This window comes from Nicotiana tabacum, chromosome 22 (assembly GCF_000715075.1).
Source record: "Nicotiana tabacum cultivar K326 chromosome 22, ASM71507v2, whole genome shotgun sequence".
Lineage (NCBI taxonomy): Eukaryota > Viridiplantae > Streptophyta > Magnoliopsida > Solanales > Solanaceae > Nicotiana > Nicotiana tabacum.
In genome coordinates this window covers 44233843-44305931 of record NC_134101.1, presented here as the reverse complement: position 1 = coordinate 44305931, position 72089 = coordinate 44233843, and positions in this window count along the sequence as shown.

Here is a 72089-nt window from a genome sequence, read left to right as displayed (position 1 = left end):
ACCTTTTTGGGGCAGATGACTTTTTGTTAAAAACTTACATTATGGATGAAATTGTGGTTGATGGTTTTTGGTGAATTCAAACCTCTTCTATTTGACTTGAAATGGTTTTATGCAAATGAATATTGTTCTGGTTGTTATTCTGGTTGTTGGTTTGTAGCTGTTGGATTCTATTTGACTTAAAATGGTTTCCTTAAGCAAGCATGTGTATGTTTGTGGTTTTATTGTATAGGTTTCGAAAGAACTTATATGTGCGGAAGGCATATTTGATCAAAATCGTTTAGTTAAAGGGCATATTTGATCAGATTGCATTTACACACTGTTAATAAGTGAACCAATTTTGCTGAAACTCGTTCTAAGCTGTACATTATTAGCTCAAACCATCATTTTGGGTTAAATATTTTATCTAGGTTATTGCAAACTCATTATATTAAGATCAAACCATTACACAAGTAAAAATTACATAAAGTCATTACATTTGATTCATTCATATAGTCATAAAATATGATTACATTACATTCAATATTCAAAAGCTACATAACTTAACTATATAATACATAACCAACAATAAACCCAACAAGGAAGTACAATAACATAACAAATACATTCTCTCTCTTCTTTGCATATCTCCCATCATTTTCAGTAAAGGAAGGGAGATTATCAATAACAGAAGATGCCTCCAAATCAGCAACTATATCCCTTAATGATTTAGTTTCAAGCTGAACAACAACAACTTTTTCCACAAATACATGGTTTATCTATTAAAAAAATTATCTTTTTTCTTCAAGTAATCATTTTCACCAACAAGAGTATCTTTTTCCCTTTTCAAATTGTTGATGACAATAGTGGCTCTTGGATGAAATTCGTCATCATCCCATTTCTAATAGCCGCATGATATTGGCTGCAACATAACATCTAAATCTGATTATAATTCAAAAATCAAAAACCCTATAAACACAAATCTAAAAATTTAAAAGAAAACAATAACTTACATCAAATTTATAACACCTAAAGAAACGTCTCCCGGGATTTTCAGAAGTCAACGAAGTGAGATGGAGCGCAACATTTCCACATTGATAATTCCTTATACGTCGGTTAGAAGAGCTCGATGTTTGTGATATTTCATGAACGAAGAAAAAAATAAAGGACCAAGGTTGTTGGAACTCAACGACTAAACCCTAAGTAATTCTGAAAATGGGTCAACGATTTGGGGGGAAACCCTAATGGAGCAGCTATGGTCGATTTAATAATATAAGAGTGATGGGTCAAGTTGGTTTATTATTTAAATCAGGGTATAGATGGAATGCACCAGATTACGACACGTGTCAAAATCTGGTGCTAAATATATTATTAGTGAGGTTTGTTAAAGAAAAAGGCATATGTGATCCAACTTATACACGACAAGGGCATGATTGAGTCCACCTTTTTAATGATGGCAAATATGTACAATTTCGTATAGTTTATTGGCCTATCTGGACCTTTTCCGTTAAAAGAATAATGTTGGCATTATTATAAATTGAGAAATTTTATTTAGTGTGAGGCTCAATCAACAAATGTTGTGTGAGGACATATTATGTGCTTGACAAGTATTTTACAATGGGTCCCACTTGTCAAATCTCTTTCTCCTTTTCCGGACCATCTTCTTCCTCGTTCTTTCCATCATATTTTTTTATTGATTGTTTGTTATTTTTCTTCCTCTTACTCTCTGTCTCTGAGTTTCTATCTTAATTATTTCTTCTTTACTGTTCATTTTTGGGTTCTTTCTTTTCTAATCTTCTTCTCTATCGGTCTCCATATTATTTAACGAAAAAAATTAAAAGGTTCTCAATTTCTAATTTTACTCTTAGATTTGTTTCAGCAATGCATTAACATAAAATGTTTGAGTTGTTCGACTGTGTTGATCAAGTATTGCATTTAGAGTCCTCTTTTTATGGTTGAAAATTGGTGACCTGAGGTGAATCTTAATCACATTTTGGAAGCATTGAATATGTTCTTTGGAGCTGTCCAAATCTCTCCAAGAAAATAAAGCCAAAATCAATTTAATTGGGAGTTTAAGTAATCTATTTATGTATATTTTTTGGTACTTCGCAATGTTAAAGATGAAAATTTAAACTATCATCAGAAAATAAATTACAAGGGCCTAAGAGGAAGATTGATGATGAGGAAACTTAAGAGGAGAAATGCCACGACCCAATTTCACATATAGGTCGTGATGGCGCCCAACACTACAGCTAGGCAAGCCAACTTAATAAAATAAGTATATATTGACAAAATTTAAAACCAAAAAAAATAATAAGACGCCAAATTCTACCAAAGTGTGTACCAAGACTTGGTATCACAAGTGTATGAGCATCTACTAGATTATACAAAACCTCAAACACTGTCTGAAATAAAAATAGACAGAATGAAAAATACAAGGAGAGACACTAGTAGCTGCGGAACGGATCAGAAAGGCAACTCAGTACTATGCCCCTGGATAACGTGGGTGTAAGACGATAGGTTTCCCACTAGTACTTGCCTCAGATCCTTCACAAAAAGTGCAGCAAGTGTAGTATGAGTACGTAAACAACGTGTACCCAGTAAGTATCAAGCCTAATCTCGAAGTGGTAGAGACGAGATGGCTGACTTTGACACTCACTATGGGTCAATAATAATAATTGAAATACGACTAGTATATTTAAATCAGTATGATTTACCGAATTTAAAATAATTTATTTAATCAGCGAAAATAATCAAATTCCTTCAAATGCAACAATTCTCAATATATTAATTAAATTCCTTCAATTCAAATAATTTTTAATTTATCAATTAAATAAATATCATTTATAGAATAACAATTAATTCTTTAACAAGTAAGAATAATAATTCATTAAATTCCAAGGATTTTTCAATTTATCAATTAGCTTCGCAAGCTGAAATAAACTATTAAAGTATCGTGTAATTATTATTATTATTAAGCATGGTTTCTGCCGAGGAAGTACGACCCGATCCAGAGTGTCGTGTACACTACCGAGGGACGTGCGGTGTAATCCATAGATGCATCTATCCTGCCGAGGCGTTCGACCCGCTCCACAAGAAAGGAGGACATTTTCTTATGTACCTCCGTAAGGACAATATATTTATTATAGGATAAATTCGGGAGGAATAATAATTTCTTTTAACAATTAATTAATTTAAACAGAAAATCAAGCATATGAAATTTTCATCCTTTAATATCTTTATCTAACAATTCACATATATATATATATATATATATATATATATATATATATATATATATATATATATATATATAATATTAATTAAACAAAGAATACAATTTACACAAATAATTCATGCTTTGAGTCCTAAACTACTCGGACTTTAGTATTAATAGTAGCTACGCACGGACTCTCGTCACCTGGTGCATACGTAGCTCCCGCAATTAACAACAATTATTTAATTTAATCACCTATGAGGTAATTTTCCCCTCACAAGATTAGACAAGAGACTTACCTCGTCTTGCTCCAATTTAATCCACTAGAAGGCCTTTTCCACGATTATCCAACTCTGTCTGGCTCGAATCTATCCAAAATAATTCGATACAATCACTAAAAATTATAGGAATCAATTCTATAAGAAAATACTACATTTTCAATAAAAATTCTGAAATTAATTAAAAATTCGTCCGTGGGACCCACATCTCGGAATCCGGCAAAAATTATGAAATATGAACACCCACTCAACTACGAGTCTACACATACCAAAATCACAAAATTCCGATAACAATTTTGGCCCTCAAATCCTTAAATCTATCCAAGAGGGTTTTTAAACTTTTCCAACTCAATTCACTAATTAAATGATAAAAATAGTGATGGATTCGGGTAATTTAACCAATATTGAGTTAAGAACACTTACCCTGTTGTTTTCTCTGAAAATCTCCCAAAATTCGCCTAAATCCGAGCTCCAAATCGTTAAAAATGGAAGTCCCATTTTCAGAACTTAAACTCTCTACCCAGTGATTTCTTCTACGCGATCGCGAACTTCCTCACGCGATCGCGTAGCACAAATTTTACTGCCCAAACATTAACCCTACACGATCACAGAAAATCCCACGCGATCGTGAAGCACAGTCTCTACAAGCCTACACGCGCGAAGCATCAAGCGCGTGGTTAGTTTCTGCTTCGTTTTCTTTTCGCGAACGCAGCCTTAGCCACGCGTTCGCATAGCACAACTGAATCTAACCTACACGATCGTAGACTTGCCCACGTGATTGCATAGAACAAATTCTTAGCTTCCAGATTAAGCCTACGCGATCCCAACCTAATCCACGCGATCGCGTATAAGGAAATCAGAAGAAAATTTCCAGCAGCTATCAGCAATGTTTCAAAAGCAAAAAAATGATACGTTAGCCGTCCGAAACTCACCCGAGCCCCTCGGGAGCTCAACCAATTATACCAACAAGTCCTAAAATATCATACGAACTTAATCGAAACCTCAAATCACATCAAACAATGCTAAAACCACGAAGCATCCTCCAATTCAAGCTTAATGAAACTTAAAATTTCCAACTTTTTCATTCGGTACCGAAACCTATCAAATCAAGTCCGATTGACCTCAAATTTTGCACACAAGTCATAAATGACATAACGAAGCTATGAAAATTTTCAGAATTGGATTTCGACTCCGATATCAAAAAGTCAACTCTCCGGTCAAACTACCAAACTTAAATTCCTATTTTAGCCATTTGAAGCCTAATTTAACTACGGACTTTTAAATAAAATTTTGAACACGCTCCTAAGTCCAAAATCACCATACGGAGCTGTTTGAATCGTCAAAATTTTATTCCGGGGTCGTTTTATCAAAATATTGACCGAAGTCAAACTTTGCATTTTAAGGCCAACTTAAGGAACCAAGTGTTCCGGTTTCAACCCAAACACTTCCAAATCCCGAACCAACCATCCCCGTAAATCATAAATCATTAAAAGCACATACGAAAAATTTTATTTTAGGGAAGGGGGTTCTAAAAGTTAAAATGACATGTTGGGTCATTACAAGAAAGAAGTCTTTGAGAAATGAAAATAAGGAAGAAGGAAGCAAGATGCTTACGTGGTTATGAAGAGGAGAGAAGAAAGAGCAAAAGAGAAATTAACAAAAAGTCATGGACCTCACTACACTTGTCAGACAGTAAAGACCTCATACAACTGACAATAATTGAGTCTCGCACCTAAGGGTAGCAAGTGGGCCGGTCCAGGCTCGGGACCGGCCCGGGACCGCGGGCTAAACGGGCTAGGACCGTTTGGTCCGGTTTTAGTGGGCCTGGGCCGGTCTCGTGGGCCGGTCCTATGATTTGGGCCCGCCAGACTCGGGATCATTTAGCCCACCAGGGACCGGGACCGGACCGGTCCCTTAGCGGGCCAAACGGTCCCAACAGCTATTTTTTATTTTTTTTTTAAAATATAGCCGTTGGGCTGTCAAAAATAGCCGTTGGCTATTTATAAAATAGTCATTTAACCCCTCCCAACTTTGTTTTAATCCCAAAATTTTTATAATTACACTTTTTTCCTATTTTCAACTATAAATACCCCATCATTCTTTCATTTTTCTTACAAAATCATCAATCTATCACAATCTCTCTCTAATTTTCTTCTATAATTGCTACTATTGCTTACTTTATTGTTACAATTTTTGAAACAATTGTGAAGTTGGTGAATTGAAGTCTTCAACGATAATCAATTTTCAACAAGTTGTTCGTCAATTCGGTAAACTCGTTCCAACTCTTAAGTTTTAATATTATAATTTTGTTTGTTTTATTTATTTTCTATTACTTTATTAATTAAGATGGCTTCCTTAAAAAAAAATTGGTAAAAATAATGAAAAATCCAAGAGTGACGAATCTAGTGCTCAATCTGTTCCTCCTCCACTGCCCCGGGCTCCCCGAACCAAACTCCATATCCGTCCTACACCTGCTATTTTTGATAGCGATAATAGTTTATTACAATTTACTGAAAGTCAATTTTGCCATAATATTAGAGCTGGTGAACAATTAGACCATGAATTAATGAATGCTCTTTATTCTAATCCAACTATTGATGAAAATGATGACGAGGAAATAGATTTTGATGAAACTCAACCGGATGATGATACACCAACTAGTCCTGCTCCTGATGTTAACCTAACTAGTGATAACCCTGCTAATCCAAATGATGCTCCATCTGATACTCCTGTTACTACCCCTACTTTTTCTAGACAACCTAGCAAACGGACGAAAACATCTCCCGTTTGGCCCTTTTTTACTCAACTAATTCCAAAAAAAAGGCTAAGTGTAAAACTTGTGGCACAGAGTTAGTTTTTAAATATTTTGGATCGCGGGAGGGGGGGGGGGGGGCTCAAGACTTATCTTCGTCTGAAAGCTTTGACCGAGGGAAAAAGTCTACCTACTCCTAGTCAGGTTGACCCTAGTACCGATTCAAATCAATTTCAACCGGGAATTAACACTGTTACCGGTGGTATTTTATATTATGATCCAAAAAAAGATCGGGAAGAATTGGCAAAAATGGTAACTGTTATGTGTTTACCCTATAGTTTTCCTTCTGACCCTAACTTTGTGCATTATATTAGAAAATTTTTTAATCCTACTATAAAGGTTTTTCTCGCACAACCGTAAAAAGCGATATTTATAAATATAAACATGAATATGAATAATATTTGCTCTATTTATTTACTCATATAAATTGCCGTGCTGCTATTACAAGTGATATTGGTAGAAGTGATAACGACTGTGATTACCTTACTGTTACCAGTCATTGGATTGATGAGTATTGGATAATGTAAAAGCGCATTATTTCTTATAGAATAATTAATTCACGTCACACAGGGCGGTTTATTGCTAGCACAGTTACAGATATTTGTAGATATTTTTGCATTAGTAATAAAATAATATCAATTTTAATGGATAATGCTACTAGTAACACAAATATTATAGCTTTGCTTATCACTACGCTAAATCCTGCATTTAGTGATATTTTTCATGTTAGATGTATTTGTCATATTTACCATTTAATTGTGGGTGATGGTATGGGAATTTTAAATATTGAAATTGAAAAGGTTAAAATGGCTCTTAACTGGCTTTTTTATTCAAACCGTAGAAGTAGACTTAGAGAATATTTTAAAAGATGCGATGAATTTGGCCTAAGAGAAAGAAAGGTTCCTAAACCTTGTCCAACTAAATGGAATTACATGTATGAAAGTTTGGCTGTTGCATATGAATATAGAAATCCCATAAACTCAACATTTAATGCACATGTAAGTGATGATGATGAACACCTTACAAATGGGGATTGGGCTAATGTTAAAATACTTGTAGATTTTTTAGAAAAATTTTATATTGCTACAAATGAATTTTCTGGGCAATATTATCCTACTATTTCTAACTGTTTAGTTTATATTGCAGAACTTGCAAATTTATTTGCTCATTTTTCAGAGGGGGTGGGAATTTATAAACTTGCTATTGATTCTATGAGAAAAAAGTTTAAAAAATATTTTTTTCCTATTCCCCCTATTTATGGTGATTCTGCTTTATTAAATCCTTGTATGAAATTAGGAGGTTCTCATTTTTGGTATGCAACTGTTTATAATGGTTTAGCACTTGAAGATGAGGAATTGTCTCAACTTCCGGAAGCAATAGCCTCAATTAGAATAAATGCTCAAACTATTTTTAATACTTATCAAGTTGCATTAAGTCATGCTAGACCAAATGTTCCAATTCCTTCTTCTTCTAATTCTCAATCATCTAAAAGAACTGCGGGAGTAAGAGCACTTAGTGCTTGGGCGGGGTTTAGGGGTTCTCAAGGTTCTAGTAGTAGTGATTTTTCACAACTAAATGAGCTTGAAGTTTATTTGTCGCAGGCAATTGAGGAAGTGAATCCCGACGGCTCCTTTAATCTTTTGGAATGGTGGAATGACAAAAAAATACTTTCCGATTCTTTCAAGGATGACCCGAGATATTTTAACTATTCAAACTTCAACAGTGGCATCAGAGAGCGCTTTCAGTCAAGCAAGACTTCAACTCGGTGATTATAGAGCGTCTATGAGGGAGAGTTTGGAAAAATCAGTACTTTTCAGAAATTGGATCCGGTCGGAAAGAAGAAATTTTGGACTTGCTGAATCACAACCAGATGAAGACAAAGCTTACGAAGAAATGCTAGCTGAACTTGCGGAGGATGTTGCTTCGCCCGGAAGTGGCGATGACCAAGCTACTTTTTCGCAACCACCAATGAAAATTACTCCGGACCTTGATAGATTTATAAAGTTTGTAAGAGATACCATGTAACTTGTATGAACAAAAATTAGTATGTATTATGTAACTTATATATTTTGGCACATCTTGATTAGTTTCTTTTTCTTCTCAATGGAGGTATTAACACCTTGTTGTGCTCATTCCATAGGGGGATGAAGACTAAGAAAGATATTGCCATATTTTTAATGCTATAATAAAATTACAAGGCATATCTTTTTACAATATTTTTGTCTTTAGACTTAGATATTATTTTTAGCATCCTTTTGTCTCTAATTTCTATTTAATTATTTTTTAAAAACCACTTAGCCCATTTAGCCCATTTAACTCGCGGGCCGGGACCGTTTAGCTCGGGACCAAACGGTCCTGGTCCTAGACCGGTCCCTACAAAAAGACCGTTTAGCCCGTTTAATTTGGGACCGGGACCGAGATCGTTTGGACCGGACCACTTAACCCGTTTAGACCCGGGACCGGCCCACTTGCCACCCTTACTCATACCAAATAAAATTAACAGTAGTTGTAGACGCTTAATTTCGATCATTCCATTTCCACCTAATTATTTTTGCTTCATTTTACAATTTAGTATTCAACCATAGTCTATATGTTGTTCGTTAGCCGCCAAGTACTAGCATCGCAACGCTATTGGCCTAAAAGGATCGGTCCTTGCTAATTTGATTTCTTACATGATATTTAAATAATAAGTAGTGAATTTGGTATATACTTTCAGTACTTAGCTAGTTATTTAGAAAAAAGAAATTTGATACTCAAAATAGAAATCGTGCTTAGATTCGTCAACATATTTTTTTTATTTCTAGTAATTAGTTTATTATATTTAACAGTTTTGCTTTTGTTGTTTTATTTTGTGTTGGTGTTCTTCTATATACTTCGTAAAAGAACAGAGAACCAAATGGGAGAACACAAAGAAATGAAAGAAAAAACAGTCCAAAGCTAAAATCCACAAAATACACACACCCAAAAATTATGGCGCATGCTGGACACTTTTTGATCGTTTTTTAATGTTTGGCTATCATTTCAAATGTAGTTAATATTAAGTTCAGTTAAATAGACCTTTTATCCTTATCTTTTTTCATTTGAATGTTTGAACTAATGTCTTCTTTGTTGAGAAGAGCTCTAAGCGAGGAAATAATGTATCTTTAAATGTGAGTTTTCTGTTACTCTTTTGTAGTTCGTAACGTATGCACATGATTCTTCTTTTTCTTTTCTTTTGTATTCTTATCTATTCCTTTGAATTCTTCAGAAAATTGAATTCTGGTTCATATCTAATTCTAATCGTAATCCAATATAGATGCCTTTATTTAACATTAGGCAAGGGTGAAATTTAATTATGCAAAATGGTATAAATTTGCCCCTGCTAATCTTGATCTTATTTTCAAAGGGCAGAAGCTCAACACTAAGTACGATTTCGCATAATTCAAGGACAACGATTGATTCTTTGCTCTTTTAACATTTGATTTTCTTCAAATCTCTACAACAGATAAAAGTTTTGTTGCATAAACTGGTTGTACGTCGTGCTTTATTGGGATTTATTTGAAAAACAGGACGTGAGCTTATAATACAAGTTTCAGTCCCTTAACTAATGCACAAATCTCTCTCTTTTGGTAATCACAGCTAATATTATGCTCAAATAAATTATGAACATTGTTTATATGGACATTTTCGGTCAGTCGTGCAAAATTCTCAAATAAAACCAGATCTACAACTCAAATCTCAGCTAATCATACAGCATCAGCATCAGCATCTCCTTTCAGCAAATATTCACAGACCTAAATTAACTATCAAATATACTTCCAAAGTTTAGTTACACATTATTTAAGTCGGAAACATAGAACCTTAAAAGACTCTTATCAAACAATCACCACTCATCAAAATTAAAATATCAATTACAACACATAAAGAGAATTTCAACAAGATAAAAGAGCTAAGAAATCATACAAAGAAACCCAATATGCAACTGATTCAGCAAATGGAGAAAAAGGAAAGGGAGAAATGATTGGAAGCCATAGGAATGGATGGCATTGGCAAGATTTCAATTATTATGATTCAACATAAATATGATATCTTACCACTCCACCCACTCCAAAAGCTCCCTTAAACACTCATACCCTTTTCCCTTTCATCCGACTCATATATTTTCTCTCTAATGCATGCTACTGAGCTATATATATATATATATATATATATATATATATATATAAGACGGCTGGGTGGAAACCCTAATTGGAAAAGAAGTGTACGTTTTAACCACCCTTATTTTACTTTGCTACACTTAACTCCAATAACTTCTAAATATTACATTTCTGCGTATCAATTCTAAGTTTCTAACTCTACTTTGTGGAGCAAACTGAAAATGATTTTCTAATCTAATCCAAATTCACTAACCATTCAGGTTTTAACGATAACTCGATAAGCATACTCGAAATGTCCACCTTTTTGTTAATAAATAGAAATTACGGCTAAAAGAATAATGCTGGGATTACTAAAAACCTAGAACACATAATTTTGATCATTTTATTTTCCACCTAATTGTGTCGCTTCACTTTATTACGTAGTTGCTAATTTATTTTTCTGCAGAAAATATAATAATCAGTCGCAAATTGGGTATAATTTTTTCTTCTTTAATTCAGTGTAAATCGTACTAAATATTATAACAAATATAGGACAGCATAAATATATATTTTTTACTAAAAAAGTCTCTTCCTTAGATTCGTCAACTAGTTGACTAGTTAGTTTAGCATATATAGATGTCTTTACTTTAATAAAAAAAAAAGTTTCTCCCTTAATATCATCTTATTTCTAGTAATTGGTTTATTATTTTTTTATATAAGTTTGCTTTTGTAGTTTTATGGACTATGGAGTATATTATATTGGTGTTCTAGTATCTAAAGAACAAAATAAACCAAATCGGAAAAGAACATTAGAAATGAAAGAAAAGCCCAAAGCTACACGACCCGTAAGCCCAACCCAAAAACAGCGGCAAAAAGCCCGAGCTCACGAAAAAGATCCTAGACCACTGTCCATCAGCTACCCTTCAATTTGTACAAATTTTATGTGGCACCCAGTTTTGCGTCACCGATTAAATTTATACCTACTTTTTAAAAATAGTTTAACTAATATCCAATTTTTGGATAACTTCATATACATGTACGCTTCTCTTCTTCTTTACTGTTGTTTCTTCTTCTTTGTGCTTAGAGTTTCTTCTTCTTCTTAGTTGCAAAATGAGTTTGTTAAATTTGTTGTTATTGCAAAATGAGTGGGTACACTTTGCAAATTTTATGCAATGCGGGTATAATTTCAATGGTGACTGTATAGGGTAAAATATGTTCATATTAAATGCTCGCATAATAAAGCGACACATGGAGCCGAACGCAGAAGGCAATCAGGTCCGAAGACAACGATCCCCCTTGTTCCCGAAGGGAATAATGTTCATAAAGACGAAATAAATGCCTACCACCTGGTAGCATTTAATGGCGAATATTCTATAGCATTAAATACGTAGTTCGTTACCGAGAATATGGCATTCACTAGCTACCGTTACACATTCTTCAATTGCCCTTATAATTGTCATTTAAGATGGGCTTGATCCCAGAACCTTGTTCCCTAGGTGCAACTAAAAATAGTGAGCTCAACAACCATTGTAAGGACATAAATTTTCTGACAAACTTATGCTATACACTGTTCAAAACACAATAATATTTTATCTTCTTGCTTATTAATATTGTTACTGCTGCCTCCGGAAGCTCTGCTCCCGAAAACAGGATTTCAGATGTCTTATCTTGATTTAAATGCTAAGTCTTACATTCTTGTTTAATTAATTTATTATTTTTGGGATCAAATCGATTCACTTGTCTATACATCACGTATAAATTTAACTGTACCGTTTTATGAGCAAACAATTTGGCGCCCACCGTAGGGCTTAGACAATTGTGTAATTGAGTTGATCATTGCATCTATTGCTAACCTGTTTGATTCTTTGTTCTTAGCAAAAATCATAGAAAATGACGAATAACGATGTCAACATCGCACACCACGTTGAGACCAAAGGAAATAAGCCTCTGCACTATCACACCTCCCTTTTTCGAGGGGATAGACGATATGAGAGTTTTTTCAATTAAAGTGACATTAATCGAAATGAGATTATTTATTTAATTAGAGTCGCCACTTGGAATAATTTATGGTGTCCCAAGTCACCGGTTTATTTTAAATCCCAAATCGAGAAAATTAACTCTTATTTATGGTCCGCGAACACAGAAGACCGGGTAAGGAATTATGTTAACCCGGAAGAAGGTGTGAGGAACTCCCGAGTTTCGTGGTTTTAGCATGGTCGCTCAACTATTAATAATTGGCCTAATTATCTGATTTATTATATGTTTAAAACCTATTGTGCATTTTTACTTTCTGACCACTTTTAATATTTACAGAATTTTATTTGAACAAGTCGCGATGTCGCACACTCGTTTGTTTTTGTACATATTGTGAATCACGTCACGTGAAACACACCCGTGATTTACAACATGCTTATTTTCATTATTATTTGAAGTTATGATCGAGTCACATGAAATGCGCGTCCAAATTGGGGAATTACGTATCATGACTGTGCTACGGGAATCGTACCCATAGTCACGATAATTTATTAATCGCGCCTAAAACAAACTACGATGTTCATGAGTGAATATTTTCCTAAGTTAATTTAAGATTCAAATGTTAGGGTCATGAGTAATGGAAATTCGTTGTGGAAGAAGTGGCCTAGATCGTAGCTTTATTTGCGATGGGTTACTAAAACAAATTGTAGTCTTCCTCTCTAATTATTATTTTTAAACTTTAACAAAAGAAATCAATGAAACCAATTAATAACATCGGTTACTTCAATTTAACCAAACAAACAAGTTAAAGCCATAAATGAATTCACAGAATCCTCTAACGTGAAACAAGACAAAATGCTAACTAAAGAAACAACCAAACAATGGCCTTTTGATCCTCTTGACCCTTTTTCAAGTTATTAGTTTATATCTTTGTTTAACTATCAGGTCATTCTCGTGAGTAGACGACCTCACCTCGACAATACCATAAGAACCAGACAAACAAACACCTCAAATATCAGTATTCATCAAACCAATTTTGAACGACATAGACCAACTAATTACTAAATACACCATTAACAGAGAATAACTAAAGCATGGAAGGAAGTACTAACTAAAGTAGAAATGGACCTGAGAACCTCACAAACAAATTTACATGTCATCAAATGTACAAAAAGAAGACTCTCATGAACTTGACTTGACTGAACCTCGGTTTTTTAGCGACGTTAATGGAGGCTAGTACATGAGGAGAACTGCTGCAGTTTTGTGGGTGTTTAAGGCTGATTTGGAGCTGCATTTCATGGCTTTTGGGTGCTGGTTTTGGGGCGTTCTCATGTGGAAAAAGGGGCAGCGTTTTGGACTATTTGCTCGCATCTAGTGACTACGTTTCTGCTGCTTGTTATGGCTGGATTTTGGAGCGGTTTAAGAGAGCTTTAAGAACTGACTTTCATGACTGAAAATGGAGCTTTTGTGGTTGATTTTCAACAGTAACGCATCTGCTTTGGCACTAATTTTGCAGCAACTATGGGGGTTGTGTTGTTGGTGTTAGAATGGCACTTTTGTTGCATCATTAACGTGCTGGACTGGAGAAAAACTCATGGATGACTTTGAACTTGACAGAATATTTACAAGAGTAATGTGCGAAACTATTCCTACGGACGAAGCTCCAAATGCCAAATTAGTAACACAACAACCGAAACTAATATATAATCTAAACTCATATATATTACATTCAGGTGATTCCAACCAACTTCAAGTCATTAAACAATCCAAATAAATCTACCAAAGCAAACAGGAATTGAAATTTGGTTTCCACTTTCAAAATTCATCAAGTAATGATAACGAAATACACCAGGACACATCCAATTTCAATACAAACATGTCATGTTATTATACTTAAAATGTTTCGACATTACAAAGAAGACCGTAGGTAAAATACTAAGGAAAGAGAACTGACATTTGGACCAAATAAAGATCAGAAAACTGTAGATGGAGCTCAGCTACTAATAAACAAACAGCAAGACAGCATCAAACTTGAGCTAGATCCATTTTGAAAACCCATAAATATAAATGCAGAAGAAGAGCCTTTCCATCCGCTGTGTGATTCCATTTTTTTTTCTTTAAATTTTGTACCTCAAATCTCAATTTAAATTTTTCAAAATTGAATTCTCAACCATTTCCGTGTGCTTGTGTGTGTTCTTTGTTTTTTGAGAGTGAGGCTCCGTTCTAAAAAAAAAAAATGGGAATGAAGGAGGCGGGGTCCGCCGATATCTGCTTTTTTCTTAGAGGAGTGAAAATTGGGTTTTTAATGAGGGGAAAGGGGATAGGGCCAGGCGGATCATGGGAATTGGGTTGGGGCGGAAATAAGGAAATTGGGCCGTCTAATTTGCTTGGCCCAGTTTCAATGTAAAGCCTAACAACTCATTTTCTTAGATTTTGCAAAGTTAATCATTTTAAACTCTAATTTTATTTCAATCTAATTTGTATAGCCAAATTATTTATCTATTTTATCTAATGATTGAATAATGACCTAATTAATTAACTAACCTAAGAATGTATTTTTTTTTGTTATTTAAATGATGCATTTAACAATGTAATTAAATTCTAAAATGCAATTAAAAATCTAAAATGCTATGAGATTAAGATTTGAACGTTTTTATTTTATTTTATTGATTTACAATATTCCTAACATTCTAAAAATGCAAATAAATGCAATACAAATAAAGAAAAACTTCTAAAATTCATAAAAATAATTAAAATTATTTTTGGATTATTTTTAGAAATAATTTCCTATATAGGGCAAAAATTAGGTGCTCACAAGCACGAAGATTCGATCGGTGATACCCGCAACGAGGGGGGATGAGGCCACGCCGGTTCATGGCGGGCAATATCCATGACATGTTCGAGAGGTAACTCTTGACGATGCTGAAGATGAGCACGTCGCTGAAACAGTAAGGATCCTGAGGGAGCAACAAAAGACTATTATGGGCCACCTCTCATGACATGATCAAGTCATGACGGAATTGAGGTAGGCATTATCGGGTGCTTCCAACAACGTGAATAGACGGGGTCCAGTTCCTCCTGGTGCTCCCACGGACCAAACAATGTAGAGGGTTGACAATAACACCCCGAGGGGCGAAGTTGGCTTCAACAGGGCCGGGGGGAACGGTAACGGATCTGGTAACAACAATGAAAATGATCCATTTGAAACCAAACTCATGCGATTTATGAGGGAAATAAACTCCCGAATAGATCAGATTTCGGGCGCACCACCAGTAATTAAAGGTCCGGTCTCAAAGAAATACACCTAATTGGCGTTCAAACCAAGCGTGGCACTAGAGTTTATCCCGAAATGGTTCAAAATGCGAGGTGTGTCGAAGTATGATGGGACTTCAGATCCTCAGGAACATATCACCACATATACAACGTTAGTGAATGGGAACGATATAGCTCCACATGAGATTGAGTCAATCTTACTGAAGAAATTCGGGGAGACCCTTACAAAGGGGGTCCTGACATGGTATTCGCTCTTGCTCGAACACTCAATAGATCCCTTCGATATGCCCTCGAATTCTTTTATCAAGTCCCATACCGGGGCCAGAAAGGTACATGCACGAAAGACCGACATATTCAGGATTGCACAAGGAGTGTCCGAATTGCTGCGGGAGTTCGTGACCAGGTTCCAGAAAGAAAGGATATGCTACCGGTTATACCAAACGAATGGGTAGCTGAAGCATTCACTAAAAGACTAAATCCGAGAAGTGCCGATGCTTCCCGAAAATTGAAAAAAAATCTTCTCGAGTTTCAGGCAACAACATGGACAAATGTTTATAACCGGTATGAGTCAAAAATAAGAATTGAGGATGATCAGCTCGGTTTCCCGTCATCAACCAAGGGTCGAGACAGAAGAACAAGGAGAAATCAAAGGATGATTTTGACACAGATCGTCGGTCTTCAAGAGGTCAGTTTTTGCCTTATGAAAGAGCCGAAGTACGCGGCATAGGTTTTCGGTCGGCGGATAGGTTCGTTACCGATATGAGAGCTAATCGTAGCCGGAATAACAGGTCATTGCAGGTGTCACGATCCAATTTTCCCTCCGTTAGGTATCGTGATGACACCTAGTCTTAGGGACTAGGTATGCCTAATATTTACTCAATAACAACAATAATTAAATAATATCTAACAATTTTTGAAATAGAAATCTCTACAAAATTTACAATTCCCAAAATCGATAGTACAAGTCATAAGCTCTACAGAGTTTGCTAAAATTTTTTAAATACGACTATTTGAAATAAAGTAAACAGTGTGAATACAAATCAGAAAGTTACTCCGAAGCCCGCGAACGCAGCAACAAGTTTACCTTGAGTCTCCACAGCAACAATCCGCACAGCTAGCTAATGATCAACTGACTTCGAAATACCTAGATCTGCACAAAAATGTGCAGAAGTGCAGTATGAGTACACCACGGCGGTACCCAACAAGTATCAAGACTAACCTCAGTGGAGTAGTGACGAGGTACAGTCAAGACACCTACTTGACTAAATAACCTGAACAATTATAATTATAGGAACAACAGAGTATGATATCTACATAATGACTATGCGAAATGGCAAATAATACGGTAATTTCAGTAAGAAAGGAAAACAACTATTAGTGGAATACCATAATAAGGACACAGTAGATGTACGGAAACACAGTCTAAATTCGGTGATCACAAATAAATGAAAGTCAAATAACAACTCAACAAAACGACCGCTTTCACACCGGGTTTTAGCCAATAACCTCCACGAGGTACCGAACCTCAGAATATTCACAACTCATGGGTCCCAATTCCTGAACCCTAACACTTAGCATCTTGTGCTCTCATTATAATTTTATAACTGCAGTGACGACTCACGTGCCAAATAGAGCCATTCTCACATAGAAGGCAATTAAACAAGTATGTACATCTATACTCAACAATATCAAGAATCCTCTTTAACCGATAAGAGTGCTTAACTATGTGTATGCTTGTGCAAGTGTTCTAACATAGTTTATGCCAGCTAGTAAGTATAGAAAAAGAAATGGACAACACGTAGAATATTTTCCCACAATTTTCCACAAGATAGAACTTACACAGGTAAGTGCACCACTACACAAATATCAACAACAAGAACTCCCCCAGGCTATCACAACTCATCACAAATCAATCCCTAACACAACCCACCTTGTCTCGCCACGTGTGCAATAGTAAAGTGAATGCCCGCCTTGTCTCGCCACACGTGCATAATAATGTTCCCACCCTGTCTCGCCACATACGCAACCCACATATATATAGCCCGCCTTATCACGCCGCATGTGCAAATATCAATATTAACAATAGCACAACAGAAACCTCGCGCAACCCAATAACACTCGCATGGGAGAAACCTCGTGCATCACAATAACAACAACCACAAGACAGATGCCTCATGCACCATAACAACAAGTACAACAACAACAATGACAATAATACAAGGGTACGGCGAATAAGTCAACTCAGAGATTCCAGAACTCAAAGAAACGGAAGAACTAATTCACAAGGAGTATCCACAATCGGGAATGTTAGTCATAATAAGAATAGCTCAACAAGAAAGGAAATACTATGTAAGAACGGTCCGCAATATACATTTCGACAATGAGGGAGCTAACACAAGTCGAATAATTCCAAATAAGTACAAGTCAACAAAAATATAGGATATCTAACTTCTTTTATGGTTGTGCAATTAGGAAAGAGATACAACAAATTCAGCTAAGAAGAAGTAGTGAAAAGATAACCATAACCTCAATTAAGGATAAACAATTACAAAAGAGATAGTAATAATTTCAAATAAAGATAAGCAGTTAGGGTAATGATAACATGGCAATAGAAAGGTAACAATTCCAGTTAAGGCACATATGAATCAAATAAGCAATAAGAGTAAATCATGAAGTAATTAAATCTAATTAAATAGGTAGAGGTAAAACTAGTGATTAAGAAGCGTAGTCATAACAAGAACAACTGCATATTCAGTGAATACAATGGCCTAAGAACCCTAAAAGGCCATTTTTTCACAAATAAGTCTGAGCACGTACTCGTCACCTCACGTACACGGACTACAATTAGCATAGAAAACTCAAATCCTAAGGGGTAGTTCACCCACACAAAATTAGGCAAGATACTTACCTCAAAGAAGACAGACCGATACTCAAAAATGAACTTCTCGGGTGAAATAGCCTCCGGACGGCTCAAATCTAACCAAAATAACTTCAAAGCACAAATAAAACTCGTAAGAAAATATTCCGGATCATAAAGCCTCCATCTTTATCAAAATCTAAAAATCGACCCCCGGGCCCGCACCTCAAAACCCGAAAAATTTCACAAAACCCGAACACCCATTCCAATACGAGTTCAACTATACTAAAATTATCAAATTCCGATATTAATTCGTCCCTCAAATCATGATTTTTCATTTTGAAAGTTTTCTTCAAAAATTCCCATTTTCTCAACTCAAAACACAAATTAAATGATAAAAATAAAGATAATATCATGGAATATAATAAATTCTAGGTGAAGAACACTTATCCAAACGATTTGGTTGAAAAACCCACAAAGAATCGCTCAAAAACTGAGCTCTAGAACTCCAAAAATGTTAAAATAGTTAACCCTCAGAATAGAGAACTTTATATTCTACCTAGGTATTTGTACATCGCAATCGCGGAAGAAATAATGTGATCACAAAGAAGAAAAATGAGGCTGCCAAGAAGTGCTTCGTGAGCGCGAAGACAAGCTCGCGAACGCGAAGAAGAAATAATTACTGCCCGAAATTAGTGCTACGCGATCACGAACACACATATGCGATCGCGAATAAGGAAATTGATGGCCCAGGAACTGATCTACGCGAACGCAAAGAGACGAGTGCGAACGCGAAGAAGGGAAAAGCAAACCTTCGCCATCCCGAATGGAGTCACACGAACGCGAAGAACAATAACTCATTCTCCACAAATTGCACTATGCGAACACGGAAGAAGTGATGCGAACGCGATTAAGGAAACCATATGGCAGAAACCAACAGTCCAAAAATAGAAGAAATTGACCCGTAGCCCATCCGAAACACACCCGAGGCCCTCGGGACCCCGTCTAAACACACAAACAAGTTCTATAACCTAACACGGACTCGCTCTGAGTCTCAAATCACATCAAACAATGCTGAAACTACAAATCGCGCCATGAATCGAAATTATGAACTTTCAAATCTCCCAACTTCAAAAACTCGTGCCGAAACCTATCAAATCAACCCAGAATGACGTCAAATTTTGCAGGCAAGTCCCAAATGACATAACAGAGTTGTTCTAACTTTCAGAATCACATTCCGACCCTGATATCACCAAAGTCAACTCTTGGTCAAATCTCTCAACCTTCAAAACTTCAACTTTTTCCAACTTTCGCCGAAATGCTCTAAATTACCCTACGGACCTCCAAATCCAAATTTGAATGCACGCCTAAGTCCAAAATCACCATTCTAAGATGTTGGAAGCAGTCAATAGCAATTTGTTCTCGCCTATCGATAGATAGCAGGTTGCTTCCAAGCTCAAACCATTTGAAACAGAATTGCTACCTTTTTCTTGTTATTGATAGAGTGGTATTCTCCTCATCGGATGATCTAATTTACTAGTGGCAATGAAGTTCTTGGTAATTAGCAAGGGGGAAGGAGGATCTCCACTCATTTCATTCATTAAGTGCCTGCGGTGAGGCGCGACCACAACAAATGAAGGGGGAAAGCTTACTTTGCTTGCTGTAGCCCTATTTTTGTAGATTAGTCTTGGTAAGCGTAAGCTATATTTAAGTAGGCTCGCAACTTCGCTCAGCAGAAGAGCCTGACTTTTTATTATATTTGTAAAGCACTAGCGCCCAACCTATACAAGGGCTTTGAAGGGATAATGAAAGAAAACAAAACAAAGAGGGTCATTTTCTTTTAGGTACATGGCTCCTTCATTCACTTGTTCATGAACTCGCAGCTTCGCCAGAAGCGACGAGGGTGGCTGGGGAAGGCCGACGACTACATGAGGGGGAACTTTCGTAGAAGCTTTACCCCTTGCTTTACAGAGATAGTTATGAACTGACTAAATGACTCAATATCATTTGATTGAATAGTTGACCCAGTCCCTTGTTGTTTGAAGAAACCCTCCACTTCAATTGGTATTGTTTCACAAAAAGCAGACATGAGATAAGAAATCCAGTGTTTCACTAAGTTTTTGAATAGCGGTCCCGAATTCAAGTTGTATCAGTAATTGATGTATCATCCTCTACCTCTACATCAATTTCAGAGCTTCTGTTTCTGAGGTAAGCTTGAGACATGAACTCTATATTATGGCGCAAAGATGCGGATTTGACCCGTACCCTCTTTCTTTTTCTTTAAATAAAGAAAGTGGTGGCTAGATTCGCGCTCCCTTTCCAAACTATCAAGGATTTCAAATATCTTTCATACTGTTCCCAATCTCGAAATTGGTAAACCCATTCCGGAGTAGTTTATACAAAAGTCAAATTTCGGTAAACTCTTACCGCTTAACCTTCCAAAACTTGAATCCTCCTTCCGATTTGACTCCGAATCGTTCGGTAACTGAATTCAAACACGTACACAAGTCAATACACATAATACTAAGCTGCTCAAGATCTTATGCCGCCGAACAAGACTTAAATTCTCAAAATAACCGGCCGGGTCATTACAGCAAGACTAGGAGATATCAGGTTCCCGAGATTCCTCCTACCTCAGGCTTTCCAAATACAACTTCAATGTTAATGTAGTAGAGGTTGTGTCAGCTATGAGAAACATTAAGGAAGCACAGTTCTCGAAACCAATGAGATATGATCCCAGTCAAAGGGATCCTAATTTATGGTGCGAATACTATGGGACTAATGGTCACCTGACTGAAGACTGTCGGCATTTGCGCGATGAGGTGATGACATTGCTGAAAAATGGCCATCTCACTGAATTCTTAAGTGATTAGCCTAAAAACAATTACAGCTGCAATTGTGTTAATGCGGAACCTTCAAAAGTAGGAGAAGACCCTCCACATTTGATGATCAATATGATTTTCGAGGGGAATACAATTTATGGTGTGACATTTTTGGCGGCAAAAAAGACGAAGGTATCAGTAACCCACAGTAAGAGACTTCCGGAAGTCACTGAGGACAACATTACTTTCACGAAGGAAGACGCAAATGGACTACTGTTGCCTTACAATAATGCTTTGGTAATCTCTTTAAATGTCTTGGATTTTAAAATTAAATGTGTTTTGGTAGATCCAGGAAGTTCGGCCAATATTACCTAGTAGAGAGTACCGGAGCAAGCCAAGCTAACCGAAAGTATCATTCCGACAACAAAACTCCTCGTTGGGTTCAATCTAGCAAGCGTGACAACCCAATGAGAGATCTTGTTGCCCACGAATGCCGAATGGGTGATGAAAATGACCCTTTTCGAGGTAGTAGGCTACGATATAGGCTATAATATTATCTTGGGGAGACCATGGTTGCACGAGATGAAGGTCGTGCCATTAACATATCATCAATTACTAAAGTTCCCAACTCCTGAGGGATTTAAACAAATAAGAGGAGACCAACCGGCAGCAAGGGATATGAATGCAATCTCGGTTTTCAGTAGCAAAGGAAAGGAACATGCAACATAGCAATTACATGAATCGACGCTTGTCCTAAGCTGAACGAAGTCAACCAGGGGGAGGAGTCATCAGAATCTTATCAGGTACCAAGATATTTCCAGGGACCAGAAGAAACGGACGCAACAAAATCCACAGCGGAAGAACTTGAGCAAGTCACGTTGTTCAAAAAGTTCTTGGAGATGAAGTTCCATTTGGAGACAAGACTAAACCCCGAGCTCAGGTCTGGATTTATCAAATTTCTTAAATTTAATATTGACTGTTTTGCATGGTCGCATGCGGATATGACAGGTATCCTTCCAGAAGTAGCCTGAAAGGCCCCGTAAAATTTTACTAGAACCCGGGGTTTCGTGGTGCCGAGGTAGGCTAATGTGGGGGTATTTTAGAGGGTTCCACCAGCTATTTTAGAGAGAGGAAAGTTCTCTAGAGAGAGAGAAGAGGAATCCCTAAGCATGTTTTTCATCAATCCTTGCTCAAGTCTTGGAGAATTCACAAGGAAAACTCACAAGGTCTTCATCCAAGAAGTAAGGTTCCATACCCTAGTCTTCAATTTCGAATTTGGGATAGAAGATGGGTAACGAGGAGTGTGATTCTTGGGTACGAGAGTGTTATTTATGCATGCATGCACCAACAAGGTTTGTGGGAAGGTTGTTGAGCTCCAATGGGTAAACATTGGGCTGTGGGATGAAAGAATCCGCCATAGAAGAATCTTGAAATCATAATGAGTACCTAGTGCTTGATAAAATGCTTAAATGAGCTGAAACCATGAATATCTTTCTAATTATGGTTCAATTTTATTATGTCTCTAAATAGATCGAAGTTGCTAGGATTTCCGAAATATTGTAGTAATTTAAGGAAAGATCAAAGCGAGGTATGTTGGATGAACTTCTCTCTTATAATTGAATCTCATGATGTTCTCGTAAGTCTGAAGTATGATGAGCCAAGTTCTTATATCTCATATTCCGAGATATTCATTATAAATTTGACTATTCCGAATTAGCTTTGTGTTGAAAGATAAACGTTCAAAATGTTTTCCGAATGCTTTTATTATATGAGGTTATCCTTCGAGAATGTGTTCAAAGTATGGGTTGTGTATTAAAATGTTATGACTTCAAGTTGTATTTCAAATGATAGTTATTATGCCAAATTGTGGAAGAAAATTCAATGTACTTAAAACTCTTAATTTCTTATATGTGTACTTAAAGTCTTGATTAGAAATGACTTATTGTTGATAATCCATGATGATACTTGAAAGTGAAAGGGGTGAGTATGAAATATGAAATACGACCGATGTGCCAAGAATGATATTACATTTGTGGCCACTAGTGCCAATGAAATGAAAAGATGTGTAAAAGATTATGAAATGAGCTAAAAATCCTTTATGTAATAAACATTTTGGGAGTATCGTTAGTCACCGAGTAAGGGTAGGTTGAAATAACCTAACCCCAAAACTACACGTGTCGGTGTAGGAGAGATTGAGGGGTAAATCCCTGAACTTATATGCTGAGAATATTCCACTTAAATGGGATGAGATTGATGTGTTGAGACTATTTCCCCTTAATTGGGATGAGAGGATTGCTAGCGGAATGTGATGTCGATCCACACGACATTGTGGTGAGACGGCATAGCCGATCGGGTCGAGATCAGATCCCATGCCGCACACATGGTGGTGATTATGATTGTGGTTGGATGTCTTTGGGTGAGACAACCTAGCCGATCGGGCGGTGATTAAACTCCGTGCTAAAAATACGGTGGTATATTGGTACTACAGATCTCGCAACCTAGAATATTGAAATTTACTCGAAAACTTATCTTGCTCCTAATTTGATGCTTTGGTATTGTTTGGGGCTTCCATTGCTCTTATGATTGTTTCTCCTTGTATTTTTACTCATTCTATTGAGAGGGTGTTTGGTCTTATATACTAGTACTATTCCATAGGTACTAACGTCCCTTTTGCCGGGGGCGCTGCATCTTTAATGGATGCAGGTGGTTCCACAACATGCATCATTGATCAGTGATAGAGGTACACCCTTTTCCCAGTTGACTTGGTGAGCCCCACAACATTTCAGGATCGTGTATCTTTTGTTAATTGTATATTATGTTTTGAGGTATAGTCGGGGCCTTATTGTCGGCACTTTCATAGTACTCTTTTGTATCCGTTAGAGACTCTGTAGACATAGTGTGGGTTATACATTGGTGTTGGGAAAGTCAAACTAGAATTGATGTAATTGTATCACATGTTCTACTTCAAACTATGAATGTGTAATGTATTTTTTGGAAATTATAAATGAAGTAACTATTGGTAATGAGATTGTGTTGTTCACGTGATCATCTTATTGTCTAATTAATGGGAATGCACCTTCACTTTATTCATGGGTAAGTTCGAGTAGAAAGCATCTAGAAGGCTTGCTTGATCGGGTTATCTCGGTTGAGCACCGATTGTGCTCCCCGAAGTCGTGGCATGACATGGCCATGCACAAACTAAGCCTGAATCCCAACATCCCTCCGGTAAGACAAAAAAATATCCTATTGCCGAGGTCAGAAACAAATTCGTCAAAGAAGAGGTAACTCGTTTGCTTGATACCGGTTCAATCCGAGAGGTAAAGTATCCTGACTGGCTAGCTAACGTAGTAGTAGTTCCAAAGAAAAATAATAAATTTCGCATGTGTAGGCTATAAGGATCTAAATAAGGCATGCCCCAAAGACTCGTTCCCATTGCCGAACATTCATCAAATGATTGATGCGACAACCGGACACAAGTTAATGAGTTTTCTCGATGCTTACTCCGGGTACAACCAAATCAAGATGAACTCAGAGGATCAGGAAAAAACTTCGTTCAATACGAACTTCGACATATATTATTATAATGTGATGCCTTTTGGGCTAAAAATTGCTGGAGCCACTTATCAGCGGCTCGCAAACAAAATGTTTGAGAAACAAATAGGGAAATCTATAGAATTTTACATAGATGATATGCTGTAATGTCTTTGAACGTATGTGATCATCTTAAACACTTGCAAGAAACCTTTTACACCCTAAGAAAGCACAACATGAAGCTTAACCCCGAGAAATGTGCATTTAAAGTCAACTCTGGTGAGTTCTTGGGATTTTTGGTGTTGCAAAGGGGGATAAAAGTCAACCTCGATAAAATCAAATCCATCGAAGACATCCCAGACCATCTATAAAATGTGAAAGAGGTTCAAATGGTTGACAAGAAGACTGTCCGCTTTAAGCAGATTCATTTTCCGATCTTCAAAAAAATACAATCATTTCTTTTCACTACTCAAAAAGAAGAACAACTTAGAATGGACTTCGGAATGTCAACAGGTTTTGAAGGACTTGAAAAGTTATTTGTCGAGTCCTCCATTAATGTCAAAACCGGAGGAAGACGAACAATTGTTGTTCTACTTAGCAGTCTCGGAGGTAGAGGTAAATGCCATTTTAGTCTGTGAGGACGAAGGTATGCAATCTCTTGTCTATTATGTTAGTAAAATTTTAATGGGAGCAGAAACTTTCTACCCACATTTGGAAAAATTGGCCTTAGCTCTCGTAGTCACTGCTCGAAAGCTTAAGCCTTATTTCCAATGTCGTTTGATAGACGCAGTGACCACTTTTCCCCTGTGGAATGTTCTTCATAAACCTAAACTTTGAGGTAGGTTGGCCAAGTGGGCCTTCGAAATGAGTGAATTTGATATAAAGTATAAACCTAGGACTACAATTAAGTCACACATTTTGGCCAACTTTGTGGCCGATTTCAGTCAGGGATTATTAACTTTGGCTACCAAAGAAGCAGTGATGGTGTCAGAATCGACATCAGGAGTTCGAACTTTGTTCACGGACGGAGCTTCCAATGTGAAAGGGTCTCGTCTCGGCGTAATGTTAATCACGCCCTCGGGAGAAACCCTAAGGCAAGCCATAAGAACGGTTCCTCTGACTAACAATGAAGCATAGTAGGAAGCATTGATTGCAGGACTCGAGCTGGCCTGGGAACTGGACTCCGATGTCATAAAAATCAAATGCGTCTCCCAATTGGTAGTAAATCAGGTCTACGTGATCTTCGAAGCCAAAGAGGAACGCATGCAATAATATGTAGTAAAAGTCTAGGCTCTGCTCATACGGTTCAGGGAATGGTCAATTACTCACATCCCAAGAGAAGAAAATGTGGAGCCAGATGCATTAGCCAATTTGGGATCGTCCACGAAAATGAAGGGATTGGATTCTGGTACGGTCGTGCAGCTTATGCATTCGATATTGGACGCAAATAGCTATTACGAAGTAAACACGACTAATTTGGTCTGGGACTGGAGAAATGAGATCATTGAATATCTCGATCATGAAAAACTGCCCGAAGATCCCAAGGCATATCGGGCGTTGCACACTAAAGCAACTCGATACAACTTCAAGAGAGGTCAATTGTATAGAAGATCCTTCCCAGGCCCGTTGGCCCAATGTTTGGGAGTTGCTGAAGTTAACTATGGTATGAGAGAAGTCCACGAATGGATCAACAAAAATCACTAAGGCGCGAATTCCTTAGTGTTAAATCTAATTAGATCATGATACTATTGGCCCTGGATGGAACAAGATGCTAAGGCTTATGTACATAAATGCGATAAGTGTCAATGCCATGCACCGTTGGTATAACAACCGGCAAAGCTACTACACTCGATTTTGTCGCCCTGACCATTCATGAAGTAGGGAATGGATATAGTCGGTCCGCTGCCGCCATCCCCCGGTAAGGTAAGATATTTTTTATTTTAACTGACTATTTTTCTAAGTGGGTTGAAGCATTTTCTTACCAAAAAATCGGCAAGCACGAAGTGGTAGATTTCTTATGGGAAAATATAATTTGCAGATTCAGGATACCAAAAGAGATAGCCTGCGATAATGGTCCACAATTTATAGGTGCAAAGGTCATAAAATTCCTTGAAGACCTGAAAATCAAAAGGATCACATCGTCACCTTATCACCCGAGTGCAAACGGTCAAGCAGAATTAACAAACAAGGTGATTATCCAAAATCTCAAAAATAGATTGGAAGCATTATGGGTGTTTCGAACAAAGGTCAAATCAAGCGCTGGGAGACTCCTTTCTCTCTTGTGTACGGTGCAGAAGCTTTGATCCTGGTGAAAGTAGGAGAATCTACCCTGAGATATTTCTCGGAGGATGAAGAAACAAACAACAAAGCATTGATGGTCAAATTGGAGCTGCTCGACAAACGCAGGGACTTGGCGCATATAAAGATGGCATCCCAAAAATAGAGAATAGAAAGATATTACAATCGAATAGCCAATCTTCGTTATTTCAAAGTAGGAGACTTGATTTAAAGGAAAGTAACTCAGAATACCCGGGAGCCAAACGCATGAAAGCTGGGTCCAACGTGCGAAGGACCCTACTGGGTTTCAGATGTCACCGGGAAAGGGTCATACGAATTGGAAAATCAAGGCGGAGTAATGTTGCCGAGCAACTGAAATGTGGAACACCTCAAAAGATACTATTGCTGATGAGCACAACCTATACCGAAAGTATGTACTGCACTCTTTTTCCCTTTGCCCAATTTTTGTCTTTTCTGGCAAAGTTTTTAACGAGGCAGCAAGGAAAGCATACTACGAAGGAAGTTTATTCAACAGAAATAAGAGCTTTAAATGATAAGGCATGCAAGCAACGAGCCACTATAGAGCGGTCAGATAATCTTTTGCTTGATAACAAAGTTCCTATCATAAAGTAAAGTTTGCTATTAGGTCAAAGGTTACCCGACCGTTCGCTAGTGCAAGCAATTGGGGGATTGTTAGATAATATTTTGCTCAATAGCAAAAGTTCCTAAGGGGAAGTGAAGCTTGCTATCGAACTAAAGATTATCTAACCGTTCACTAGTAGAATATTCAAAGGTGCAAAACTTCCAGTGTTCAAATTTGCACCCTTCACATTCGAACACTGGGGGGGGGGATGATATGAGAATATGGCAACAATGACTGCCATATCGACCGGGACTACGAAATCTGCAAATAAAGTTATATCATTGGGACCGGGGACTGTGTGGCCAGTCCCGTAGAAACAAGTTGTACAAGTTAGCCACACGTAATGACAATTTCTCTTTAGCAAAATGAATGCTTATGTACTTTTGAAAATGGAAGGAATAAAGTAAAGTTCTTTTATTTTTATCTTGTTTCTTGTCCTATCGATGAATTAATTTTATTATTTGAAAGTTAAACAAGTACTTCAAATGCTAGTATTGTAATGAATAAGAGACGTCCTCCTCAAGAGCACCGTAAACATAAAAGGGCTTTCTCTTATGAAACCCTCACGGAAAATGGTTGATTTCGGAAGAACTTATGCCCGGAGTCCAAATGCTATCGGGGAAAAATACACCCGAAGCCTCACATAACTCGATGAAAAAATTAAAACTTGCGCAATACTTAAACAAAAAGTAGGCAAAGAGAAAAACTAGCGCAATACTTAAACGAAAAAATACTTCTATTTACAGCAAACATGCCAAGCAGCACGAGTACAAAAGTATGGAAAAGAAAATAAATCAAAAAGTTAAACTACTTCACCCCTGGAATCCAGAGGAAGATAAGTTCTGCACCCCATGAGAAGTAGGCGGATCTGCTGCCAGCTCAAGATCCCGGTCTTCAATATCATCCCTTTCGATTCTTCTTCAATTCCCGAGAACCCAAAACCAGAACCAAAAGAGTCAGTAGCATTAGGTTGGACCGGAAGACCCCTTCAAGCAGTTGACTCCAGCTCATGGGCCTTGGCGATCTCGACATCAAAATCAATGACACCCGCTTTGGCCTTTTTCAAAGTTTTTCTCCTTATACTATACACAAAGTATGTTTTTCAACAATGAGGGAAGCTGCTCGGCGCTGAAGCTCTTCCTTAAACTGGTCAACCTCGGTCGAAAGATTATTTCTCTCTGACCTAATGGCTTGAAGGCTAACATCGAGTCATGGATAGTGTAGTGAAAAACTCTATTATGCTCTACAACCCTCTTATGCCTCTCTTCTAACCGGGAATACATCTCTTTGGCCATAATAACTTCTTCGGCTTTGGAGTTCAAGGCTACATCCAAATTATTCAATCTTTCAATAGAGGCAACCTTACGATCAGATGCAACAAGAACGACATTCTGGACCTCGACCCATTTTGCCTTAGCTTATTCAAATTTTACCCTTAAGCGGCGGCCTCTTGATCGAGGGTGACTACCTCTTGCTTGCTTTATTTCAACCGAGCCTCCAACTCAGCGGCCTCAGGAGCTTGTGTTTCCAGTACCAGGAGGCGAGCAACAATTTGATCCCGCTCGACCAACAATTGATCCCGCTGGGAGGTGAGTTTCTCCTTGTCAAGGATCAACCTCTGAAGGCCCTCAGAAGCAGGGATGTTAGCCTGCAAAACAGAAGTACAAACTAAAAACGCTGCCATAATAAGGATAAAAGAAACAATAAAGGAAACAAAGATTGTACTGTCGTTGCGTTGTGCATGGCATTGTTCAACAAACACTCTCCCGAGAGAGATTGTATTTTATTATTATCATTTTCTGAAACTAGAGGCTTAAAATAATTAGCAAGTTCCACCGACCGGGACAACAGATGGCATCCAGTAGAAACTGAGAGGGAAACACTCCTCCTTCTCTGAGGATCTTCGGAAGGGGAAGAATAATTATGTCCAAAATTTCCATGAACTAGGGATTGGGGAATAGGGACATCCTCCTCTCAAATGACTGCCGCTGGCGGAGATGATGTAGCAGTTGCTGGTGGCGAAGGCAAAGTTGGCGAAGAAGGAGATGAAGCTGATGGTGTTGTAGGTTGAGAAGCAGTTGCGGCAAAAGCAGAGCTAGTTGTTGGTTGCTCATCAACCAAAGACGGGAGAGACCCGGTACCCAGCCTCATAGTATCGAGAATAGTGACTGGGACCTGAAAGCGAGAGTTGGCATCTTTCACCAAATCATATTCCCCAGAGCACCGGGACGTCTTTCTCGGTTGGCGTAACTAGCTCAACAGATTGAGCATTCTGTTGAGCTGATTAAGGTCGCCGTCTTCTATGTAGAGAAGCCCCCTCATCACTGGCTCCTCTATTATCATCGATCACCACAATGTCTATGGCTGGCTCGAGCGCAACGCTCATTGCCTTTTTATTTCTGCCCTCGGCCGTGCAGGACCGTCGCCTTTTTTGTAACTTATTCTCTAGCCGGGGACTCCGAGAAAAAGCACTTGCACCAGAAGCAGGCTCGGTGACACCTGTTCGGGTAAAAGCCTCCTGCAGCAACCTTGCTGCAAGGTAAAAGCTTCATGCAGCAACCTCGATGCATCAACCCAATCAGCTAAAACGTCCTTCTCAAGGACGGTAATAGAGCCCTACAGAAGACGTGAATTCAACAGGAAAGAAAGGTTAACTAATTTTCCTATACGAGAAGTAAAAACAAGATAATTTTAACATACCATGATTTTTGGCCTTTCACCCATATTTAAGGACCCGTTCTTTCCACTTGTGGGTCTCAGGCATATCGACATCCAGAATCTTATGGACCCACTGGTCCAAGCCTTCAACCCTAGGTGGTGTCCGACGAGTTGCTGAAATAGTGAAAGAAGAAGGATCAATAACATCATGGGACAATCTTTAACTAGAAGAAAAGATAAACAATGATCTTACAAGTACAGTTCCATAATTGAGGAAAGGATATAGAGTCGTGGCCAGAAGGATGTCTTTGGTGGCAACTGCAATGAATCGCTCCATCAATCCACTGTTGTTGTCATCATCCAGGAAGGTTAGCAAATTATGGTGACTACATTTGCTGAAATTTATCATTCCCCCGCGGAAAATCTTGGGGGGATAAAGGTTCATCAGTCGAGCCAGTGATAGCTTTTCCCCCATCTCCTGGTATAGACGCCAAAGACAAGCAATAGTCCGCCACACAAAAGGTTTCACATGTGCCAAGCAGACTTGGTATCGAAGACAAACTCCAAGATAACAGAGTCAAGCCCCCCGCTCAATGGGAATGGGCCCAAAGTAAAGGGAAACGTAAAAACATACGTAAAAACCTTCTTGTGGAAGCCTACCCGCTCCGCCTGTCAGGAGCGATGATGTTTAAATCTTAACAACTACAATCTTCCTTCACAGCAGGGATGCTAGAAGGATGGATGGAAGAAGGATACACGCCAACAACCCGTGTTTGGGGTTTAGCAGAAGGGTACTTCTCTTCGAAGTCCTTAGTTGTAATAAGCTTTCTGGGAATGATGGTGCTCACCGTGGGAGGAGCAACATCATCAACACTTTCTTTGTTCTTCGAAGCATTGGAATTTCTGGAAGAAGAGGCCATTGTTATCAGAAGAGAAAGGATTTTTTCTATGAATAAGAAGATTAGAGGAAGTGGAAAACAAGTGTGAGTTGAGTAAATAGAGTTTGAGAGAGTTTGGAAAATTATGACGTGTAAAAGGAGAAGGTTGATGCGTATAAGTAAAGGAATAGGCGGCTAAAATCGTGGCCATAATTACCTCGATAACGGGCAAAAGTGTTGTTGAATCATGGGATGATGCGTGTTCGGGGCATTAAATGTGGATAGACGTGCGTCTAATCAACCGTCAGATACTTTTAAGAGGGGGTAAGAGAGTTTCCCGCCAAGAAATATATCTTTACCAACTTCCCGGTAGCACAAGGATATGCCATTGAAAAGTAGTGGGACTATCTGTATAGGGTAAAATATGTTCATATTAAACGTTCGCATAATAAAGCGACACGTGGAGCCGAAGGCAGGAGACAATCAAATCCAAAGGCAACGATCCTGCTTGTTCCCTAAAGGAATAATGTTCATAAAGGCGAAATAAATATCTGTCACACGGTAGCATTTAATAGAGAATATTCTATAACATTAAGTACGTAATATGTTATAGAGAATATGGCATTCATTGCCTACCATTACACATTCTTCAATGACCCTCATAATTGTCATTTAAGAGGGACTTGATCCTAGGACCTTGTTCCCTAGGTACAACTATAAATAGTGAGCTCAACAGTCATTGTAAAGACACATATTTTCTGACAAACTTATCTTATACACTGTTCAAAGCCCAATAATATTTTATCTTCTTGCTTATTAATATTGTTACTGCTGCCTCCGGAAGCTCTGCTCACTGAAACATGATTTCAGTTGTCTTATCTTGATTTCAACGCAAATTGTTACATTTAGGGGCGGGCGTCGGTCGGTCGGTTCGATCGGTTATTATGAAAGTACGGTTCGGTTTATCGGTTTTCAGTTTTGTAATATTAATAACCAAATCAAACCAAAGTATTTACAGTTCGGTGCGATTTTTTCAAAGTTCGGTTCGGTTATTTTCGATTTAATTTTTTGGTTTTAAACAGTTATAGGAACAACAAGTATTTACGGTTTGTAGGAACATCACTTAATATGGTTTTGTGAATTAGCAGAAGTGGTAGTAGCTTCACTTACCATAGTAGTTAGAGCCGATGCTTTTAATTGCCTCATTTCTGTCCTAGGAATGGTCATTTCCCTGAGACACAGTTTCTCTTTGTTCTTGAAGAACTAGAGATTGGCAATCCTCTCCTGAAGGTTTTAAGGGGAATTTCAAATTTAGATACACTGCAGAATCATGTAAGTTGTCCTTGTTGAAATGAGAAATCATGAGATTTGAACCACCAGGAAAACACAATGCTTTTCGAATATCAGCCTTAACGGGGAGCCTGCGAGCTCTGCCTTTTGTGTCAACTTGACCAATAATTGAAAACCCCTACACATATTGCTTATTATCATAAAGTGTAGGAGCAACAAAGAAAGCATACGCATAGCCGATATCTATGCACCTATTTGATGTAAAGGGATTATCGAAGGTAAATACCAAAATGCATTTTGATATATTTTATTTTCGACTTGATAAAGTTCATCAAAAATATGGAACTTACCTTAAATAGAATGCTTTGGGAATCTTTTATACATATTTAGTAATGTATTATATTCTAAAACCAGCCATGATTGGTTATAGTTCAACCCCATACAAGCATTATTGAAGGTTTACCTGCTTAAGCCAAAATCCTTCAGACTCTTTATCTCCCCAGCAAAGTACGGTTCGAACGTCCACACCTTGCAATCTTTTCCTCAGCTCCAAATAGATTAACTGACCAATCCCCTTCAAGTCAAGGTGTTAATATTGTCCCAAGTTCCAATACCATTGAAACATTATCTATTAGGAAGTTTGTCAAAATTAATGCATGCAGATGTTTAAAAGCAGCGAAATGTTGGGATTTTTCAAACTTTAAAAAACTTTTTGAATAGTCCTGAAGGAATTGTTGAATGAATGATGTATACTATTCACAGAACCACAGTATTTAAGGCGCAAAACTCACAGGAACTCAGAAAAGTCGCAGCAGTCGCAGTCGCAGAAGTCGGCGACGAACCGAAGAACCTTAAATCTAATTCTTTATTTAGGTTTGGGAAATGAGAATTGGAAAGTGACTAAGTGTAATAGTGTATTAGTGATTTAGTCAGTGTAACCGATGGGTTTGGATAAACTAAATTGGGTTTCAAAGTTCAAATAGGTATTGGGCTTCAGCCTAAAATGGGTAATAATTAATACCCAAAATTTTGGTTTTTCGGTTAAACCGAAACATCAAAACCGTAAACCACACCGAAAAACCGAAAATTAGTAATTTAAAAATCGTGTACCGACTGAAAAACTGATTAAATCGAAACCGAAAAATCGAAATTCTCGGTTCGGCCGGTTTTTTCGGTTCGCCTGGTATTATGCCCACCCCTAGTTACATTTTTGTTTAATTTATTTATTATTTTTGGGATCAAATCGATTTACTTGTTTATAAACTACGTATAAATTCAACTGTACCATTTTACGAGTAAACGGTGACACCAAAAGTGGGTATATATGAAAATGCCCCTTCAATATGATAAAATTGATATTTCTTAAATCCAGTTCTATGGAAAATCTTTAATTCATTTCCTGCTACCCAAAGGCCTCTTAGTTGTCAATACCTAAAATCATATTTGAACCACAATTTTCCTGAAAAGAACCGATATGGAGTATACATTTACTAAATTCCAAAAAAAAAAGAGGGTCTATTAGAGCCTAACAAACGTCATGATAATTGGTCAACTTTTACTTGATATGTACTCCCTCCGTTCACTTTTAATTGTCTACTTTTGACTTACTCCCTTTAAGAAAAAATAAATAAAGTACTATATATTTTACAATTTTACTCATAATAATAATAGCATTTTTAAAAGTCTTGGAAAATGATTTGAAGAATGGGTAGTTAATGATAAGGTTAAAACACGAAAAAAAGATTATCTTTCTCTTGATTTAGTACAGTGGACAAGTAAAAATGAAAATGTATTTTTAGTATAACAATGAACAAGTAAAAGTGAATGGAGGGAGTATTTGGTAATTATTTTGTAGATCTGCATTCTAAGTCATTTGAACACATACAACAGCACAAAATAATTAATTAAAGCAGAAGAAGAAGCACACTAAGTTTCAAGGAAAAAACATACTATATCTTTTAAAAACAACAAAATTTAAAGGTCACATAAATTAAACTGAGCAAATACCAAGATAATTAGGAAAAGCATCAACTAGCACTATTACAACATAAGGTAATAATCTAAATCTATTTTGAGAATCTCTAGAACTTCAAGGTCAAATCCAACTTCATTTCCTCATCTTCATCATCGTCTTGAATAACAATTATTTCAGGAGTTGGCTTCTCCAGTTGCTTAATAAATGGTCTTGTCCGGTAAATCTGATTAATGTCCCTGCACATAGCAAGAACACAATTCCAAATGTTTAATTAAATTATATAAATTAATTTATGCACATTTTGGATAAATGACGGATAAACTTTAATAAAATTTACCCCTCTAAAATAGTAACGGATTATTAGATGAATGTAGACCAAAGAATTGACCAAAGCCATACCTGTTTTGAGGTACATTCTGTGGAGGCAACCCATGAAATCTAGGACAAGGGTTTATGAAAAAAAGTTGTGTTTTATTTATGAAAGAAACAGTGAGGTGAACGGAATTGATCACATTTTGATAAGCCTCAAATCTAGGAATTAGAGATCTGCCATCCCTCGACACAGTCATCATTTCACATTTATCGTAAATAAAATGACGCATAAGGCCGGTAGCATCTGAGCAGATTTGGTCACAAAATTGACAAACTGTAAAACTTACCTCATTTGGATTTTGGGGTTCATTTCCAAATTGAGGCATATTTATGCATTCATTGTCAAGAAAATGACGCATAAGGGTTGTAGCATTTGGGTAGATTTGGTCACAAAATCGACAAGCTATTAGAGTTACCTCATTTCCAAATGGAGACATACTTTCACTTTGAAGTTTTGAACGTTTGAAATAATGAACTTCTTTTCGTTTTTTCTTGAGAAGAAAATTAAAAATAAACTTATTAAACGATATATTAGAGAATAAAACTGAAAAAGTAAGAGATCAACAGGAGATCATGATGTTGAATAACTATGCGTCACAGAGAATGAAGCATAAAAATGTTGATAATACGAACACTGAGAGTGAAAGAGATGGCTCGAGAAAGAAAAGACTGATCATGATTTTGGTGTGACTAAGAGGAACGCGGAGGACACGTATATATAGGAGAATTAGAAAGATGCAGTGAATTCGCAATTAATAATATATTTAAACTGCGTCTCCAGAAAAGGAAAAAGGAAAATCTCCGCTAAAGTGGTTTTAAAATCATTACTAAAAAGTAGTTTTTATGATTTATTTCTTTTTATATTTTCTTAAAAAGGATTTTAATGTTTTTCTTTCTGCGAGTTTAATTAACTTGAATCTATAATTTTTATATTATTTGTAGAAAAAGTTAAATTATTTAATTTAATATACTGAAAGCCGTCATATTGGGGTCGATTGCATGTCGAAAACAACATATACTTTTAATTATAATAGTTATCTAATGATAGAAATGTATTCGAATGCCAATTAATTGCTATTGCATTAAATAATTCCTACTTCTTAATTGTGGAGCTTTCAATTTAATTATGTTTTCCTCAAGGATAGCTTAAAAGTAAATGATAATTGTCAGTTTCTTTACCTAAAATGGTAAAGTGTCTAATGTGAAATCCGACTAGCTTTTCTACAGTTAGTGCCTGCTTAACTTATTTCTCAAATAGTAAATGCATAAATATCCTATCATAAAAGTAGATTACACTTTGTGATTACATGGAGTTATGACTACAAGTTTAGTCTATGAAGGCACCGAACAGAGTCAGACTACAATTTACTTTTTAGTTTTGTTATTATATTTTCTTTAAAACGCATGAAATGAAGACTAATCTTTTTAAAAGTTTTATTAAGTTTTATCCACGGTCTTTGTAAGACATACACAATGAACACGCAATTGAAGATAGAGATTTGCACTAAATATTAGTAGTAACTTATTATAGGTAGAGCTGTCAAACGGGCCGGGCCGGCCCGGTTCCGGACCGGCTCAGAACAGTTTTAGCCCAGATCGGACCGGACCGGCCCGGTAGTAAGGAGCCGGGCAGGGCAGGGTTGGGACGGGGACCGAGCTGTGCCAGGTAGTTTTTTGGTACCGGTTAACCGGATCGGTACGACCCGTCATGGTCAAGTCACATGGGAACCGGTTAACCGGACCGGCCCAGACCGGTTCACTGGCTATTTTTTGATTTTTTTTTAATTTTATAAAGTTGACGATTGTTATACAAAATATAAAAATAAAAAATAAAATCCCGACCCTACCCATTAGACCCGGAACCGTTCCGATTAAATTTTACACTAGGGAAGCCCGGAACCGGTAAACACGATAAAAAATAATCGGAACCGGCCCGGTAACGAAACCGGTCGGTTCCCTTTTCCTCAACTCCTAACTGGCCCGGCCCGGCCCCTTGACACCTATAGTTGTAGGTGATCAAATTTTGTTGAAGAGCTAACCTAAATAGTCGTTCATTCAACTGTTTAAATTAAAAATAGTCGATGGGCGTATAATATATAAATAGTTCAGGTATAATATATGTATAACTATATATATGCATAAGTAAAATGCTTAGGAGTAAAAAGTTGTACTTTCAAATAAGTAGCTGTTATAAAATAAAAGCAATTTAGTAAAATATGAACAAGAAATAGAGATAGAGAGAAGGAAGAGATTTTTTTCTTCAATTGTGTGTATTTTCTTATCTATTACAAGGCTTTTATATATGCATGAAAAGTGAAGAAAAATATGTCATTGAATATGTCATTAAGTATTTGAGAAGATCATGGAGGAAGAGTAGACATCCACCATAATTTGATTTTTCTTATAACACTCCCCCTTGGATGTCCATAGATAATGTGCCTCGTTAAAACTTTATAAGAAAAAACCCTATGGGAAAAAAAATTTCAGTGAAGGAAAAAGAGTACACATATTTAGAAATACGCCTTTTGGTTGCCTCGTTAAAAACCTTGCAAGGAAAACTCAGTGGGACAAAACCCTGTAAGGGAAAAAGAGTACAACACGTATTAACTCCCCATGATAAGAGCATCAATTCACATCCTTGAGCCTTCGCATCCCAATCTTGTACACTAGTTTCTTGAAGGTTGACGTCAGTAGAGATTTGGTGAACAGATCAGCCATATTATCACTTGAACGGATCTGTTGCACATTGATATCACCATTCTTTTGAAGATCATGTGTGAAAAATAACTTTGGTGAAATTTGCTTTGTCCTATCCCCTTTATGAATCCTCCCTTCAATTGGGTTATGCATGCTGCATTGTCTTCATACAAAATTGTGGGTAGTTTGTCACACTTCAAACCATATTTGTCTCGAATAAGATGAATTATAGACCTCAACCATACACATTCTCGACTTGCTTCATGAATAGCAATTATCTCAGCATGATTAAATGAAGTAGCTACAATTGATTGCTTAGTCGATCGCCAAGATATGACAGTGTCTCCATATGTAAACACATAGCATGTTTGAGATCGAGCCTTATGTGGGTCATATAAATACCCAGCATCGGCATAATCAACAAGATCGGGACTGCAATCATTGCCATAAAATAATTCCATATCGGTAGTCCCTTTTAGATACCGCAATATGTGTTTGATTCCATTCCAATGTCTCCTTGTAGGAGCAGAGCTATATCTTGTTAAGACATTAACTGAAAAAGTTATGTCAGACCTTGTAATGTTAGAAAGATACATTAGTGCACCAATTGCACTAAGATATGGTACTTCGAAACCAAGAAACTCTTCATTATTTTTATGAGGTCGGAATGGATTTGCTTTATCCATATATAATCGCTTTAAAATTATTTTAGTGTATGCTGATTGATGGACAAAAATTCCATTTTTCATATACTCAATTTGTAGACCAAGACAAAATATTATCTTTCCAAGATCTTTTATTTTAAATTCTCTCTTTAAATAGTCTACTGCTTTAGGAAGCTCCCTAGGAGTTCCAATGATATTTAAATTATCAACATACATGGTGATTATAGAAAATTTAGATCCGGATCTTTTTATACAGACACAAGCACAAATTGAATCATTCTTGTACCCTTCTTTCAACAGGTACTCACTCATGCGATTATACCACATACGCCCTGATTGTTTCAATCCGTATAAGGATTTTTGAAGCTTTATTTAATAAATTTCTTGAAAATCTTAATGTGCTTCAGAACAATTTAAATCCTTCAATGATTTTCATTATACGCATATCACATTTTTCTTTATTGCCAGATTAAAACCTGAAATGGCGACATCCACCACAGGAGAACATGTCTCTATATAATCAATGCCAGGATATTTACAATTTTTCTTGTGACACAAGTCGTCTTTATGTTTATCGACTTGATCTTTTTTTTCTGCACAAGAACACATTTATACCTCCACCGGCTTTATACTTTCAGATGTTGGGACTATCCGTCTAACTTCATATTTTTCAGATAAAATTATTTTTTATTTCGTATTTTTCATTTGGCCAATCATTTATCTATCCAAATTTCATGACAAATTTGAGCTCAAGATTCTCGTCAATATTAATAATATTGAGCGCTACATTATATTAACAATATCGTCAACGATCATTTTATATCGGTTCTACTATTACCCAATAAAGACATAACTTATTGAGATCTCTTTATCTTATTATCTTCAGGTACTTGAGCCTCTCCCATGAGGTCTTATGAAGTGTTATGTCGTGGTGCTCTTCTAGAGCACTTGCCTCCTTATTATGACCATCTTGAACATTTGCTCCTCTTCTTCTTCAAGGAGTTTTATCTTTGGAACCGATTAGTCTATTATGCTTCATGCATGCCATAGACTCTATTCATTATGAACTTTATTTAATTTGGAGCATTATCAGCTGAATATGACATTTAGTTTTGGGTCAGCAAATACGCCTGGCAATATTTTACAAATGAATTATCACTTGAACTTCAAGTTCACATTTTCTCGTACGAGGATCTAGATGTACTCATAATAATTCATTACATGCATTACTTTTTCAGCTGCCCATTTTCTTCCCCTATTGTTGGGATCACCAACAAATATCCCTAGCCTTATTTGGGGATCCATCTTTGTATATTGTGGTGGAACAATTAAATCATATAGCACATTCATATTTCTAAATGGAAATTATTTGGTTTCTGACCCTGAACCGATTGTGATAGGGAGAACTTATCATAACTTGGCTAGATGCGTACAAGTGTTGTTGTATATTAAATAATACATCACATACCAAATTTTATTTTGGCAATTTTGTTCTCATAACCTATGGTTTAGATATAATTGGAGGTATACAATTTCTGCTAAACCAACTTGGATTTAAACTAGTATTATTAAAATAAATCATCATAATTTATATTCTGAAATTGTGCTCTAATAACTTGAGCAATAAATCTTGCAAAAGCCAAACTGCAAGTTGATAACAAATGTACATGTGACCATAGAATAGATCCATCTATTAAAATCATATAATAGTAAACGGTCCACATGGAAGGTGACTTGGCCCATATATTTATCACCTTTTATTCGTTCCATAAATCAAGGGATTCAATCCCAACCTTAACTGGTATATCATGAGAATAAGCAGCAGAAGAGAATTCTTGAAGAATCTTATATTTCTTCAATATATGCCAATGTAATTCTCAATTAATTTTTTTTTTCGCATTATAATTGAACCGAGATGGTCAACCGGTCATGCCAACTAATATTTATTTTAGTAAACCTCTAGTTTACTTGTGGCTTGTGAATGCATCATTATGCTTATACTTGTGTAATACAAATAGAAGAAAAGTCAGGTAACCTTTCATATTTACCCGGTATGATTATAGTAATATAAAGATATTCAATCTTCTTTTTATTTATAGTCTCAATATGCCAACCACTTTGGCTAATATATTTGTAAATCAAAATATATTTTTTTAGACTTACTACAAGATTAATGTCATGAACAATTTCATTCATTCGGGTAGTAACAAATTAGTTCTTTCAGAGCTCTTAACTGCTTTTGTACTACAAAATCTTTTGTCACACCATCCATATAATGAATATCTCCTTCACAAAGAGAATCATATCATAATAATTGTCATGTTCAAAATCATTATAAGCAAAATAATTTCTTGCTTTAATTTCACTTTTAATAACTTTCATAAGGCTTGACAAAATATTTGGTATATCACATGTATGCGACCAATGATATATTCATGTAACTACACAATAATATTCATTATCTTTCTTTGTCTCAAACCTCCCTTAAAGGTGAGTTGTAGTATTTATCCAACAATGCACAAGTACATTATTATGCATAATATTTATCACATATATATTTTCACATTCACTTTCAGGAATGAGTATACATTCTCAATGTTTATCACAAGTCACATTCTCTTCAAAGAATGGAGTATAATCATACAATGTGCTTTATTTTTTTTTTCATACTAATTTGATGGTAAACATTGTCTTGTTCTCCCTTTTTATAATTACCATAGTGATAACTATTATTATTTTGGCCTTTCGCACGCCCACATTCATTTTTCAACCACTTGTCTTTATTTAGACTTATCATGCACTGCTATCACATTCACTTCAAGAATGGAGCAAATCAAGTGGGACAAGCTTCATATTTTTTCATGAAAAATATATTATTTTTTTCTTTAGTTATTATTATTATTATTATCATTATGGTGCATTAGGACTCAAACCTAATGCCTTACCCATATAAAGGCATGCTAGGCCATAATGCGTTGGAACTTGAATCCAACGTCTTTTCATCAATATAGTGCGTCAGGATTTGAACCCATCATCTTACCCTCAATCTTTGGCATAATAGGCCAAAATTCACTAGAACTCGCACTCGAGCCTTTAAAATATTATTACTTCATAATTATAGGCATAAGTAAATTAACTTTCAAGAAGACATATATAACTATTTCAATCTTGAAATAGTCCCCCTGTAACAAAAATGCTAGTTAGGATATATGCCATTTTTTTAAAATGATACAATCACTTTTATATTTTAATAAATTAATTAGGGAAAAGATACAGATAACCTATAACCACTTATATTTCAAAGACTATAAGAATTTCACCAAAAAAATTCAATATAGAGGAATGAGCCTTATGTTTCTAGCAAAAATATTTAAGGCTTAATGCATAACTGTGACTATTATAAATTATAACTATAATGAGTTTATATTGATTGTATATTCGAATGTCAAATTTATAAGGTACTGTAAAATCGCCTGCATATTTGATAATTTTGCTTTCAATGAAATACATCATATGATGGTAAAAATATTATTACTAAATTACCTTAATAATTATCTATTATAGTATGTAAAAGGTCAAAACATATATATATATACGTTGGAATATTATATTTGTCCTATAAGAGATGTAGCAAATAAAGACATACCTTTCAAGTTCTTTATTTCAGTGGATACAATTGAAAAAAATATTTTAACTAAATACTGCACATAAAGTTAATGCAAAGATATGAAAGTATGAATGAGTTTAGATGGATGTAAAATTTATCTTTGTATTATCATCCAAAATAGTTTTCATTGTACTTGATCTCACTTCTGCTTATAATTTATATAGTCTTGACGTAGAAGATCATGAAATGATCAATTCGTGCCGATAACGTGTTATAAAATAAAAGCAATTTAGTAAAACATGAACAAGACATGTTGTTATGAAATAAAAGTAATTTAGTAAAATATGAACAAGAAATAGAGATAGAGAGAAGGAAGAGATTTTCTTCTTCAATTGTGTGTATTTTCTTATCTATTACAAGGCCTTTATATATGCATGAAAAGTGAAGAAAAATATGTCATTTAATATGTCATTAAGCATTTGAGAAGGTCATGGAGGAAGAGTAGACATCCACCATAATTTAATTTTTCTTATAACAACTACCTATTTGTGTAAAGATCTCAATTTTGTCAAAGAAATTCACATACCCAATACCAAACAAGATTCTTAAACGCTTACGTGGACGTGTTAATGGGTAGGCCACGACCCAAGTTGGTGACTTCCATAGCACATCGGAGGGATGCCCATTTAAGGTCGGCCCAAGTAATCGAGCCCACGTTATTATTTATCAAAGCGGAGACTTTGTTTGTGCAGCCCCTAAAGGCAAACGTACTAAATTAATTGGAAAAAAAATCAGAGCACCTAAATATACACCAAGCTAGCTTAGTTATGCCGCATACAATTTTTTCTCTCAATGCTAAAGGCTATTCCTTCTCCAATAACACTTCTACTTAATCTAACTATTCATGAGTGCAAATATGTGATTAGTTTTCAAATTTAAATCTAAAATAGTATTTAAAACTCAAAAATATACTTTCTTAGTTTTGGACAAAAACTCCAATTTTAACTCTTTAGTTCCTTATTTTAGAGATCGTATATTTGTAGGATGAAAATTACCTCATTATAAAGAATTGCGTCAGAATATTTAGACAAACAAGGAAGTGAAATTGTAAACTGTTTCGTGGCCTTATTTGGGTAGAAATTTATCCGCACCGAATATATACACCCAATTTAATTGAATTAACCATAAATAACAAACTAAAATTTGTTAGGAGTACTACTTTTAAATTTTCAAAGATGGAGTATATCTAATAAGGCATCGTGATAACATTTAGGGTTGCCGTCACATTTCTATCTTTCCCTCCGTTTTTCTTCTAACATTGGTTCCACTCTACATTTTTTATTTAACAAGAAACTGGAGTTTACTTTTTCAATGATGCAATTGTAAAATTAGTGTACAGTATTATGCCAAAAACTCAACTAAGAATATATTTGTCACGACTCCAATTTTCCTCTGAAGGGTGTCGTGATGACATCTAGTCTCTACGACTAGGTAAACCTAACAAATAATAACAACTGAACAAATATAAATTAACAAGTTACTAAAATTGACTGAATAATAGATAAAGCCTTATGAAATACAAAATCTCACAATACACACCCCGAAACCGGTGGAACTGAGTCATAAGTTCTACAAAATACAAATAGAGTACTACTACATCGCTGTTCGAAAGAAAATGCAACAGAAAGTAAGATAGGGAAAGTGATTTCGAGACCTGCGGACGTGGACCTCGTATACCTTGAAGTCTCCCAAGCAGTAGATACAACAATCCTCTAACGATTGGCACAAGCAGACGTACCTGGATCTGCACAAAAAGATGTGCAGAAGTATAGTATGAGTACACCACAACGGTACCCACTAAGTATCGAGCCTAACCTCAGTAGAGTAATGACGAGACCAGGTCAAGACACCTACTAGGATATAAAATAGATACTATGAAATTGCAATACAGATATGCAATGGACAGTGAAGAAACAACTAATACAGAAAGATAATTGCAAGAACTAGTACCGGAAACTAACAATAGATATAACACAAAGAAGAAACTAGAGAGCCACAATGATCATGTACGGACAACAACTACTAGAACAAATAAGGAATGACACAACAAGATATATTTTCCACCAAAAACACCGTGCAACATGAACGAATGGCAAGAATCACAACGAGGCGGTATCGCCTCATGTATAATGAAATCAAAACTGAGGTATCGCCTCGTATAATCAAGAATCACAACCGAGGTACCGCCTCGTATTTACTTTTCTCAATTTCAATCACAATCTTTCCTTATACCGCCGCGTGAGCCTTACATGTGAGAATAGGTTTTGAAAATAGTTTTTTCAAAATAGCTACACGCACTTTAGCCCACCTTATGACGCCGCTTCACGTAGTTCTCCTACAAGCAACACGCACATAAGTACCACCTTATACCGCCGCATGCACATCAACCCAAGCCTTATACTGCCGCATGTGCTTCAATATCGTATCACAATAATAATTCGCACCACAAGTGCCCAAATATCACAACGTGCTAACAATAACAATATCAATATTTCCGTAGCAATAGCACATGACTCCACCACAACGTATACAAGAATATCAACAACAACAATGGATGAAAATTTCTCAATAAGATACATATTTCAACAATAACCAACATCGCCTCAATGTATTAACGACTTCCAGAACTTCAATACCAAATAACTCAACAATGAGAGAAATAATGTATAACCACAATAATAGATAAGACTAACTTCACAATAAAAGAGATAATATTCAATAATGAGTCTTAATTAATGGAAATCAATAAGTAAAGGGATAACATGAACAATGACTTCAACAATGATAACTAACAATGAAGAGATAGCAGGTAACAATAAAGGAGATAACAAGTTCAACTAAAGCATGGGAGCAATTTAGCAAGTAGGATATAGAACAAATACTAAACAAGTCGACTAAGGCATTTAAGGATAGTCTAACACAATTGAGGATAATTTGACTATGAGAATTTAGAACATAATATGGCATTTCAAGTAAAGCATAGAAATAGTCTAAGTAGCCTAAACCGGTCAAATACTACGCACAACCCGCGTACCCACTCGTTACTTTGCGTATACGGATTTCACTTAGCACAATTGAATCAAACAATACCAATCCTAAGGGGTAGTTCCCCCACACGAAGTTAGGCAAGGCACTTACCTCAATTAGGCCAATTTAATACTCGAAAATAGCTTTTCCCTTACAATCCGCCTCTACGCGGCTCAAATCTAACGAAAATCGATTCAATAACATCAAATAATGTTAGGAAATTCAATTGCGATAGATAAAGTTAAGATCTTTACACTTTTTCCATAAAGTCAACAAAAACCAACCCGGAGCCCGTCCGGTCAAAACCCGGGACCAATGATAGATTCCGTCTACTCATGACCCCACGAGTTCATATATGTGATTAGTTTCAAAATTCGAGTCCAAATCAACTCTCAAAACTCAAATCTTTTTTTTTTCAAAAACATGACAAAGTTTATTAAATTTCTACTTTGATTCACATGAATTTGATGTTAAAATCTAAGATATGATGATGGAATATGATTAGAAATAGATTAGAATCAATTACCCAATGTTTGTAGGTGAAACTCCTCTCTCCAAATCGCCTCCTACCGAGTCTAGGGTTCAAAAATGAGAGAATGATCTAAAAAATCACGTCCCTCAGCTATTTGTCCAGTCGAATATGTCGCAAATGCGACCCGTGGTTCGCAATTGTGAACCTCACAAATGCGAAGAATCTCTCGCAAAAGCGAAGATCCTTCCATCTCTGCTATCATCGCAATAGCAAAAGCGAACCAACTCCTTCCCAGGTAATGTTTGCAAATGCGAACACTGTGTTTGCAAATGCGAAACTAGCAGACTTGGCAACCTTCGCAAATGCGAACAAAAATCTCGCAAATGCGAGATCAGAGGACTGATGATGGTAGGCTAGAATCACGTGTTTTAGTCATAGTTTGCACTCAAATTACTGCATTTTACTTGTGTTTGAACTTGAATATTAGTGTATTGCACTTATTATATGTTTTATGCTTTGTAGGAGATGATTCCGAGTTAAGAAGATGTTCTGGAGCTAAATCGAATCATTTGGAGTTGTGAAGTCTGAGTAAAAGCCTAAGGAATTGTCACGACCCGAAATTTCCCACCGACGGGACATTGATGGCGCCTAACATTTCACTTGCTAGGCAAGCCAACATTAGAGAATCATTAAACCAATTCCTTATTTCCATTTAGTAAATAACAATAATTAACTACGGTAAAATATAATAAGTGCGGAATATTATAAAACCGTATTAATTACTACCACCCGGATCTGGAGTCACAATTCACGAGCATTCTAGAATTTACTACAAGTAATAGTCTGAAAGAAATACAACTGTCTGAATGAAAGAAAACAGTAGGACATAAAATATAGATAGGGACTTCAAGGTCTGTGAACGCCGACAGATCTACCTTGAGTCTCCGGACAGTGGACCAATAGCAAAATCTCGATCAACCTGAGCCGGTACCAAAATCCGCACAGAAAGTGCAAAGTGCAGCATCAGTACAACCGACCCCATGTAGTGGTAAGTGTCGAGCCCAAACTCGGCGAAGTAGTGACGAGGCTAGTACAAGACACCCACATATAACCTGGACAATATAATCATGCTAGTGGCAATAACAGCAAATAAAGAAATAACATAGAAATAATGGAAATGGGACATACAGTGGGGGAATACAATATAAAGAGTGACAATAATGAAAAGATAGAATTAAACCGAAAATCCTTAAACAAATTGAGCAAATAAAACAGCAAAGGAAAACTGCACGACATCACCCTTCGTGCTTTTACTCTCAACCTCACCGAATAAATAAATAGAACGGCACGGCATCACCCTTCGTGCTTTTACTCTCAACCTCACCAAATAAATAAATAGAACGACACAACATCACCCTTCGTGCTTTTACTCTCAACCTCACCAAATAAATAAATAGAACAACACGACATCACTCTTCCTGCATTAAACCTCTCATAATATACACGACATCACCCTTCATGCTTTTACACTCTTCCTCACAATATAAACAATGCATGCACGACATCACCCTCCGTGCTTTACACTCCTCCTCACAAATAACCGAATCAATAACAACGGATAGATAGGAGTATCACAAAGAAACAAGTATTTTACCCATAATCAATAGCACAATGTAACCTCAACCTTGAATCAATATTCGAAAGTTACCAAATCTCAGTGAAAGCAGTTATAAGTCACCCAACATTTCAAATAACTCGCTAAGCATGGATAGTAGAATTTAAGGCTACAAAATAGACAAGAATAGAATTTCACTCGCATGCTATGACTTGACAACGACACATATATGCTCGTCACCTCACCTATACATCGTATTTAACAACCAAACACGTAGCAAATGAACACATAATACCTATTCCCTCAAGCCAAAGTTAGACACGATACTTACCTCGCTCCGAAGGCCACTTAATTCTCAATCACACCTTTTCCTTTGGAATTCACCTCCAAACCACTCATATCTATTCAAAAATAACTCAATAATATCAAATATTGCTAAAGGAATCAACTTTAATGAATAATTACAGATTTCCCAAATTTTCCTCCAAAAAGTCAAAAAATCGACCCCGGACCCGCTTGGTCAAAACTCGAGTTTCAGACCAAAATTCATTTACCCATTCATCCCCGAGCCCAAATATATAATTAATTTTGGAATCCGACCTCAAATTGAGGTCTAAATCCCCAAATTTCCGAAATCCCTAGTTTCTACCCTAACCCCTAATTCTACCATGAAAACTCTAGATTTTAGGTTGAAAACTCAAGAAATGTAATGGGTAATTGAAAGAAAATGATTTAGAATCACTTACCAATACTTTGGGGAAGAAATGACTCTTGAAAAATCGCCTCACACCGTTTGGGTTTTGAGAAAAATGAATTTTTGGCCAAATCCCGTGTTTGGATTCTGTTAAGTGCTGGGCGACAGTGTTCATCGCGTTCGCGAGAGACTGTCGCATTCACGAAGAGTATAGGCTGCCAAGCTTTCGCGTTCGCGATACAGTGCTCGCATTCGCGTAGGCTACCCTTCCCTGGTCTTCGTGTTCGCGAGAGAGTGTTCGCGTTCGCGATGAAGAAAAGGCTGACTCCCCCTCCCTAGTGCCTAACACTATGCGTTCGCGATGGGCTTGTCGCGTTCGTGAAGGGTAACGCCTCCATCACTTCACGTTCACGACCAAGCCTTCGCGTTCGTGAAGAAGAAATCCCTGCCTCATCAGTTTACTCTTCGCTTTCGCTAGAGGACCTTTGCGAACGCGAAGAAGGACATGCCAGAACCAAGATTCTGCAGAAAAACCCAGGTTTTCAAAGTCCAAAACATCCCGTGGCCTATCCGAAACTCACCCGAGCCCTAAGGTCTCCAAACCAAACATGCACACAAGTCTAAAAATATCATACGGGCCTACTCGCGTGATCAAATCGCCAAAATAACACCTAGAACTCTAAATTTAGCACCAAATCAAATGAAATTCTCAAAAACACTTTAAAGTTACTATTTTCTCAACCGAAGGTTCGAATCACGTCAAATCAACTCCGCTTCTCACCAAATTTTATAGATAAGTCTTAAATATCATAATGAACCTGTACCGGGCTCCGACACCAAAATACGGACCCAGTACTCACAATGCCAAACATCAACCAATTCTTAAAAATAATTGATTTTCAGACTTTTAATTTTCATCAAAAATTCATAACTCAAGCTAGGGACCTCCGAATTCGATTCCGGGCATACGCTTAGGTCCCATAATTCGATACGGACCCACCGGGATCGTCAAAATACAGATCCGGACCCGTTTACCAAAAATGTTGACCGAAGTCAACAAAAATCAACTTTTAAGGCAAAAATTCTTATTTTTATTAGTTTTCAACATAAAAGCTTTCCGGAAACATGCCTGGAATATGCACGTAAATCAAGGAGGGTAAAAATGAGATTTTTAAGGCTTAAGAGCGCAGATTCGAGTTCTAAAACATAAGATGACCCTTTTGGGTCATCACATTCTCCACCTCTAAAACAACCGTTCGTCCTCGAACGGCCATAGAAAAGTATCTGGGATGGTGAAAAGGTGGGGATATCTACTCCGCATATCGGACTCGGACTCCCAAGTAGCTGTTTTGATAGGCTGACCTCTCCACTGCACTCGAACTGAAGAGTAACTCTTTGATCTCAACTGGCGAACTTGCGGGGCTAGAATTGCCACCGGCACCTCCTCGTAAGTCAAATTCTTGTCCAACTGGATAGAGCTGAATTCTAACACATGGGACGGATCACCGTGATACTTTCGAAGCATGGACACATGGAATACCGGATGAACAACTGCTAAACTAGGTGGCAACGCAAGCCTGTAAGCCACTTCTCCTACCCTCTCTAGAATCTCAAAAGGTCTGATATACCTAGGGCTCAACTTGCCCTTCTTTCCGAACCTCATTATACCTTTCATGGGTGATACCCGGAGCAACACTCTCTCTCCAACCATGAATACAACATCACGAACTCTGCGATCGGCATAACTCTTCTGTCTGGATTGAGCTGTGCGAAGTCGATCCTGAATAACCTTAACCTTATCCAAGGCATCCTATACTAAGTCTGTGCCCAATAACCGAGCCTCTCCAGGATCGAACCACCAACTGGCGACACCACCTACCATATAATGCCTCATAGGGAGCCATCTGAATGCTTGACTGGTAACTGTTGTTATAGGCGAACTATGCAAGGGGCAAGAACTGATCCCAAGAACCTCCAAAGTCTATAACACAAGCACAAAGCATATCCTCCAAGATCTGAATAGTGCGCTCGGACTGCCCGTCCGTCTGAGGATGGAATGTTGTGCTCAACTCAACCCACGTACCCAACTCACACTATACTGCCCTTCAGAAGTGCGAGGTGAACTGCGTACCTCGGTCAGATATAATAGACATGGGCACACCGTGAAGACGGATGATCTCACGAATGTAAATCTCTGCCAACCGCTCAGAGGAATAGGTAACTGCCACAGGAATGAAATGCGCTGACTTAGTCAGCCTGTCTACAATGACCCAAACTGCATCGAACTTCCTCTGAGTCTGTGGAAGTCCAATAACAAAATCCATGGTGATACGCTCCCATTTCCACTCAGGAATATCTAACCTCTGAAGTAAACCACCAGGTCTCTGATGCTCACACTTTACCTGTTGGTAATTTAGGCACCGAGCTACATAGGCAACTATGTCCTTCTTCATTTGCCTCCACCAATAATGCTGCCTCAAGTCCTGATACATCTTGGCAGCGCCCGGATGAATAGAATACCGGGAACTGTGGGACTCCTCAATAATTAACTCAAGAAGCCCATCCACATTAGGCACACAAAATACGACCCTGCATCCTCAAAACTCTGTCATCTCCAACAGTAACCTGCTTGGCACCACCCTACCGCACTGTGTCTCTAAGGACAAGTAAATGAGCATCGTCATCCTGCCGATCTCTGATACGCTCAAACAAAGAAAACCGAGCAACTGTACAAGCTAGGACACAGCTGGGCTCAGAAACATCTAACCTCACGAACTGGTTGGCCATGGCCTGAATATCCAATGCTAGTGGTCTCTCACCAACTGGAATATAAGCAAGACTGCCCATACTCACAGCCTTTCTACTCAAAGCATCGGCCACCACATTGGCCTTTCCGGGGTGATACAAAATGGTGATATCATAATCTTTCAATAACTCCAACCATCTTCTCTGCCTCGAATTAAGATCTTTTTGTTTGAACTGGTACTGAAGGCTACGATGATCAGTAAATACCTCACACGAGACACCGTAGAGGTAATGACTCCAAATCTTCAGCGCATGAACAATGACTGCCAGTTCTAAGTCATGAACAGGATAACTCGTGAACCTTCAACTGCCGCGAAGCATATGTAATAACCTTGCCACCCTGCATCAATACCGCACCCAAACCAATACGAGATGCATCACAATATACTGTATAAGATCCTGAACCTGTAGGTAACACCAATACCGGTGCCTTAGTCAAAGCTGTTTTGAGCTTCTGGAAGCTCGCCTCACACTCGTCTGACCACCTGAACGGGACACCTTTCTGGGTCAGTCTGGTTAATGGGCTTGCTATAGATGAAAACCCTTCCACGAACCGACGATAGTAACCTGCTAAACCCCGGAAACTCCGGATCTCTATAACTGAAGTAGGTCTAGGCCAATTCTGAACAGCCTCAATCTTCTTAGGATCCACCTTTATGCTTTCTGCTAATACAACATGCCCCAAAAAGGCAACTGAGTCTAACCAAAACTCACATTTTGAAAATTTGGCATATAACTGATTATTCCTCAAAGTCTGAAGCATACTTCGAAGATGCTGCCCATGCTCCTCTCGACTGCTGGAGTGAATCAAGATATTATCAATGAATATAACCACAAAAGAACCCAAATAGGGCTTGTACTCCCGATTCATCAAATCCATAAGTGTTGCTGGGGCGTTGGTAAGCCCAAAGGATATTACTAGGAATTCGTAATGCCCATACTAAGTCTGAAAAGCTGTCTTAGGGATATTAGATGCCCTAATCTTCAACTGATGGTAATCAGATCTCATAATTATTTATCCGAATTAACGAGTCATATTTAACACCACCTGGGTGGGTGTCACGACTCGAATTTCCCAATAAATATAACAATTAATATAAAATTATAAGACAACAAGCATACAATAATTATAGTTTAATTATGAAGCAAACAATGAAAAATAACAAATTATTATGGAAATCAGGGAGCAAATAGGCAGTTTAATATTTATTATGCTAAATGTCAAATAACAATTAAGGCACATAATTTAAATAGCATGTAACAATTAATTTAGGAATTCAAGAATTTATATTTGCAAAGAATAAGAGAGAAAAAATTATTATAATAATTAATTTATGATTAAAAATAATTTGTGATTTTTCAAGTAAATAGGCAAACAATTAATTTGATGACGTATAGACACTCGTCACCTCGCCTATACATCGTTTACATGCAATTCACATAACAAACAATTTAAGGGTTCTATTCCCTCAAGTCAAGGTTAACCCTAACACTTACCTCGCTTTGCAAATTCCAATCAATTATTCAACCACACCTTTTTCTTTTAAATTTGCCTCCGAAAGCTTCAAATCTATTCACAAACAATTCAATATATTCAATACTAATCATAGGAATTAATTCCATATGAATTTACAAGTTTTTCGGATAAAAATCTGAAATTCATTAAAATATTCGGCAGTGGGACCCACATCTCAAATCCCGAAAAAACTCACGAAATCCGAACACCCGTTCTGATACGAGTTCAACCATACCAAATTTATCTAATTCCGATATCAAATGGACCTTCAAATCTTAATATTTCGTTTTTGGAAAGTTTTACAAAAATTCCAATTTCTTCCATCTAAATCCGAAATAAATGATGAATATAGACATTGATTTATGAAATACAATCACTATATGATAAAGTACACTTACCCAGTCCGAAATCGTGAAAAACTCCTTTGAAAACGCCCCTAAGCCGACTTATAATTGAGGGTTTGTGAAAAATGGGAAAAATCCCGTTTTTTGTTCTATTTTAAGTCACAGGGGTCAGGCCTTCTTCGCGTTCGCGAAGGGCCTGTCGCGTTCGCGATGAGTAGCAGCCCGTGGCTTTCGCGTTCGCGAGTCCTCCTTCGCATTCGTGAAGGTTTTCACCCCCCTGGCCTTCGCGTTCGCGAGGCATAGTTCGCGTTCGCGCTTAAGGAATAATCGACCCTCCCCCAGGTGTGCCTAACACTACGCATTCCCGAGGAGATGATCGCGTTCGCGAAGGGTAATGCCCCCATCACTTCGCGTTCGCGATCAAGCCTTCACGTTCGCGAAGAAGAAAGATCCAACTGCCCAGTTTACTCTTCGCGTTCGCGAGAGTACCTTCACGAACGCGAAGAAGAACATGCCAGAACACCTGCTGCAGCAAAATACCAGATTTTCAAAGTCCAAAATATCCTGTAGCCTATCCGAAACTCACCTGAGCCCTCGGGGCTCCAAACCAAACATGCACACAAGTTCTAAAATATCATACGAACTTGCTCGCGCGATCGAATCGCCAAAATAACACCTAGAACTACGAATCGGACACCAAATCAAAGGAAATTTTCAAGAAAACTTTAAAACTTATATTTTTACAACCGGACATCCGAATCACGTCAAATCTACTCCGATTCTCACCAAATTCGGCAGGCAAGTCATAAATATTATAGTGGACCTATACCGAGCTCCGGAACCAAAATACGAACCCGAGGTTAATAAATCCAACATCAGTAATTTCTTAGAAATCATTAAGCTTTCAAGCTTTTAATTTTTCACAAAATTCCATAACTCGGGCTAGGGACCTCGAAATTCAATTCCGGGCATACGCTCAAGTCCCAAATCACGATACGGACCTACCAGAATTTTTAAACACTAATCCGGGTTTGTTTGCTCAAAATGTTGACCAAAGTCAACTTAGTTGAGTTTTAAAGCTCTATTTTCCATTTTAATCTATTTTTCACATAAAAACTTTTCGGAAAAATGTACGGACTGCGCACACAAGTCGAGGAATGATAAATGGTGCTTTTTGAGGTCTTAGAACACAGAATTACTTATTAAATTTAAAGATGACATTTTGGGTCATCACATTCTCCACCTCTAAAACAAACGTTCGTCCTCGAACGAAGTTAGAAAAAAGTACCTTAGCTGGAGAAAAGGTGTGGATATTTACTTTGCATGTCCGACTCGGACTCCCAGGTAGATGCCTCTACCGACTGACCTCTCCATTGCACTCGAACTGAAGGATAACTCTTAGACCTCAACTATCGGACCTGCCGGGCTAGAATAGCCACCGGCTCCTCCTCGTAAGTCAAATCTTTGTCCAATTGGACTGAGCTGAAATCTAACACATGGGACGGATCACCATGATATTTTCGGAGCATAGACACATGGAACACCAGATGAACCGCTGATAAATTAGGTGGTAATGCAAGCCTGTAGGCTACTTCACCCACCCTTTCAAGAATTTCAAAGGGTCCAATATACCTAGGGCTCAACTTGCCCTTCTTTCCGAACCTCATTACACCTTTCATAGGTGAAACCCGGAGCAATATTCGTTCTCCAACCATGAATGCAATATCACGAACTTTACGGTCGGCATAACTCTTTTTTCTAGACTGAGTTGTGCGAAGTCGATCCTGAATAATCTTGACCTTATCCAAGGCATCCTGCACCAAATCGGTACCCAACAACCGTGCCTCTCCCGGTTCAAACCAATCAACTAGCGATCGACATCGCCTTCCGTATAATGCCTTATATGGAGCCATCTGAATGCTCGACTGGTAGCTATTATTATAAGCAAACTCCGTAAGTGTAAGAAATGATCCCAAGAACCTCCAAAGTCTATAACACAAGCGCGAAGCATATCTTCCAATATCTGAATAGTGCGCTCTGACTGTCCGTCTGTCTGTGGATGAAATGCTGTACTCAACTCCACCCACGTGCCTAACACACGATGTACAACCCTCTAGAAATGTGAGGTAAACTGCGTACCTTGATCTAAAATAATAGACACGGGCACATCGTGAAGGCGGACAATCTCACAAATGTAAATTTCAGCTAACCTCTCTGAAGAATAAGTAACTGCCCCTGGAATGAAATGGGCTTACTTGGTCAACCTATCCACAATGACCCAAACTGCGTCAAATTTTCTCTGGGAGCCCAACAACAAAATCCATAGTGATACGCTCCCACTTCCACTCAAGAATTTCTTACTTCTGAAGCAAACCACCAGGTCTTTGATACTCGTACTTAACTTGCTGACAATTCAGACACCGAGCTACATGTGCAACTATATCCTTTTTCATTCTCCTCCACCAATAATGTTGCCGCAAATCTTGATATATTTTAGCGGTACCTGGATGAATAGAATACTTGGAACTATGTGCCTCTTCAAGAATTAATTCACAAAGCCCATCCACATTAGGAAAACAAATATGGCCCTGCATTCGCAGAACTCCATCTTCCCCCACAGCAACCTGTTTGGCATCACCGTGCCGCACCGTGTCCTTAAGGACAAGTAAATGAGGATCATCATACTGCCTCTCTCTGATGCGCTCATATAAAGAAGACCGAGCGACTGTACAAGCTAGAACCCAACTGGGTTCTGAAACATCTAACCTCACGAACTGATTAGCCAAAGTCTGAACATCTGCAGCTAATGGCCTCTCACCAACTGGAATATACGCAAGACTGCCCATACTCACAGCCTTTCTACTCAAAGCATCGGCCACCACATTGGCCTTTCTGGGGTGATACAAAATGGTGATATCATAGTCTTTCAACAACTCCAACCATCTTCTCTGCCTTAAATTAAAATCCTTTTGTTTGAACAGATACTAGAGGCTACGATGATCAGTAAATACCTCACACGAGACACCGTAGAGGTAATGCCTCCAAATCTTCAGCGCATGAACAATGTCTGCCAATTCTAAGTCATGAACATGATAATTCTTCTCATGAACTTTCAACTGCCGCGGGCATATGCAGTTACTTTTCCATCTTGCATTAATACTGCACCAAGCCCAATGTGAGATGCGTCACAATATACCGTATACGATCCTGATCCTGTGGGTAATACCAACACTGGCGCCCTCGTCAAAGTGGTCTTGAGCTTCTGAAAGCTCAACTCACACTCGTCTGACCATCTGAATGGGACACCTTTCTGGGTCAATCTGGTCAATGGGCTTGCTATAGATGAAAACCCTTCCACGAACCGACGATAATGACCTGCTAAACCCAGAAAACTCCAGATCTCTGTAACTGAAGTAGGTCTAGGCCAATTCTGAATAGCCTCAATCTTCTTAGGATCCACCTTTATGCCTTATGCCGATATAACATGTCCCAAAAAGGCAACTGAGTCTAACCAAAACTCACATTTTGAAAATTTGGCATATAACTGATTATTTTTCAAGGTGTGAAGCACACTTCGAAGATGCTGCTCATGCTCCTCTCGACTGCTGGAGTAAATCAAGATATCATCAATGAATACAATCACACAAGAATCCAAATAAGGCTTGAACACCCGATTTATCAAATCCATAAATGCTGCTGGAGCATTTGTTAACCCAAATGGCATCACTTGAAACTCGTAATGCCCATACCGAGTCCGAAAAATTGTCTTAGGGACATCAGATGCCCTAATCTTCAACTGATGGTAACCAGATCTCAAATCAATTTTCGAAAATACCTTGGCACCCTGAAGTTGATCAAATAAGTCATCAATTCTTGGCACCAGATATTTGTTTTTGATAGTGGCCTTGTTCAACTATCGATAGTCTATACACATCCGCATCGAGCCATCTTTCTTCTTTAAAAATAATACTGGTGCACCCCAGGGCGAGACACTAGGTCTAATTAATCCCTGATCAAGAAGGTCTTGTAACTGCTCTTTCAATTCTTTCAACTCTGTCGGGGCCATACGGTATGGTGGAATAGAAATGGGCTGAATGCCTGGAGCCAAATCAATACAGAAGTCAATATCTTTGTCGGGTGGCATCCCTGGCAGATCTACAGGAAATACTTCTGCAAATTCACGAACAACTGTTACTGAGTCCATAGAAGGGACATCCGCACTGGGATCACGAATATAAGCCAAATAGGCTAGACATCCTTTCTCTACCATACGCCGAGCTTTCATATAAGAAATAACCCTGCTGGCAGAATGGCCAGGAGTTCCTTTCCACTCTAATCGAGGTAACCCCGACATAGCTAGGGTTACTATCTTGGCATGACGTTCCAATATAGCATGATAAAGAGACAATCAATCCATACCCAAGATGACATCAAAATCTACCATATCAAGAAGTAGAAGATCCGCACTAGTTTCAAGATTACCAATAGTAACCACACACGAACGGTGGACATGATCTACTACCACAGAGTCTCCCACCGGTGTAGATACACACACAAAAGCACTCAGTGAATCACAAGGCACAACCAAATATGAAGCAAAATAGGAGGACACATAGGAATAAGTAGATCCTGGATCAAATAGAACTGAAGCATCTCTATGGCAAACTGGAATAATACCTGTGATCATAGCATCAGATGACTCGGCCTCAGGCCTAGCTGGAAAAGCATAAAATCGGGGTTGGGCCCCACCACTCTGAACTGCATATCTGGGACGACCTCTAACTGGCTGGCCTCCACCTCTAACGGTATGACCTCTACCTCTAATGGCCTGACCTCCACCTCTAACTACCTGACCCCTACCTCTAGCTGGCTGAGTAGGCGGTGAAACAACCGGTGCCGGTATGATGGCACGAGAATCTTGTCGAGATCTGTTACTCGCCAATCTAGGGTAATACCTCCTGATGTGACCAATGTTCCCACACTCATAACACCCATCCTGATGCCGTGGCTACTGAAGCTGAAGCTGACCTAGATGGGTCGGATAACCACTGTAGTAACTCTGGAGTAGTGGTGCACTGATAGGAGCTGAATGTGCACTGAATACTGGCTTCCCAGAGCAAGGCATAATAGGATCGTGACTCCCTGAAGCACCGGGAGATACATGAAGTGTTGAATGAAATGGTCTGGGAGGATGACCCCTACCAAAATTACCCCGGCCTCCAGACGAGGCACCACTATAACCACCGAACTGACGAGGCCTCTTATCGGACCTCTGCCCTCTTTCCTGTACAAGAACCATTTCGATCCTCCTTGCGACATTAGCAGCCGCCTGAAAAGAAATCTCACTTCCGGTCTCCTTGGTCATCTGAAGTCTGATAGGGTGAGTGAGTCCCTCAATGAACCTCCTCACTCTCTCTCCCTCCGTAGGTAGTAAAAGGAGAGCATGACGGGCCAAATCCACAAAACGGGACTTATACTGAGTAACAGTTATACTGCCCTGCTGTAGACGCTCGAATTACTTACAGAATTCCTCTCTCAGTGTGATAGGGAGGAACTTCTCCAGAAATAGCTGAGAGAACTGCTCTTAGGTAAGTGCAGGTGATCCGACTGGTCGGGTCAATGCGTAATCTCTCTACCACCTCTTGGCGGAACCCGTCATCTGGAATACAGCAAAATCAACCCCATTGGTCTCAACTATACCCATGTTCCGCAACACCTCATGGCAGCGTTCAAGATAATCTTGTGGGTCCTCAGAAGGTGTACCACTGAAGTGAACTGGAAAGAGCTTAGTGAACTTATCCAGTCTCAATAAGGCCTTAAAAGACATGGCGGGCCTATCACCGGTCTGTGCCGCAACAACTGGCTAAACTACCCTAACTGGCGGGGCTGCTGGAGCCTGATTCTGGGGAGCCATCTTCTCCAGAGCGGGAGTAGTGGGAGTTTGTGCTCCTCCCCTAGCCTGTGAGATGGCTGGTGCCACTGGAAATGTACCATTCTGGGCCACACCCTCCATAAGACTCATCAATCGGACTAGAGCATCCTGAAGCACTAGAGTGGCTATGAATCATTCCGGGACCTGAACTGGTCCAACTGGTACATTCAGAACTCGGACCTCCTCCTGAAGGTCTACCTGAGGTTTTATAACAGGTGCAGCTGCTCGAGCTCTAGACTGAGCTCTGCCTCGGCCTCTGCCTCGGCCTCTAACATGACCTCGGCCTCGACCTCTACCCCTGGCCATAGTTGCCGTCGGGGGTTCTGGTCCCTGTCCATCGGTAGAGGTATTATGTGTTTTCACCATTTGCGAGAGAATAAGAGTAGAATGGTTCAATCATCGATGATAGAATAAAATTACACGATAGAATAAGAAATAAGTGATATTGTTCCTAAACTTCATAGCCTCTGAGAGATAAGTACAGACGTCTCCGTACCGATCCTTTAGACTCTACTAAGCTTGCTCGTGACTCGTGAGACCTATGTAACCTAGTGCTCTGATACCAACTGTCATGACTCACGACCCGAATTTCCCACCTTTGGACCGTGATGGCACCTAACATTTCACTTGCTAGGCAAGCCAATGTTAGAATAATATTAACCATTTTTAAAATAATTTTTAAATTTATTAATAACAAGGAAGCAAATGCGGAAGCAATTTTGAAATAATCCATAATAATAACGGCAGAATTGGTGTCACAAGTGCGAATAAATACAAATAAAGGTCTGAATAAAATAAAGCTGTCTGGAAATAAACACACAGCTAAATTACAATAGACGGGGACTTCAGAACTGCGGACGCCATGCAGTTATACCTCAAGTCTCCTCTGGTAGCTGAAATCCGAGCAAGTCTATGGTACGCCACTGGGACCAACTCCAAAATCTGCACAAGAAGTGCAGAGTGTAGTATCAGTACAACCGACCCCATGTACTGGTAAGTGCTGAGCCTAACCTCGACGAAGTAGTGACGAGGCTAAGGCGGTTCACTTACATTAACCTGTACGCAGTATTAATAACAACCAAAAAATAATATAAATAAATCAGGTAATCATTTATAATAATTGAAACCAACCCAGCAGTCATAATCCATTATTATTTCAACCAATTCTGTTGCAGCGTGCAACTCGCTCTCATAATATACTCACTTTCAATTCTGTTGCAGCGTGCAACCCGCTCTCACAGTACATCCATTTTTAATCAAGTCTAATCATATATTTATTTCAATCAAGTATATATATAGACTTTTAAATAAGTCTATTGCGGCGTGCAATCTGATCCCCCAATATTGACTTTTCATTAAGTCCATTGCGGCGTGCAATCCGATCCCCCAATATTGACTTTTAATAAGTCTGTTGCGGCGTGCAACCCGATCCTCAAATATTAACTTTTTTACAAGTATTTTGCGGCGTGCAACCCGATCCTCCAATATTAACTTTTAATAAGTCTGTTGCGGCGTGCAACCCGCTCCTCCAACATTTTTATTTACCAATTCTTATAGAAGAAATTTTCCCAATAAATATAATAATTAATATAAAATTACAAAACAACAAGCATACAATAATTATGGTTTAATTATGAAGCAAACAATACCAAATAGCAAATTATTATAGAAATCAGGGAGCAAATAGGCAGTTTAATATTTATTATGCTAAATGTCAAATAACAATTAAGGCACATAATTCAAATAGCATGTAACAATTAATGCAGGAATTCAAGTAATTTATAAGAGAGAAACAATTATTATAATAATTAATTTATGAATAAAAATAATTTGTGATTTTTCAAGTAAGCAGGCAAACAATTAATTTGACGATGTATAGACACTCGTCACCTCGCCTATATGCCGTTACATGCAATTCACATAACAAACAATTTAAGAATTCTATTCCCTCAAGTCAAGGTTAACCCTGACACTTACCTCGCTTTGCAAATTCCAATCGATTATTCAACCATAACTTTTCCTTTTAAATTTGCCTCCAAAAGCTTCAAATCTATTCACAAATAATTCAATATATTCAATACTAATCATAGGAATTAATTCCATATGAATTTATAAATTTTCCGGATAAAAATCCGAATTCATTAAAATATTCGGCAGTGGGACCCACATCTCAAATTCCGAAAAAACTCACGAAATCCGAACACCCGTTCCGATACGAGTTCAACCATACCAAATTTGTCTAATTCCGATATCAAATGGACCTTCAAATCTTAATTTTTCGTTTTTGGAAAGTTTTACAAAAATTCCAATTTCTTCCATCTAAATCCGAAATAAATGATGAATATAGACATGGATTTGTGAAATACAATCACTATATGATAAAGAACACTTACCCAGTCCGAAATCGTGAAAAACTCCTTTGAAATCGCCCCTAAGCCGAGTTATAATTGAGGGTTTGTGAAAAATGGAAAAAATCCCGCTTTTGGTTGGTTCGCGGTCGCAAGGCATAGCTCGCGTTCGTGCTGAAGGAATGATCGACCCTCCCCCAGGTGTGCCTAACACTACGCGTTCGGGAGGAGATGGTCGCGTTCGCGAAGGGTAATGCCCCCCTCGCTTTGCGTTCGCGAAGAAGAAAGATCCAGCTGCCCAGTTTACTCTTCGCGTTCGCGAGAGTACCTTCGCGAATGCGAAAAAGAACATGCCAGAACACTTGCTGCAGCAAAATACCAGATTTTTAAAGTCCAAAACATCCCGTAGCCTATCCGAAACTCACCCGAGCCCTCGGGGCTCCAAACCAAACATGCACACAAGTTCTAAAATATCATACGAACTTGCTCGCGCGATCGAATCGCCAAAATAACACATAGAACTACGAATCGGATACCAAATCAAAGGAAATTTTCAAGAAAACTTTAAAACTTATATTTTTACAACCGGACGTCCGAATCACGTCAAATCAACTTTGATTCTCGCCAAATTCGGCAGACAAGTCATAAATATTATAGTGGACCTATACCGGGCTTCGAAACTAAAATACGGACCCGAGGTCAATAAATCCAACATCAGTAATTTTTTAGAAATCATTAAGCTATTATACTTTTAATATTTCATCAAAATTCCATAACTCGGGCTAGGGACCTCGGAATTCGATTCCGGGCATACGCCCAAGTCCCAAATTACGATACGGACCTATCAGAATTTTTAAAATACTGATCCGGGCCCGTTTGCTCAAAATGTTGACCAAAGTCAACTTAGTTGAGTTTTAAAGCTCTATTTCTATTTTAATCCATTTTTCACATAAAAAACTTTCCGAAAAAATGTACGGACTGCGCACTCAAGTCGAGGAATTTTAAATGGTACTTTTCGAGGTCTTAGAACATAGAATTACTTATTAAATTTAAAAATAATATTTTGGGTCATCACAGCGGGCACCTATCTCTTAGGTTAAAACTCAATAATTACAACATGAATTTAGCAAGTATGCACAGAGAATTTCATACAAGAATTTTCAATTAGACCTAACAGGCATGACTCCCTATTATTGCTATAGTATGACTTTAATTTCACAATGGAGAACTTAAACACAAGAATTTTTCTCACAAGGATCTCGTCCTTATATAACTTCCATCGCAACTCGTAGCTCGATTTGAACATATCAATTTATATTAAAGTGTGAGGATCTCGTCCTCAGTTCTGAATCACAAGTAATATGCACATCGTGCCAATCAAAAATTTCCATTTTCTTCTTTTAAAAAAAAAAAATTCGGTTACACCAAATCACAACGCATAATGAACCCCACACCAATAGGGCATATAATTCATAATTTATAATTAATTATCCGTAAATTACATCAAAACTTACCGAAATGAGTAACAGAAAGCCACATTTAGCCTCACAGCTCTTATTAGTGACCAACATGTAATGATAGGCGTAGTTATCTTCATAGAATCTCCCAACAGGAGTAAACACATAAATAGATTATAGAATTACGAAGCTTTCTCATACGTGGAGCACAATAGGAGGACTCGTCTTGATACTCAGAACCAAATCAATTTAAGGAAATTATTCCTTTATTTTAAATCGAGGTCGTACCCATAAGGACACCATTAGATGTAACGACCTTCGCCATACCATAAAACAAATATAAAAATGGATGGGTCTCCACCTCTAGGATGCCTTCTATTCGCCTGTCCTCCACCTCTAGGTATCTGACCCCTGCCATAAGTACCCCTGCCTCCAGACGAGGCACTACCGAAATCACCGAACTGACGAGGCCTCTACCCTCTCTCTTGTGCAAGAACTATCTCGATCCTCCTCGCGACATTAGCAGCCGCCTGAAAAGAAATCTCACTTCCGGTCTCCTTGGCCATCTGAAGCCTGATAGGGTGAGTGAGTCCCTCCATAAACCTCCTCAGTCTGTCTCCCTCAGTAGGTAGTAAAAGGAGAGCATGACGGGCCAAATCCACAAAACGGGACTCATACTGAGTAACAGTCAAACTGCCCTCTTCATAGGCTTGCCATGGACACCTATGGAGAATTATCTCTCCTAAGGCCAATTTCTTCTTTTGTTATGCTGACTCAACACTGTTGAACTGACCCATTTCTTAACATACTCTTCGAATCTTCTTTGGGGTAACCCTTACCCTTATTTATACACAACGATCACAAAAGTAGAGCTCCATACAGGCAAATCTTGGCACGAACCACATAGTCCAGAATCTCGTCAACCACTGTACTTCCTCCGAAGCACTCCAAAATCCGCAACCATGACGTCCACGCTGAGTAGACATTCTATAACCATGACATCCACATTGAAGTATAGGATTATTAAGTAAGCGGACATACCGCAAGTCCTAACCTTATCCTCTACAAAATATCAGGACTTAAACATGTGTAAATTTTTGGGGAACCTTTCAGTACCACATATATACATTTCAGGCCAAAACTGATATAACACATAAACCCGCAATCCATCCATTAATAGTGGACTCCCCCCACTTGGCGCGAAGTCATAGTCCACCATGTCTTATGATCCAAAATATTAACCTTCACAGCTCGTATAAATCAACCAGATGCCAAGGTCCGTTGTACCCCTCACATAATTCACTGGTTGATCTCTCAATACGTCCGCATCTTCAGTTGGAACCACACGTTGAGGCAATGTTGAGCATATCTGGCTCTCTCGTAGTCCACCTGCGGCATCACGAACCGTCGATGCACAACTGATACCGAGTGCGCAATGTCATACACGAGTGGATACAAAGGAATATGAGATATATGTTTCAAGATAAATCAATACCGCATGATAAGGAATGAAAGAAGTAGAATTATTCCTAAACTCTGTAGCCTCTGAAAGATAAGTAGAGACGTCTCCGTACCAATCCTTCAGACTCTACTAAGCTTGCTCATGACTCATGAGACCTATGTAACCTAGGGTTCTCATACCAACTGTCACGACCCGAAATTTCCCACCGACGGGACCGTGATGGCGCCTAACATTTCACATGCTAGGCAAGCCAACGTTAGAGAATCATTACACCAATTCCTTATTTTCATTCAGTAAATGACAATAATTAACTAAGGTGAAATATAATAAGTGCAAAATATTATAAAACTGTATTAATTACTACCACCTGGATTTAGAGTCACAATTCACGAGCATTCTAGAATTTACTACAAGTAATAATCTAAAAGAAATACAACTGTCTGAATGTACAAAAACAATAGGACATAAAAGATAGACGGGGACTTCAAGGTCTGTGAACGCCGACAGATCTACCTTGAGTCTCCGGACAGCAGACCAGTAGAAAATCTCGATCAACATGAGCCGGTATCAAAATCTGCACAGAAAGTGCAGAGTGCAGCATCAGTACAACCGACCCCATGTACTAGTAAGTGTCGAGCCTAACCTCGGCGAAGTAGTGACGAGGCTAGGACAAGACACCAACATATAACCTGAACAATATAATCATGCTAGTGGCAACAACAGTAAATAAAGAAATAACGTAGAAATAATAGGAAGAGGACATACAGTGGGGGGATATAATATAATATAAAGAGTGAGAATAAAAAAAAGACAGAATTAAACCAAAAATCCTTAAACGAATTGAGCAAATAAAACAGCAAAGAAAAACTGCACAGCATCACCCTTCATGTTTTTACTCTCAACCTCACCAAATAAATAAATAGAACGACACGACATCACCCTTCGTGTTTTTACTATCAGCCTCACCAAATAAATAAATAGAATGGAACGACATCACCCTTTCGTGCTTTTACTCTCAACCACACCAAATAAATAAATAGAACAGCACGGCATCACCCTTCGTGCTTTTACTCTCAACCTCACCAAATAAATAAATAGAACGGCACGGCATCACCCTTCGTGCCTTAAACCTCTCATAATATGCACGGCATCACCCTTCGTGCTTTTACACTTTTCCTCACAATATAAATAATGTATGCACGACATCACCCTTCGTGCTTTACATCCTCCTCACAAATCACAGAATCAATAACAATGGATAGATAGGAGTATCACAAAGAAACTAGTATTTTACCCATAATCAATAGCACAATGTAACCTCAACCTTGAATCAATATTTGAAAGTTACCAAATCTCAGTGAAACCAGATATAAGTCACCCAACATTTCAAATAACCCACTACGCATGGATAGTAGAATTTAAGGCTACAAAATAGACAAGAATAGAATTTCACTCGCATGCTATGACTTGAAAACAACGCATAGATGCTCGTCACCTCACCTATACATCGTATTTAACAACCAAACACGTAGCAAATGAACACATAATACCTATTCCCTCAAGTCAAAGTTAGACACGACACTTATCTCACTCTGAAGACCACTTAATTCTCAATCACAGCTTTTTCTTTAGAAATTACCTCCAAACCACTCGCATCTATTCAAAAATGACTCAATAATATCAAATATTGCTAAAGGAATCAACTTTAATGAATAATTACTAAATCACTAAATTCCCGAAATCCCTAGTTTCTACCCTAACCCCTAATTCTTCCATGAAAACTCTAGATTTTAGGTTGAAAATTCAAGAAATGTAATGGGTAATTGAAAGAAAATGGTTTAGAATCACTTACCAACACTTTGGAGAAGAAATAACTCTTGAAAAATCGCCTCACCCTCTTTGGTTTTTGAGAAAAATGAATTTTTGGCTAAATTCCGTATTTGGATTCTGTTAAGTGCTGGGCGACAATGTTCATCACGTTCGTGAGAGCACCGTCGCGTTCACGAAGAGTATAGGCTGCCAAGCCTTCGCGTTCGCGAGACAGTGCTCGCATTCGTGTAGGCTACCTTTCCCTGGTCTTCGCGTTCGTGAGACAGTGTTCGCATTCGCGATGAAGAAAAGGTTGACTCCTCCTCCCCAGTGCCTAACACTACACGTTCGCAATGGGCTTGTCACGTTCGCGAAGGGTAACACCCCCATCGCTCCGCGTTCGCGACCAAGCCTTTGCGTTCGCGAAGAAGAAATCCCTGCTTCATCAGTTTACTCTTCGCGTTCGCTAGAGAACCTTCGTGAACGTGAAGAAGGACATGCCCGAACCCAGACTCTGCAGAAAAAACCAGATTTCCAAAGTCCAAAACATCCCGTGACCTATCCGAAATTCACTCGAGCCCTCGGGGCTCCAAACCAAACATGCACACAAGGCTAAAAATATCATACGGACCTGCTCGCGTGATCAAATCTCCAAAATAACACCTAGAACTCTAAATTTAGCAACAAATCAAATGAAATTCTCAAGAACACTTTAAAGTTACTATTTTCTCAACCGAAGGTCCGAATCACGTCAAATCAACTCCGTTTCTCACCAAATTTCACAGACAAGTCTTAAATATCATAATGAACCTGTACCTAGCTCCGGAACCAAAATACGGGCCCGGTACTCACAATGCCAAACATCAATCAATTCTTAAAAATAATTGATTTTCAGACTTTTAATTTTTATCAAAAAATCATAACTCAAGCTAGGGACCTCCGATTTCGATTTCGGGCATACTCCGAGGTCCCATAATTTGATACGGACCCACCGGGACTGTCAAAACATAGATCCGGGCCCGTTTACTAAAAATGTTGACCGAAGTCAACAAAATTAACTTTTAAGGTAAAAATTCTTACTTTCATTAGTTTTCAACATAAAAGCTTTTCGGAAATATGCCCGGACTGTGCACATAAATCGAGAATTTTAAGGCTTAAGAGCACAGATTTGAGTTCTAAAATATAAGATGACCCTTTTAGGTCATCATAGGAATTAAATCGGGATTGCGTCTAGGGCTCGTGGACCGGAGTTGCATAATAAAGTTGGAAGAAATTGCAAGGGTTATGCACATTTGTACTAATACTTCACAAAGTGTGTCGCATCACCGCAAATGTGTGTCAGAAATTTGAGAAGTTCAGAGAATTGTAGTTTTTGGGTCTGACAGTAAAATACACTAATGCTAGCATAGTATGTGGCATAGTGCGTAGCATCAGTACAAAATTTTGTAAGACAAGCTATGTTTAGAGAGTTTGCAATCGAGCAAATTTCACTAATGCTATGCACCCTGCGTGGCATAGTGTGACGCATGAAGTACAAAAAGTTTTTAGGTTTTCCCACTTCGGCTCAAAGAGGGTAGTTTCATTCAGGTTCATTCCTACTTGGTATAAATACACTAGAAATATGTTTATAGAGGACTTTCGACCTAAGGAAGCTAAGGAGGAGTTGGAAGAACACAAGCACAAGGATTTCATCATTCCTTCCTTACTCATAACCCGAGTTTGGATCGAATCTATGTTTTCCTATACTTTAATTATATTTGTGATGAATTTCTCCATAATTATGGAGTAGTTCCCTTTAGGGTTTGATGGAGTTGGTGTATTGATAATTTTTTGGGGATTATAACTCTAATTTTATGTACTGAATCATTTTGGAAGATTTAATTATTGCATCTATATTCACTAGTTCATGTAATTGAGAGAGGCATAACTTGTGATATCTTTGCATTATATTGTTGGTTGAGTTCATAGATTCTTCTAAGTAATAGAAAGAGGCTAGTTGAAGCATTGATTAAACCTAGTTAGGAGAATAATCGAAAGAGATTTTTCTAAGGACCAATCCATTACTCATTCTTGCATATCTTCACAGTGCTTAATTTGTTTCATCTCGCGAGGTTAAGACTTAATCGAGAGAGGAGTTTCTGTTGAACGTTTGAGCTAATAATTAAATGAATTAGAGAGATTCAATTGAATATTAAAAGTGAATTATCTAGAATTAGAGCCCGAACAATTATCTTGCACCTATCGTGTCAAAACCCTATCTTCTCACACTGATAACCTTATTTGCTTATTCCTTGTCTCGATAATCACTAGTCAATAGCTTTAAATTCTTAGTTAATTAATCATATAAATCTCAACTGTCGATCCTCCTGGATAACAATCAAGCTAGAAACTATGAAAATGCTGTTTAAATCTAATCCATGTGGATACAATATTATACCGTACTATCTTTGATTAGCGAGCATAATTTAAGTGTGTGTTTGCGCTCATCAAATTTTGGTGTCGTTGACAGGGATTGACAATCAATAGTGTTCAAAATAATTTTTGGTTGTAATTCAGGAATTAGCTTTTTTTCTTTTTTTTTTCTTTAGTTAACTTGTCTTCAAGATTTTTTTTTGTAGTACCTGACAAGTGCTAGAAAGAAAACTTGAAGAAAAATATTCCTGATATTGAACTCTAATTGTTGTTGAAGATGGAGTACAACTAACCTACGAAAACAGTTGCAGAGTTAGCAGCTGAACACTATCACAAGTCTGTTATTTGCTTTAAATGTGGTGAAAATCATCTATGGGTTAACTTTCAAGCAGGTAAGTATTCCTCAAATGGTTCATATTTTGAAAAGTCTCACTTTTTTATAGTCCGTACAGGTATGACGTTTCATATGGGTACAATTTTAGCTCTGGTTGGGATGAATACCCTTATTATAACTGTAATGAAAGCGAAGTGAGACAACCACCTCAAGAGGAGAATGGAAGTTTAGAAGAGGAAGTTTAGAAGAGCTTATGTATAAGTTCATGAATAGTGTTGAAGAAATATTTATACAAAATCAAGAAGGACATATACAAATTGTTGAAGCCATTAAGAACCTAACAACGCAAGTAAGTCAAATAGTAAATATACTTTCAGAAAGCTCATTGCATTGTGATGGTGAATATATGGAGGAAACACCCTATGAGAATGAGCATACCCAAGAGGATGAGCATCTACAGAGAGAACTTCCTACTTTGCAAGAAGACTCTAATTCAATTGAGATGATTAAAGATGAGGCTTTGGTTGTGAAAAATGTGTGGTGCTTTTGAGTCATATCTTGAGGCAAGGATGTTACGTTAGAGCGCTTTGTCTGTTCTAAATATTCTTGGTATGAATGAGTTAGGAGAGTTGTTTAAAAAGGTTGTCTCTATGTGAAGTGCAGTTTGATTGCTCGAGGACGAGCAACAGATTAAGTGTGGGGTTTTGATGTTAGGCTAGAATCACGTGTTTTAGTCATAGTTTGCACTCCAATTACTGCATTTTACTTGTGTTTGACCTTGAATGTTAGTGTATTGCACTTATCGCGTCTAGGGCTTGTGGACTTGAGTTGCATACGAAAGTTGGAAGAAAGCGCAAGGGTTACACACATTTGTACTACTGCTTTGCATCAGTGCAAATGTGCGTAAGAAATTTGAGAAGTTCAGAGAATTGTAGTTTTTGGGTCTGACAGTAAAATACACTAATGCTAGGCATAGTGCATGGCATCAGTATAAAATTTTGTCAGACAAGCTAAGTTCAGAGATTTTACGACCGAGAAAATTACACTAATGCTATGCACCCTGCGTGGGATAGTGTGATAAAAAGTTTATAGGTTTTTCCACTTCGGCTCAAAGAGAGTAGTTTCGTCCCGGTTCATTCCTACTTGGTATAAATACACTAAAAACATATTTTTAGAGGACTTTCGACCTAAAGAATCTACGGAGGAGTTGGAAGAACACAAGCACACGAATTTCATTATTCCTTCCTCACTCAAAACCCGAGTTTGGATCGAATCTATATTTTCATATACTTTAATTATATTTGTGATGAATTTCTCAATGATTATGGAGTAGTTCCCTTTAGGGTTTGATGGAGTTGGTGTTTTGATGATTGTTTGAGAATTATAACTCTAATTTATGTATGGGTCTAAACAATATCGGCATAATGTCCAAATATGATATCTAGCATGATTGACAGATTAACTACTTTATCACATGGTGAAAACACGGATATCTACAAAGTAGGACCACTATACAGTGCCATGGAAACAATAGAGTCCCAATTCACATGGTGCACGCCCACACGCCCGTCACCTAGCATGTGCGTCACCTCAACACTAATCACATAACACGTATTTCAGGGTTTCATACCCTCAGCACTAAGATTAGAAGAGTTACTTACCTCGAACCAACCAATACCAAGGCCGAGCAAGCCAAACGATGCTCCAAATATACCATCCCACGTGTTCCGACCTTCGAACGCCTCGAAACTAACCAAAAACAATAAATACATCAAACAATGCTAAAGGAACCAATCCCGATCGAAAAAGATCAAATCTTGAATAAAAAGCCCAAAATCGTCCAAAAGCCCAACCCGGGCCCGCACTTCAGAACCCGACAAAATTTACAAAATCCGACAACTCATTCAATTACGAGTCTAATCACACTAGTTTCACTCAAATCCGACTCCAATTAGATGTTCAAAACTCAAAAATTCATATTATGAAACTTTAGGCCCAAACCCCCAATTTCCTCTTTAAAATTCACAATCCAATTACCAAAAACGAAAATAGATTCATGAAATATAACCAAAACTAAGTAAAGAACATTTACCCCAATTCATATGGTAAAAATTACTTCAAGAATCGCCTCAATCCGAGCTCCATAGCTCCCAAAATGATAAAATGGCCGAAACCCCAAAAATGAGATTTAATATAATCTGCCCAGCTATTACACTTCGCGAACGAGGACAATCACACGCGTTCGCATAGAACAAATGCCTACCAGCTGAAATTTCTCTTTCGCGAACGCAACACCACAGACGCGGACGCGATGAAAAAACTCCTAGAGCTACGAGATCGCATACCACATTTCGCGATCGCGAAGAACAGACGCCTGACATCCTTAGGTCTTACTTCCTACTACACGAACGCATCACCAGGCTCGCGAACGCACTGAACAAATGCCTCACCCTCCGTGAACGCGACTTTGGACTCGCAAACGCGATGAACAATCCTACTCAGTCATCCAACAACCCTGCGCGATCGCGTTCTATACTCCACGATCGCAATTAAGGAAACCAGAAGCCTAGAATTCTGCAGAACCAACAATGCAAATATGAAGGAAAATAGCCTGAAATCAATCCGCAACACGCCCGAGCCCCTCGGGACCCCGTCCAACATACCAACAAGTCCCATAACATAACACGGACCTACTTGAGGCCTCAAAACACACAAAACAACATCAAAATGATGAATCATACCTCAATTCGAATTCAATGAACTTTGAAACTTCAACTTCCACAACCGATACTGAAACTTATCAATTCACGTCCGATTGACCTTAAATTTTGCACACAAGTCACATTCGACATTACGGACCTGCTCCAACTTTCGGAATCGGAATCCGACCCCGATATCAAAAAATCCACTCCCGGTCAAACTTTCCAAAATTTCAACTTTCGCCATTTCGAGCCAAATTCAACCATGGACCTCCAAAACACAATCCGGAGGCGCTCCAAAGTCAAAAATCAGCCAACGGGGCTAACGGAACCATCAAAATTCCAATCCGAGGTCAAATGCTAAAAGTAAAGCTTGGTTAACTCTTTCAAATTTAAAGCTCCCTAGTTGAGAATCATTCTTCCAAATCAGTACCGAATAACCTAAAAACCAAAACCGACGATTCACATAATTCAAAATACATCATACGGAGCTACTCACACTCGTAAACTACCAAGCGAAGTGCAAATGCTCAAAATGACCAGTCGGGTCGTTACATCGTCCTCCACATAACATACGTTCGTCCTCGAACGTGTCCAGAGTTGTTCTCAAAGCCACCAAACTGCCGTATAACCTTACCATGCACATACTCCGTATAACCTTACCATGCTCAAATGCTCGAAGCAATGATTTCTAATCATAGTAGCTGCTCAAATCAACCCGATGCCGGTAATAAACCTCATATCAAACAAAACCTCATTCTAAAACCTTCGTATACTGCCGATGACAAAAGAAACATGCAGAACTCATAACCATTCATCAGATCAACCAGTCATGGAATTCCCTCTCATTCAACAGAACTATAGCAAATTCTAAGCCGACTTTCGATATTATCCTTCCAAACATGCTATAATCAATTTCGATAGTATCCATCCTAGGTCCAATTATCTCATCTCATCCAACACGAACACTCTAGTGACATGCCACATCAATACAATCTGACGCCATAACCCGTGCAATCCGTGCACCAATAAGCAACCTTCCAAATATACTCAAATCATGGAAAACTGATTCAGACGGGAGAACTGTCCCGCAAGCTCCACAAGTACCACCATGACGCAATGCTAAGAACCTATCACACACTGTAGAACCAAAACACACGAATCTAACACAAAGGATCAGATCTTA